The sequence below is a fragment of the Anolis carolinensis genome, chromosome 3, assembly GCF_035594765.1.
Source record: "Anolis carolinensis isolate JA03-04 chromosome 3, rAnoCar3.1.pri, whole genome shotgun sequence".
Taxonomy (NCBI): Eukaryota; Metazoa; Chordata; class Lepidosauria; order Squamata; family Dactyloidae; genus Anolis; species Anolis carolinensis.
Window position 1 is genome coordinate 225,280,479 of NC_085843.1, and position 72,089 is coordinate 225,352,567.

The 72,089-nt window shown below is 40.8% G+C and overlaps 1 protein-coding gene across 1 annotated transcript; it reads right to left on the minus strand.

Moving 5' to 3' along the window:
• Positions 1-2,440: 2,440 nt before the first annotated feature.
• Positions 2,441-39,314, minus strand: smc3 (structural maintenance of chromosomes 3). The gene is made up of 29 exons (XM_062976267.1): positions 39,162-39,314; positions 36,687-36,762; positions 35,630-35,668; positions 34,773-34,840; positions 33,577-33,648; positions 33,401-33,480; positions 32,704-32,782; positions 31,717-31,834; positions 27,862-28,037; positions 27,663-27,743; positions 27,166-27,330; positions 24,930-25,051; positions 23,641-23,854; positions 22,577-22,680; positions 21,629-21,728; positions 21,048-21,208; positions 20,655-20,796; positions 20,219-20,369; positions 19,227-19,379; positions 18,267-18,418; positions 17,686-17,844; positions 16,896-17,003; positions 16,226-16,334; positions 15,470-15,717; positions 15,170-15,382; positions 12,745-12,936; positions 12,427-12,604; positions 11,893-11,999; positions 2,441-2,816 (listed from the first exon to the last, which is right to left on the minus strand). Exons 1-29 carry the CDS (start codon positions 39,174-39,176, stop codon positions 2,745-2,747), a joined length of 3,654 nt encoding a protein of 1,217 aa, XP_062832337.1. The 5' UTR covers positions 39,177-39,314; the 3' UTR covers positions 2,441-2,744.
• Positions 39,315-72,089: the final 32,775 nt, after the last annotated feature.

The window sequence follows — 72,089 nt, forward strand, 5'->3', positions numbered from 1 at the left end:
CGTTGTCTTTGTGGCTGAGCGGCCCGACGGGGTTGCTGGCGATTTTGGTTGTTTGATACCGAGGGACGCCGGAAGGACTGATGGCGGTAAGAAGGAGGCGGAAAGCGTCGAAAGCGTTGAGGAAACCACTTGGTGCGGTGAACCTGGGGTTGATCGCCGCATTTAGTGGCCAGAACTTTAAAGTCGTGGTTGGTTTTTAGCTTGTCGTCGGTGCCAGAGTTAAAGAGGCCCATGGCGTCGAAGGGGAGGTCTTCGATGACCTGCCTCGAGGAGGAAGACAGACCGGAAGATCTCAGCCAGGCGTGGCGACGAATAGCAATGGCGTGGGCAATCATCTTGCCGGCCGTGTCGCCCGTATGCTTAGCCATCTGGATTTGATGATGCGCTAACGAATCGGCCTCTTGTTGGAGGGTGGACATGACGGACCGGTCTTCATCCGACAATTTAGAGAAGAAGGGCTGAGCTTTCTCCCAAAGGATCTGCTGGTATGCCCCCATACAGGCCCCATAGTTCGCCATTCTACAGAGTAGAAGGGCTCCGGAATAGAGCTTTCGACCGACCGCGTCGAACCTCTTGCCCTCTCTGTCTGCAGGGGTAGTGGATTCACGGCTGGAAGACTGAGAAGCTTTAACGACCATGGAGTTCGGGTCGGGATGGTGTTTAAGCCATTCTAAAGTGTCGTCATCTGTACGATACCAAGACTCGATTCTCTTCGAGGTAGGAGGGATCGAGGAAGGAGTCTTCCACGAAGATTGGATGACATCTAGGAGATAAGGCAAAAATGGCAACAGCGTGGCTGGAGGAGCCTGGGCTTGGACCCGTTTGAAGACTGGGTCAGTAACTGCCTTGGAAGTCTGTTTGATTTCTAGACCCAGGGCGTCGGCCATTCTAATCATTTGTTCGGAGAAAGCCCGAATGTTGTCGGTAGGCGAAGGAGGGTCCACCTCATAGGCGTCATGAGGAGGAGAGAGATCAAGGCCTAAGGATACTACCGAGGCCGAGAGAGCGGAATCAGGGCGATCTATATCGATCTCATCGTCCCCAGCCCCTTGAGGGGACTGGGGGGGAGATGACAACACAGTCTCTGGTGGCGGCAAAGCCTCAAGAGCAGAAGCCATCTGTGGCCGAGTATCTTTGGAGGCCGAGGCCTGGGCCGCTCGAGCCAGGCGTGTGGTCTGTCTACCCCGTTCCGGTGTCGAGGTCGGGGGAAAAAGCTGCTGGCGAGACGGACGATGAGAGACAGCAGGTCGAGGAGATGGCACCCTGACCACTGTCTGAGTGGAGTGGTGGGGTGAGTCCTGCAACTCGCCATCAGAAAGTTGCTGAGGAGAAGTTTGGCGAGGTCGCTGAGCAGGAGCGATCGGAGAGGACCTTCTAGAAGAAGTCGCCGAAGAAAGGACGTCCATCTTGGAGGAAGCAGAAGAGGAAGAACGTTGGGTTGCCCTCTTCTTAGCGAGTGGTTGTTTTGATGGAACCCTCAGGGATTTTCCCGGCGTGGGAGGGACCATTGCTGAGTCGGATTGGGTCCGACGAGCTTCCTCGTGAGCCCTTTTAAGGGCGATCTTCATCGCAGAGGTCGACGGAGGAGCCCCAAGATGGGATCGGGCCGAAGATACGGAAGCCACCGAGCTCGATGTCGAGGAAGGGCCGACCCGACCAGAACGTGTCGACACCGTAGCCGTGGTGAGTGTGCACGGTGGTTTAGCGGCCTTAGACGATCTGGAGGCTCTGGACGCCTTAGACGAGACCGAAGGGGCTTTAGCTGTTGAAGCCGACATCGAACCCGGATTAAGCGGCGGCTTCGTGCCCGAAGTCGACGGAGCGGGTTCAGGGGCAAGCGATTTTTCATAGAGCGCCGCTCTAAGCCTCGCGGCTCTATTTTTTCTAGCCTGAGCCGTTAGGGCCAGGCAGAAGCGGCAGGTACCGACGACATGTGCCTCTCCGAGGCAGTAGAGGCACTTGGCGTGGCCGTCGGAATCAGGAATTTTAGCGGCACACTGAGTGCAGCGCTTGAAGCGAGTCGTAGACATGAGAATCCGAAGTGAACCTTGCGGCGGAAAAAAGGAACTGGGGAGGAGACGCCGAGGGCTGCCTTATATGCCCTCCGGGGACGGAGGGGCGTGGCTACCGCCAAAATTTAAACTTCAGCTTGGGAAGAGTTTCCGTTGGGACCTGCGCAGGCGCAGCCTCTCCATTAGTGTGCATTCACAGAGTACACGAAGAAAAAACATAAATTCTCCTAGAAATGCACTGGCAAATACTGATTTACAGTAGATTTTGTCTTTCCCCATCTGCCATATGCAAAACCAAACTGCATTATGTATGAAATGATGGTAGATAGCCTAGCAGCCCACAAGAAGCAACATATCTATCAACTGCACCATTAAAAGAAACTGTTTTATTGAAACTATTTTTTTTAAAAAAAACAGGTGAGGCAGTATAAATGATAAAAGGATTTATATAGGAAGGAAGAACTGACATTAAAAACATAAACAAAAGGACAAGAGAATACAATTTTCATACTAGATATAGTATGAAGATAAAACTAACAGGTGTTTTATAAAAGCACAACACCACACACAAAAATGGTTCCAAGGTCTATGGAAAAATCAGTCTTAACAATGATTTATTAACTATGTTAAAATAGTTCTTGAACAATGGCTACTTATCTTAAATTTATACAATTGCCGTTGTAGGCAGAAATATATTACACATTACACATTTTATCAACAGGTTTTCTTCACTTAGCCATGAGTAGTATCATCTTCCACAAAGTCTTTGGCCATCTCTGCTGTGATCACATCAATATGACTGACCTAAATTGACAAGAGAATATAAGTGTGTAATTGATAAGAGATTCCAGAAGACAATACAGCTCTACAGTATCAATCTAAAGCATATGTTTAGGAACATAAGTTTGCTTTGAATGACCCAAACAATGCCAGCTCAGAGTCCTTCACAGTTCTGAAATTCAGCTTTCTGGGAGCCTCCATTTTGATTTCTAATATGTGTATTTGCAAAGATATACAAGCAGTCCTTGAGTTGCAAACATCCGACTTACAAACGACTCATAGTTAAGAAAGGGGTGAGACAACAGGAAGTGAAGAAAATCTACCTCTAAGGCCTCTTCTACACAACTGAATAAAATCCCACATTATCTGCTTTGAACTGGGATATACAGTGGAGGAAAAAAGTATTTAGCCAGATACCAATTGTACAAGTTCTCCCACTTAAAAAGATGAGAGAAGCCTGTAATTGACATCATAGGTAGACCTCAACTATGAGAGAGAGTATGAGAAAACACATCCAGAAAATCACATTTGTCTGATTTTTCATGAATTTTTCATGAATTTTTCACGGTGGGAACAGGCCTTTCAGTTGTATCTTGCTGCAGCGGGACTTGAGAAGGTGTCAAAGAAGCGGCAGATAGCTATCCTGCTACATTGTGTGGGAGAGGAAGGAGTTTCTTTATATAATACAGTAGAGTCTCACTTATCCAACATAAACGGGCCGGCAGAACGTTGGATAAGCGAATATGTTGGATAATAAGGAGAGATTAAGGAGAAGCCGATTAAACATCAAATTAGGTTATGATTTTACAAATTAAGCACCAAAACATCATGTTATACAACAAATTTGACAGAAAAAGTAGTTCAATACACAGTAATGCTATGTAGTAAATACTGTATTTACGAATTTAGCAGCAAAATATCACGATGTATTGAAAACACTGACTACAAAAATGCGTTGGATAATCCAGAACGTTGGATAAGCGAGTGTTGGATAAGTGAGACTCTACTGTACATTTGTTTTTGCCGAGGAGAACCCGAAAGATATTGCAGAGGTTCTGGAACAGTTTAGGACTTATTTTTTTACCTCGGAAGAACATTGTGTTTGAAAGGTTTTGTTTCTGGAACCATATGCAGAGTTCTGGAGTTACAAATGTGCAATTTATTGCTGAGCTAAAACTGAAAGCAGCCAGCTGTGAATTTGGAATGGCAGTTAATGAGATGATAAGAGATAAAGTTGTTTTTAGTTTACAGCAAGAGAAACTGAAACAAAAGTTGTTACAAGAAGCCGATCTTACACTTGAGAAGGCCGTGGAGATATGCCGGGTTGATGAGACAACGAGAGCTCAGCTGAGAACCATGGCAATAACATTGAAAGAAGGAGTGTTTGAATTACAAGACGGCTGTTCCGTCCCCCAGGACGATGGTTTGCCTTACTTATTGGTCGTTTGTTTGTTTTCCCTCCTTTGCATTTTGTTTCAGCCTCTGGCTGCAAAAGCCCAGGAAAGGTGGCTTGAAGTCTGCAAGAGCTGGCTGCAGTTTTCTTTGCAATGATTGGTCAAAGAGTACAACATCTTAGGACCGCCCTTTTTACCAGGGTCTAGTCTCCATTTTAGAGTTTCATTCTGGCTATAGTCTTCCAACGTGCTGGAGCTGTGCAAGGCTAACTGGGACAAATCATCCTCAAAACCAGGCCAATCTAAGCCTATCCAAATTAGATAAGTATTGAATTATACTGATCTGGAATAGGAAATCTAGTTAGAGGAGCAGGGTTATTCCATCGCTTCTAGAACTAATCTTTGCTGTAAAGATAGGGAAGGAAAGAGTTTCTCCTTCTAATATAGACAGCGTGATTAGGGTATAGTGGTTTTATAATCACCTTTGCCTTCTGGAACCAGGGATAATTCTGCAACTAAAACCTATGGAAATTTGTTTCATTTTCTGCAACTTTAAGATCTGTGCCAGGTTTACAACCTTGTATGAATAAACATCCTTTTTTGAAGTTCTCCAGACTCAGTCGTTCAATATTTTAGGACAGCTTATAGGGATTTGCAGTTCGCCCGGATAAAGGACGGCACGTTTCAGCTTTATAGTTTTTTTTATTGTCTGGCGGACGGCACACGGCCATGGAGAAAACAAAGAGATTATAACTCAAGCTCTGGGAACCAGGGAGTCAAGACACAGAGACAATTGGAAAAATCAGAATAAGTGTGGTTATTGTGGTACAGCTCATGAACCTCGGAGATGTCCAGCATTTGGAAAGACCTGCAACAAGTGTGGCAAGAAAAATCATTATGCCAAGTTATGCAGGTCAAGGGTGACCAATCCTGTGAATATACAAGCCAGACAACACATTCATGAGTTGAATGTAAGTAATTTAATGATAGGAAAGCTGGATGAAGAAATGAAGGACACACAGATAACAAACAAGGCAGGATGGTATGCTGATATTTCCATAAGAGACTGTATAATTTAGATACTGGAGCTGAAGCAAATGTGTTACCATTTAGTATATTTTCTAGAATACCTGGTGCAAAACAAATGTCTAAGAGTAAAGTAGTGCTGGTTGCATATGGGGGAACAAAAATACAACCAATGGGAGCAGTTGAGTTTGATTGTATAACAGCAAAAGGAGTGTATAATCTGTTGTTTTATGTGACAGATTGCTCGACAACCCCATTATTAGGCAGACCAGCTTGTGAGAATTTGTGTTTAATTTATAGGGTAGATCTGATACAGACAGAGGAGTTATTAACACAAGAAAAATTGCTCAGCTTATATCCAGAAGTATTCCAGGGTCTCGGTGAGTTTCAAGGACATCACCACATTCACACTGATCCAACAGTGGTTCCCGTGATCCAAGGATGTAGGAGAGTGCCCTTTGCCATACATGATAGGCTAAAGGATACCCTTGATCAGATGGAAAATATGGGAGTTATAACAAAAGTTGTAGGACCCACAGATTGGGTGAGCAGTCTTGTTATCACTGAAAAAAAGAATGGGTCTCTGCGTATTTGTCTTGATCCGCGAGATCTAAATAAGGCAGTGCGGAGACAACATTATACCATCCCAACAGTTGAGGAAGTTTTAAGTCACCTAGCTGGAAAGAAAATCTTCACAATAATAGATGAGAAAGATGGCTATTGGCAGGTAAAACTAGATAAAGCATCATCCAGATTATGTACATTCAATACGCCGTGGGGAAGGTATTGTTTTAATCGTTTACCATTTGGGCTTAAATCCTCAAGTGAGGTTTTTCAACAGAAAAATCAAGAAACATTTGGGCATATAAAAGGTGTATATATGATTGCTGATGATATGATTATAGCAGCTGAGACAAGTAAACAACATGATGAGATTTTACATCAGGTAATGGAAACAGCACGTGTCAAAAACATCAAGTTTAACAAAGAAAAGATCCAGTTCAGGGTAAACTCTGTTAGATATATGGGCCATATTGTGACTGCAGAGGGAGTCAGGCCAGACACTGAGAAAGTAAAGGCAATTCAAGAAATGAAACCTCCCAATGACAGACAGGGAGTGCTTAGATTTCTAGGGTCAGTACAGTATTTGGCAAAATACATCCCAAAAGAGGCAGAGTTGACAGCGCCATTGAGAAGTCTGTTAAAGAAAAATATGAGTTTTCAATGGATGCCAGAACATCAGAAAGCTTTTGAGGCGATCAAGCAAAAGTTGTGCGATGCACCTGTACTGCAGTATTTTGATGTGACAAAACCAGTTGTTATCCAAGCAGATGCTTCAAAAGATGGCTTAGGAGCATGTCTCCTACAGGATAATAAGCCAGTGTCTTATGCTTCAAGGGCACTCAGTTCTGCAGAGAAAAATTATGCTCAAATAGAGAAAGAATTGCTTGCTGTTGTATATGCAGTACAAAAGTTCCATCAGTATGTGTTTGGTAAAATGGTTCTAGTTCAAACTGATCACAAGCCCTTAGAATCAATTTATAAAAAACCAATAGGCAGTGCCCCGGCTCGTCTGCAAAGAATGTTGTTGCAGCTTCAGAAGTATCAACTTAACTTTGTATATACTCCAGGTAAACTTATGTATCTGGCTGATACCTTGTCAAGAGCTACTGTTGACCCCCCTGGAAGTCAGGAAAATCCAATAGGAGATGAGAAAGTGATATACGAAGTGAATACATTAGCCATGCACCCAGATAAAATGGGTTTAATACAAGAAGCAACAAAATGTGATCCCCAGCTTAGGATGATTCAAACATACCTAAACCAAGGATGGCCAAAGTACATGAGAAAGGTGGCTCCAATAGCAAAATCTTTTTGGCCGGTTAAAGATCACCTAAGGTATAGGGATGGGGTTCTTTTCATGGGAGAAAGAATAATCATTCCGGCAAGCCAAAGACAAAATGTTCTTGCACAGCTGCATGAGTCCCATCAAGGGATTCAAAGAACCAAAGAAAGAGCAAGACAGTTGATGTACTGGCCTCGTATGTCCAAAGATATTGAGTCAGCTGTTGGCAGTTGTTTTGTGTGTGCTTGTTTTGCCCCAAATAATCAAAAGGAACCACTTAAACCCCATGAGATCCCAGAAGGGCCATGGCAGAAGGTGGGCGTGGATATATTTGAACAGGACAATCGCTCTTTTCTGTTGGTAATTGACTATTTCTCAAAATACCCAGAAGTAGTAAGTTTACCTGATAAAACTGCAAGAACAGTAATTGTCAAGATGAAATCTGTGTTTGCAAAACATGGAACTCCATTAATTGTGGTGAGTGATAATATGCCATTTGCGAGTCAAGAATTCAAAGTATTTGCGAAAGAATGGGGATTTGAACAATGCTTTAGTAGTCCGGGGTATCCACAATCTAATGGTATGGTAGAACGAGCCATCCAGTCTATAAAACAACTTACACATAAAGTAGGAAAGGCAAGGGGTGATCTGTATGCAGCATTGTTGGAATACCGGAATACACCTGTGACAGGACTATCATATTCACCTGCACAAATATTGATGGGCAGAATGCTGAGAAGTAAACTTCCCATAACAACTGACTTATTATGTCCTAGGATTCCTATTAACGTGCGTCAAGATCTACAAAGAGCTCAGGAAAGACAGAAACATTTTTATGATCGAACAGCAAGACCCCTCAAACCACTAAGAGAGGGGAGATTTGGTATGGATGCAATCCAATAATTGCAAAGAAAGATGGCTTCCTGCCGTTGTGATAGAAAAATGTAAACAACCTTGGTCATATCTAATAAAGAATCAGCACGGTCGCGTATATCGGCGTAATAGGCGTCAATTAAAACAACGGAACCAAACACCAGAAACTACAATTCAAGGAAATACAACATATAATGGTTCTAGAGGGATGTTTGTGAACAAAAGTGACGCACATGTAATAGCAGATAGAAAGCCAACGTATGTGACATCGCATGGCAGGCCTGTGTTTGAACCTGTAAGGTACACTCCTTAAGAAGGATGGTGCTGAAGACCATCCTCAACGGTGGGCTAAGTACTAGTGACCTCTGGCCCCATAGAAGACATATTTTCTTACCTGTCTAGTGATGTAATGAAGCTGCCAAGTTTTGAGAGACTTTTGTAATTTTGATGTATTATTTTTTTAACACTTTTATAAAATGTATTTTGTTTTGTCTTGTCAGATGTGTAGTTATTATGTATGAAGGGGAGATGTGGTATACTGTGCCTTTAAGCCACACTCTCTGGTTGTTACAGCTGTAATGTAAGAACTACTGATTGCTGGGATATATAGCTTTTGTGCACCCAAAGCCTCAGTAGCCTTCCTAATGTTTGGAATAAACTCTTTCCTACAAGACTCTGCTGGCTGTTGAGCTTCCTTCATACGAATTGGACACAGTATTCCAGGTGTGGTCTGACCAAGGCAGAATAGAGGGGGAGCATGACTTCCCTGATCTAGACGCTATTCCCCTATTGATGCAGGCCAGAATCCCATTGGCTTTTTTAGCTGCCGCATCACATTGTTGGCTCATGTTTAACTTGTTGTCCACGAGGACTCCAAGGTCTTTTTCGCACACACTGCTGTCAAGCCAGGCGTCCCCCATTCTGTATCTTTGATTTCCATTTTTTCTGCCAAAGTGAAGTATCTTGCATTTGTCCCTGTTGAATTTCATTTTGTTAGTTTCGGCCCATCTCTCTAGTCTGTCAAGATCGTTTTGAATTCTGCTCCTGTCTTCTGTTATCAGTATAAAAGACACCTGTCCACAACCTCAAGCAGTCACACTCCAAACTCCACTATGGTAAAGACCAAAGAGCTGTCGAAGGACACCAGAAACAAAATTGTAGACTGGGAAGACTGAATCTGAAGACTGAATAGGCAAGCAGCTTGGTTTGAAGAAATCAACCGTGGGAGCAATAATTAGAAAATGTAAGAGATACAAGACCACTGATAATCTCCCTCTGGGGTTATATGCAAGATCTCACCCCGTGGGGTCAAAATGATCACAAGAACGGTGAGCAAAAATCTCAGAACCACACGGGGGGACTTAAGAGAATGACCTGCAGGGAGTTGGGACCAACACAATAATGGCTACTATCAGTAACACACTACACCGCCAGGGACTCAGATCCTACAGTGCCAGATGTGTCCCCCTGCTTAAGCCAGTACATGTCCGGGGCTGACTGAAGTTTGCTAGAGAGCATTTGGATGATCCAGAAGAGTACTGGGAGAATATCATACGGTCAGATGAAACCAAAATAGAACTGTTTGGCAGAAACACAACTCGCTGTGTTTGGAGGAGAAAGAATGCTGAGATGCATTCAAAGAACACCATGCCTACTGTGAAGCATGGGGGTGGCAACATCATGCTTTGGAGCTCTTTCTCTGCAAAGGGACCAGGGCGACTGATCCGTATAAATAAAAGAATGAATGGGGCCCTGTATCGTGAGATTTTGAGTGCAAACCTCCATCAAGGGCACTGAAAATGAAACGTGGCTGGGTCTTTCAGCATGACAATGATCCCAAGCACATCGCCAGGGCAACGAAGGAGTGGCTTTGTAAGAAGCACTTCAATGTCCTGGAGTGGCCTAGCCAGTATCCAGATCTCAACCCTATAGAAAATCTTTGGAGGGAGTCGAAAGTCCGTGTTGCCCAGGGACAACCCCAAAAGATCACTGCTCTTGAGGATATCTGCATGGAGGAATGGGCTAACATACCAGCAATAGTGTGTGCCAACCTTGTGAGGACTTAAAGAAAACGTTGACCTCTGTCACTGCCAATAAAGGATATATAACAAAGTCTGAGATGAACTTTTGTTATGGCCCAAATACTTATTTTCCACCATAATTTGCAAATAAATTCGTGAAAAATCAGACAATGTGATTTTCTGGATGTCTTTTCTCATGTTGTCTCTCATAGTTGAGGTCTACCTATGATGTCAATTACAGGCCTCTCTCATCTTTTTAAGTGGGAGAACTTGTACAACTGATATCTGAATAAATACCTTTCCCCCCACTGTATGTCAGTGTGGACTCAGACATTCCAGTACAAAACAGATATTGTGTGATTTTCTGCCTCGATATTCTGGGGTATAGGGCTATATAGAAGGGCCCAAAGAAGGGAAATTCACTCCTGAAAGAGTTATCATGTGAAAAAGGTGTTCCCACTAAAGTTTTATCTCCAATCCTTGTTTCCACAACAAGCCAAATTTTTCAAAATCCAATTATCACAGGGACAGAAAGTGAGGTGAAATCTTCTGAACAGTGCCACAGACAACAAAACAAACCCCACAGGGGTGTTAATCCTTCCCTATGCTACCCATATCTTTTATTTATATCTATCTATCTATCTATCTATCTATCTATCTATCTATCTATCTATCTATCTATCTGGAATTACACTTATAACATAGAAGTTGGAATTTGTTCCAACTTACATACAAATTAAACAACCCTACAGAACCTATCTTGTTCATAACTTGGGGACTGCCTGCACTTGGAAGTGGCTAGATGGGGTTCTTAAACTTTTTCAGCCACGGAGCCCTTTGTGAAGCAAAACGTTTTCATGGAGATCCAAGAAATGTTTATATACTATGGGAAAACTTTTAGATCAACATAAACTTAACAGTGTTACAGTGAAAGACTTCAGGGGCCATCCAGTTCAATCCCCTTCTGCCCTCCAGGAAAAGCACAAACAGAGCTCCCCCTGTTAATGATAATAATCATAGTAAGAGGGGCAACCCTGGGGGAGAAGAGCGGTATATAAATAAAATAAAATAAATAAATCCCAGGGGCCATACAGTCCAACCCCTTTCTGCCATGAGCGAAAAGCACAAACAAAGCACCCTCAATGGCCATATGAAATAGGGTTTTGGAAACAAGGAAGGCTAAGGATCAGGGTGGCGATAAAGTTGAGGGAAAAGGGCTTTTGGTGGTGAGGGAAGGAGGGGAGGGGGAGGAGCAAGAAGGAGAAGGAAAAAGCTTGGAGGAGGATGACACAGGAAGAAGAGGGAAGTGCGGAGCTGCTCAGCATGCTTCACGGAGCCCTAAGGGCTTCTTGAAGCACACTTTGAGAACCACTGGGCTAGACAATCCCTAGAATCATAGAGCTGGAAGAGACCACAAGGGCCATCCAGTCCAAAACCGTTATGCAGGAATACACAGTCAAAGTACTTTCAACAGATACCCATCCAGTCTAGGTAACTCTCATAGGTAATTTGAATCACCCTTCTATTGATCAAGGATTTAGTATCTACTATATTTGATCCCATGATATTTATACAACCAGAAAAAACTATCTTGTTGTGGGCTTTTTTCATTAAAAAGGATGCCATACAAACTGCTTATAAACTTTAGAGACAACCTACAAATAGAACTCTATTTACTGTGTTCTAAAATGTTTTAAGATAGGCATTTCCAGGTCACCAAAAACATTCAAATCAAACTGAAATCTAAGCGAACATCTAGCCCTTGATGTCACTTGAAATATTTTAACATTTATGTTGAAATCACGTACCTGGGCCTGAAATACAATGACCTGAAACTAACTTTATTTAATTATTTTTAACATTCATGCATCTATTCATGCATCACAGAATTACAGCTAGTCTGCAACAATATTCGGTTTCACCTATTATAAATGGTATACCTTGTTTCTGAATTTCACACCATAAAATTTATCAGCGGATTCAAGCAGTTCAGGCCTAAAAGTTGTGGTGATGAACTGAGCATGTGATGCCAATTCCATAATCATATCTGGAGAGAAAGAAAAACCTGCTAGTGGGTGACAGGTAACACACAGAAGCTTCCTTAGCATGTTAAATACAAAATCACTACATTAAAATATAATCAATACACCAATTGTTAATAGGCAGGATGTAACATTTGTTGTTGTTGTTGTGATAGGAGCTTGAAAGCAATGAAGCAGCTCCCCTTTCCATATCTGGGAAAAAAGACAACTAAAAGCTGCACACATACTATGCTAAATTGGTATATAAAAGCAGTAATTCATTACTGTTTTTTTAAAGTATGGGATGCTTTTTCTGTATGTGAATGTAGACAGCAATATATAATACCTATGCTGAATTATATGCATTTGTCAGTCTTAATCAAGTTGTACCCTGCCTTGAGCCATAGGGAGGAGAGGTTAGTAACAAACAGCAACAGCAACATAACCCTTTACCTGAAACAGCCTTTCTATGTTGAGCATCCAAGGCCTGATCAATTTCATCAAAAAGGTAAAAGGGAGCTGGGTCACATTTCTGGATGGCAAAAATCAAGGCTAAGGCCACTAGAGACTTCTGTCCACCAGAAAGCTGCTGCATCTCTCTCATTTCACCTTGTTTACCAGTGAATGAAACCTGAAGAAACAAAGAAGGCTAGTTACTGCTATTTAGGAAGTATTGTTGTCATATGCTGGTTACAATGAAGACAGTTAACTGTTCTTAAAAGGCAAAAAGAAAAAAAGAAAAAAAGAAAAAAAAAGATCATGCTCCTTTACCCTAATCCCAACTCCAGTGAACTGGTCTACAGATGGGACACTGCTCTGGGACCCCGATCCCTTCTCACTCTCAGCACTGCCTTCGCCTTCATCTTGAGACTGACTCCCTTCCACATCCCCTTTCTTCATCACAAGGGTTGCTTTTCCTCCAGGCACCAGCTTCTGGAAAACCTCACTGAAGTTCTTTGACACCTTGGAAAAATAGAATTCAGTTCAGTTTTTGTAAAAAGGGGCTAAATACTTTTAATAGAATACTGCCACAATAACTCATTCCAGTACCTATCAAGTTAATGTATGAAGTGTGAACACTAACAATTAGACAATGTAACAAGATTTTTGCTCCTGGGTTACAAACGTCATTACTAATTGGTTCTATCATAAAAACATGGAAAAGGTGTATTAAATTGCAAAACCTTTGTTTTTATGGGACATCCTGAGCACATTTTGCTATAATTTTTCAATAAACATCACATCTAAGTCTCAACCAATTCAACACAGTTAGTGGCAGCCACAAAAATGAAGTTTCTGGGATATAACAACTATTTTCAAAGTAAGTATTGCACAAACAGGAATACAGTACTTCCAAACCAGGAACAGAAAATTTTTCAAATTTTGTTACATAGTGTTATCGATGCAATGTTATTCAAATGTAAGTGAAAGAGTGACACAAAAGAATGTCAGTAAGCAATCCTTCTTCTCTTTCTTGAGCATACACAACCCCTTATTGTAAATTCAAAATTTGGTCTGACCATATTGTAAGAAATATGTAAGATTTCAGCAAACTTACTTTTATTGTAAAAACAAAGTAAAGTTGAATGGAATATATAAACATAGCTACTTTCCACTGCAGTTAAAATCCAAATTTTATTGATTTGTGTCTCTAGATATAAAAACGTAACATAAAAAGCAAATATATAACAAAAAACTATTATAAATCTTCACTTCTTTCTAAATTTAGACTGCAAAGTGGTGTATTTTTGGAGTTTTTATAACATAAAGGCAATATATAAAGCCATCCCTCCATATCCATGGCTTGAACATATAAATTTTAAACCAAAAAGCATGTTGTCCACATGTAAGTGACTCACACAAATGTCAATGAGCAATCATGTGAGCAGTCTCAATCAAGAGATATAAGCAGGATATAAATATAATAATAGTAATTATAATAATTCTTTGCTTTCTTGAATTTACAGAAGCCCTTACTGTAAATTAAAAATCTGGCCTGATCACATTCTGAAAATTATGTAAGCGTTTGGTAAATTTGTCTTTCTTGTAAAATGAAAGTGAACTGGAAATGCAACTACAGTAGAGTCTCGCTTATCCAAGCCTCGCTTATCCAAGCTTCTGGATAATCCAAGCCATTTTTGTTGTCAATGTATTCAATATATCATGATATTTTGGTGCTAAATTCGTAAATACAGTAATTACAACATAACATTACTGCGTATTGAACTACCTTTTCTGTCAAATTTGTTGTATAACATGATGTTTTGGTGCTTAATTTGTAAAATCATAACCTAATTTGATGTTTAATAGGCTTTTCCTTAATCCCTCCTTATTGTCCAAGATATTCACTTATCCAAGTTTCTGCCGGCCCGTTTAGCTTGGATAAGTGAGACTCTACTGTATATACATTTAAAATAAAAACACATTCAAAGCTTACAGCAACGTATGCAATTAAAATCAAAATTATATTGATTTGCAGCTTTAGATATAAAAATGACAACACTATAATCAAATGTATTCCACAAAGCTATCATACATCTCCACTTCTATCGAAACTTAATCCTGCAATGGAATGTATTTCTAAAGCTTACATAACATGAAGGTAATACAGTAGAGTCTCGCTTATCCAAGCCTCGCTTATCCAAGCTTCTGGATTATCCAAGCCATTTTTGTAGTCAATGTTTTAAATATATCATGATATTTTGGTGCTAAATTCATAAATACAGCAATTACAACGTAACATTACTGCGTACTGAACTACTTTTTCTGTCAAATTTGTTGTATAACATGATGTTTTGGTGCTTAATTTGTAAAATCATAATCTAATTTGATGTTTAATAGGCTTTTCCTTAATCCCTCCTTATTATCCAAGATATTCGCTTATTCAAGCTTCTGCCGGCCCGTTTAGCTTGGATAAGTGAGACTCTACTGTATATATAAAGTAGTCCCTCTGTATCCGTGGATTCAACCATCCATATCTGGAAAATATTTTTTAAAACGCAAACGGTGAGTTTGTTGTTTTGCATAAGTGTGCCACTGTATATTACAAGTTTGGAGAATCCTCAGGTTTCAGTATCAATGGGGATCATATAATCAAACCCCAGCAGATATCAAGCACCTACTATATAACTATCGTAAATACCAGGGTGGAAATAAAAAGCCAGACAGCCTTGTTACAATAGCTTGCAAATAATACCTGCTTAAAAGTCAGCTGGATAGCTTCGTATTTTCTAAGTTCAAGGACATTCATCAATTCCATAATAGATTTATAGCCTCGGTCCAACTCTTCTTGACGTTTTATCAGTTTTTCTTTCTGTTCTGAAAAGTTCACAAATTGATCCAGAGCTTTTTTATTGACGTGGCTGTACTTTTTCAGCTCTGTGTTGCACTGCTCCAGTTTCCTAAACAGCTAATAAAAATGTTAAGACAAACTGTTAGGATATTTCACAAACATCTATTATTGTTATTAGAAGTGAAAGATGAAAATATTTGCTACCTGCTTTAAGCTCAATGTCTGGTACTTTTCAAAAGCTTCCTGTGGTAGTGAGCCCAACTCTCTTATTTTTTTCATACATTCTTCCTTCTTCTTCAGAAGCATTCCTTGCCGGTTAGTCATCTTCTCAAGTTCTTTTGTGTCATGGTTAATGGCATCCATGTGCTCTTTTTCCATGTTCTTCCAGCGTTCCATACTTTTCTGGAAGTCTTTTATTCCAACTTCAGTTTTATCAATTGAATTATCAAGATCTATTGTGCAAAAAAGGAGGTACAAAGGAAGGTAAGCGCAAAGAAAAGCATAAAAACAGGAGAACCTTGTAAAATGATACACATAGAAATGCAAATTATTAACAAACATATAGAAAAGTACTAATAAAACTATAAGGAGATAAAAAAAACTCCCTCCTGGTTATGAAAAGGGGAAATGATGATTTTATATCTTACACACCTCTCCACGAGATGGAACACAACATAGTTAAAATACACTATCATAAACTTTATATAAATACATACATTAAAATGTATTTCTATGAAATACATATATTAAAAAGAGGTAAAAAAGAGCCTTGTGCCATGACTCAATCCAAATGCCAGCAGTTATACTTGCACAGTAAATTCTTTAAATACAGTTTTAAACTACATTACATTTTTTTATCCATTCATTGTTCCAAGTACATTGAGCATATTTAATGTATTGAGCATATTTTAGATAAAAACACTATGTATACTCTTCTCTTGGTTAAATAAAAATACCAACCATCTGATCGTGCCAGTGTGTCTTTTACTCGTTTATTGATGGCTTCAAGTTCAGATGTTGTCGCTGTAAGGACAGTGCCACCTTCAGTCTCTCTCAGCTCATTTAGCTCCTACAACATAAATAACATATAGTTCATGCAGAAGCAAATCACCGGATTGTAAACAATACTGTAGAAAACAGAGGTTGCATTACTGCATTCAATACACTTGTTTTCAAAATATATTCTGTTCTACATATCTGTATTGAGTAAAACTTCTACCACGCCTTCGCATTAAAAAATGTATAAAAACTAAGAGGGATTAGCACTTTAATTTCTAATAGTACTCCACTGAGTCAAAATTTGTTGAATGTTGACCACATCAGAAAAATTATGAAGGAACTCCAAAAGTTCAAAATAAATAGTGTGTAGTCTGGCAATTATTTAAATGAGACTCTTAACACTTACCAATGCTTATCCTGAAAGCAGAGCATCAACGAATATTGACACACAAATTCATCTTGAATTGTCAACATTACTATGTGAATATTTTATACCATTGTAATAGAATATTCTAAGTGGTATATATGTTCATGTTTCTGAACACACTACCTTATTCCTGCAAGTAAGGAATTCATCAAATATACTGAAAGCAACACTTGTTAAATAATGGACCTGAAGAGAAAACCTTACTTGTTCAACTTGGTCTAAGCGTTTCCTCAAATTTTCATTGAGATATGTCTCAACTCGTGTAATGATTCCTTCAAGCTTGATCCTCTCATTCAACAGCTGCCTGTTTTCCTATAAAACATTAAAAAGCCATGTTTAGATTCTGTTGACTGTTTCAAATTTAAAAAAATATTTAGATGACATTATTCCTCAGCTTTTTGAAACCACTAATCATCATCATCATCATTGATTTATATAGCACTTTTACTGAACATTGGTGTTTTATAAGTAAAAGAACAGTACCCTCCCCTCAGGCTTACAATCTAATCAACATGTGCATGCTCACTTTTCAGAGAGGTTTTTGGTTTATCTGTTCATTAACAGGTTTACCTTCTATTGTATCCACAAAACCTATTTGAATTCTAGTATTGGAGGCAATGAGCAAATTAATTTGCTTTGTGTATTGTTTAGTGCCATATTTAATATAGGATAACTCCTTCCGTACAATTAGCAGTTAATATGGCACTAACATAATTGAGATTTTTGGATCTATAGTACTGACACCGTATAATTCCGTTACCTTTCATCCACTCTCAACTTTAGAAACACTATTCCATTTCAAATAAAAAAAAACATGCAAGCAAAGCAAGCAAGCAACCAACCAAAATTCGGGTTTAAATGTTCACTTGGCAACACTTCCATTTAAATAGTGACGGAACTAAGCAGTATTCAGAGATAAACTTCTGAACTATGCTGTGTTTTTTATAAATAATTCTCAAACATACTTAACTCTGAAATTTTAAAGTATACTCACTTGTTGTAGTTGCCGGATCTCATCGTTAAGTGCATCCACACGCTTCTGGTCATCTAAACTGAGTTGAGATAACAGATCCGTTCCCAGTTCAGCTTTTAAGGACTCCCGCGTTGATTCCATGGCATGCAAGCTTGCCTCCAAACTTTGCAAACTCCGTTGCTAATGGGAAAATAAGTGAAATGTAAGTATGCATTTTAAAAAGTGACCTTCCAGTTTATCTAGTTCTTTAAGAAGTGCCTAACACCGGATAAAGGAAAAAAAAAACAGCACTTAATGTATCTAATATACTCTTGCATGATAACATAGGTTTTCGTTACCATCCTATGCATGTATATACAAACATGCTCCACCTTGGATATAAATAAGGTAGAATATAAAAATGGCTTATGAAACAGATAAATTGTGTTCTATTTTTCCCTCTGGCTTTTAAAAAATCTAGTTTATAAGATATAACACTATTCTATAACACCGTGTTCTATACTCAAGAATTTTCCAGATGGGCTACATACCCTGAATTGTCTTTTATATTGAAACTAGAGCAAATGCCTGCTATGTTGCAAATGTTCTCTGATATCCCATACCTTAGGCATAAATGTTTTCTCTGACTGTTGTCTCTTTTCTTTCAGCATTTTCATCTCTGACAAAATGCTGTCTCTTGAAGCCTTGAATTTCCTTTGCTGGGTTTCAATCTGCTGCATTTGATTCATGAGCTGATCAATTTCATTATTAATTCGTGCAAAGTGTTAAGGAAAAATTCTCTTCATCATTAAATTCATGGATATTAGGATTTACAATGAGATTATAATCTCTCTCTAAAAACAGTTTATAATAGAAAAGATGTTATGTGCCATATGCTATAAGCAAGAACAGAAGCCAAAGTGTGATTTGACATTATATACAGGCTGAAAAATATTCAAGCAATTGGATCTCATACTGGACCTGAACAAGAATTAGTGAACCAATGCTAGACATTCCCAAAATATCAGTGTAATTTAAATTAAGATATAATCTTAATTATAGTTTAGGTAGTGAATAAATAATAAAGTTGATAGATTCTCAGTAACAGAATATATTTTTTCCTTTTAACTTTCCCCTAACTGTGATTGTAGTTATTAGTCAGGGAACTGGGGAAATGGCTAGCTTTTTGGTTACAAGTAATGTGTGCTATCAAAAATAGAGACTGAATGCTCTCTGAATTATAACTCTCCCAGAAAATTTAAGAAACAAACCTGAAATAACCCTGCATTCTACCTAGATTTGTTGAAATGAAATTAACCAAAAGAAAAAAAGCACCCATATTCAAGGGGAAAGCTAAATCCATTTTGGCTACTCTGGATGCAAGAAGGAGATGGTACTGTGTACTGGCACATTGTCTTTATTCCACAGCTAGTGACTCTGGTATACAAAAGTACATAAATCACCTCATCCAAATTCTATTTACCTATTCTTTCACACAATAATCACAGAGACAATATTTTAGAAATAAGACATTGGCCAAGCCACCACTACCCATACATGTGCACACATTCTGTGAAGGATATTTTCAATGTTTCTGCGTAAGTTTTCATTGAGTTTTGCTTCAAGTTCGCTTAATTCTACTTCTACTTTTCTAACATCTTTCTGGAGTTCAAGTCGAGACTTTCTTGTGTCATAATAACCTCCTGTCAAAGCGCCCCGGTGGCTCACTTGATCACCTAGAAGAATTTTGTTTTGTTAAGAATGAGAACTAACCCACAGAAACTATTCACAGTCGTTTGCCAAAAGATATGAATAATACAGTATTAGCACACTAAATAAGTAAAGAAAATAAAGAGTTTCTATACTCAATCCGTCCGTTTTAAAATAGAATATCAAAACTTCATGCCATGCAAAAACATGTCCACAGCAGGATGTATTCCAATGATAAATATATTACATTTTCATGGAGTAGTTTTCTCAGATTAAATTGAACAAGTGTAGGGAAATTGTACAGCTCATCAGAACACACTAACCATTTTTGAACCTTTGAGTCAGAGCTTTCCAAATTGTGTGTCATGACTGTGTGTGGTCTATAGGCTTTAGGTGCGCCACATGAAAAATCCCCCCCCCCCTCGCGCAACAAAGGCCGTGTGGCCAGAACAACCAGGCTTGGCTGCCCCTGAAGGAAGAAGAGAGGAGGCAGCCATGGGAGCAACAGTAGCAGCGGCCACTCAGGTGGCACCAAGCCCAAGCCCAAACCCAGGAGCCCGTCATCGTTCTCTGTGCTCGGCCTGATCTCCACCTTATCCCCATCCCCTTAGGCAGTGTCGTGACCCCAGCAGCAGCAGGGGGAAGGAGGAGGGGGAGCAGAAAAATGAGGATGAGTCCAAAGAGACACCGCCCCACAGGACATCCAGTTGAACCCTCTTCAGCCAGGAAGGAAGACACAGTCAAAGCCCTCCTAAACAGACACACATCCAGCTCTGTTTAAAGACCACCAGAGATGTTAAAATAGTTGTCAGATCATGAAATAAAACTAGAAATTCCAACAAAGAAAATTATACCCAGAACATACCTTCCAAAGTAATACAATCCATAGTAAAAGCTCTGGCCAACTGTGTGGACACTTCCATGCTACGGCAAATTAGGGTCTTTCCAAAAACATGTTTGAAGGCTTTATCAAATCTTGGATTATATCTGAGTTTACTGATCATAGGTATAGCATCCTGAAAAAAAAAATCGTTATAGGTAACAGAACTGCATCAATACTGTAGTCACCTTCAGTTATAATACACACAAATTAAAAAGAGAACATGACCCAACTTTGTAGTACAAAAATGAAGAATACTATTAATTCTGAATGTAAACAAGTCACGGATATTTAGTATCACAACACAGAAACCATACGGCCTTCAAGTCACTTCCACCCTTTTATTTGAAGCCAGCAGAGCATTTTAAACCATCATAATTCTGTATGCCTAACAATTATATTTTAAACAAGAAAAACTCACGTTGGTTTCAGGGTATGCAGTATCTCTAACATCCAGTTTGTTAAGAGGGAGAAAAGTTACTTCTCCGGGTAGATTCATTTTATTGAATTCCATTAATATCTTGGTGCTAACCTCATCAGAGTCCACAATATGATAAAAAAGCCTAGTATTAAAAAAGAAAAAGAATTAATGCTTTCATCATAATTAAGACAGAACAGTACTTAGCTAAGACCCATCTTGGCATTCTATCAAACCCAACCAAAGAAACGACAAAAAACTATGCAACTGAGCTTTTATACACAAATATGCCTTGGAAAGTAAGCTACATTCCTCAAAGTAGGTACATTCTGGTAATTTATTGTGGTTACATAGCAAAATCAAATAGTTCTACAAGAAAAGGTCATATTCTCATACCTGTTTCCAGCAGTAACTTCAACACAAGTGTAGAAAGCAGGTTCACATTCAAAGTTATTCATTACTATTCCATGATAGCCATTCAGAACATGTGAGTTAATGCCTTTACGACGGAAATGCTCCAAAACTTTGTTGATGCTGTCAATGCCATTTAGGATAGCCTACATAATCAAATAGAATAAATTGGGCTATATATAGTTTGTGAAAAATATTATAATCCCTCACACTACCCTTCAGTTCATTTTTATATGAACAGGAGGGGAAAGTTTTCTGATCTGCTAAACTTCATACTGCAATTAGAATATTGTCAATAATACATACTGAACTGGATAATTTACGATGCCGCTGAAGCATAGCCACAGTGCACTCACATACATTTAAGTATACCGTATATTGCAAGAAAATTTATTCAACATCCTGATTGTATTGTTATTTTCAAACTTTGATAAGTCACAAATCTAATTTTGGTTTAATGTAATATCTATCTCCAGGTAAATAATTTCTCACATGATTTGGTAGGAAGAAGGGACAAAGAGCTCTGGGGGGGATCTTTAACAGTAACAGTATGTTAGAAGTCCCACCTTTCCTGTTGCTGCTCTTAAAAGCTGTTGTTTCTTTTCCAAGTCTTCCCGTTTTGCTGCAAGGGCTTGTTGTTCTGCATTCTCTTCTCGCCACAAGTAACTGAAAAAGAGTTGACGTTATATCTGGAGAACACCAGATTGGATAAGTCTCATCTAAAACTATTCCAAGACATGTTTTGTAAACTATTTGCAATTTTATACACCTATTGCAATTTCCAGCACTTCCTACTGATTTAGAATTTAAATAATTTGTAGCAGAGACATACTATAGCAACATGCTTTAATGACATTTGTTATTTTATTTCAATACAGTAGAGTCCCACTAATCCAAGATAAACAGGCCGGCAGAACATTGGATAAGCAAAAATCTTGGATAATAAGGAGGGATTAAGAAAAAAACCTATAACATTACATCATGATTTTACAAATTAAGCACCAAAACATCATGTTTTACAAGAAATTGACAGAAAAAGCAGTTCAATACACGGTAATGTTATGTAGTAATTACTGTATTTACGAATTTAGCACCAAAACATTGCAACATTTACTACAAAAACAATGACTACTAAAAGGCAGACTGCCTTGGCTAATACAGAACCTTGGATAAGTGAAGCTTGGATAAGTGAGACTCTACTGTATTAATAAAATACATGCCTATGATTGGCACATAAGGCACAGGACACCACATGCTTGCTATCATTTTGATATTTCAAAATTAATATTTCATATCAAAAACATTCCAATGCTGTAAATCATGCAATACCTTATATTTATTTATAGCACAACATTTTTGAAATATCTGGGGCAATAAGGCCATAGACAATAAGAGCAGCTTATGACCCATGGCTATTGTTTTCTGCTTTTACTGTCTATATGGCAATAGTACCCAGGTATAACACCGCAAACAGAACCACAAGAAAAGTAGCAATGCTCAATAAAATTACTAACTTTCTCTCACTCTGCAATTCGTCCTTTTTGTTTTTCACTTCATAGTATTTCCTGTCCAGTTCTTCCACACGAGCTTTCACTTCACTGAGATCCTGATCCAGTTTCTAATGCATATAAAGAGAAATGTTTAAAATTCAGCATCTCACTCTTTTGACATACTTAATGTACCACAAGTTAGTATTTGCAGGTTTTAGATAGCAGAGAATCACTTTAGAGGTTTCGTTCAGTGTAGGCAAATAATTTACGTTTAAAATTACAGAAGATTTGACAGTTGTATTGCAATTTGTATCTTCACAGCCCAAGACTATGCAAGACATCATAAATTTGTTGTGAAGCACTGGAATTATACTACATTACGCCCACTCCTTCTTGAATTCATCTGGCATCTATACATGTTGGACAGGGCCCTATGGACATGATCCCATTCACAGAACTAGCAAAATTGGGAACACATATCCCAAAGACAAAACGGGACAACAGAATTAAATCCCTCACTCCACATTTATAGAGAATTTGACTTCAGTCGTTGTCCATCCGTCATTATTATATTTGAGAGCTTTTTTTTCCAAGAATATAAAGAAATAAGCCTTTAGCCTAGTTCATTATTTATTTATTTACTTACTACATTTATATCCTACTCTTCTCACCCCTAAGGGGACTCAGAATGCCTTACAAATCAAATGAACATACAATATATTATTAGCATAGCGGTGCATTCAAATATTTTTTTCCCCCAAAAGGTTGCCCAAGGATGTTCTTTCAGTCCTCTACTATTATTCTTGGAGCCATCAAACAGTCCTTTTATGCAAGTGTTTTCCTCCTAGGACTCCTCTTATTGAAGCTATACACTTTACAGATCTAGTCTTTTCCAAACTTCCAAAAAGGCTTTGCGTCTAAGCAGGCTCCATTTCTGCATGACTTGTGTTGAACACAACCTAATTATGTAAAATGAACTATTAAACCATACCATATCTAGTTTAAACAGAAGACCAAAAAACGTATTCCACATGTAAAGCGAAGACTGGTTCAAATACTTTTGACCACTATCAAACTCAACTCCTTACACTGTACTGTTCCAGGTTTTTCTCTTTATTAGCTTCAGTGTCTTCCAAATCTTTGTGTATCGCAGCAATTTGTCTTTTCTTGTCATTGATGGCCTGATCAAGGGATTTGAGTTCTTTTTTAATCCATTTATCTCTCTCTTCTTTGGAGGTGAACTGACTTCCTCGACCTTGCTTTGCATAAAGATCTGTTCTTTCCTGGGTAGCCTGTGCCAATCTGTTTCAAAAGAACAATGTAACAAGATTTTTTTAAAAAAAATCAAAGTATGATGTAATCAATCCAATGTTTCATTTTAATGTTCTTTTCAAATCTGAGAATTTTCTTCACTATTCTGGCAAAATCTCTGTCCTCATGAAATTAAAGGGGCTATAAATCTTAAGTTTTAAACTTGAAACACTTTTTTCCTGACACCAGAACAGCCACTTCAAATTTGTGGCTCTTCGGTGACCTGGACTACAGCTCTCATTACCTCTCCAGTCAGTTAAGACTCCCTCATACATAGAAGTGTTGGGAATTGTAGTGTAATACATCAGGACAGCATGAGGTTAAGGACGGTTACATCCAAGGTACAACTGCTAGACTCTGTTGTGCTTTCCTGCATATGGGTTATCTTTTATTATTTCTAATTTCTACCCTACCTTATATAAGTTTTGAATTCACTTATACCGTTAGCATGAAGTACCACTACTTGTCACATTTTCCCCTCCCCAGCCCTATCTTCTTGCTTCTATACTCTGTGCTGCACTTTCTCCTACCCCCAACCCAAACAATTCTTAAAAAAAAAAAATTTAAGTTCCTGTAAGTTGTTTGTTCACCTCTTTGACTCTTATTTTTCCTGATGCTTTTTTGTGTGTGCTCCTTCTTTCAAACAAGAAACCTGAGCCTATCCCCCATGTAAAAAGTTCTCTCTCTCTCTCTCTCTCTCTCAAGGTGTGGCCGTGGTGTGGGTGCTGCTGGGTCAAGTGGCCAGGCTTTCAGGAGTGAAAGCCAGAAGGAGGGGTACTGAATCTCAATCAGATCCTCCCACGGGTTAACTTTTTGATTTGTTTTTTTTTTAAATCAAGATTTTATTTCTAGGAAATCTAATAATCAGTGGATGACCCAAATGTTCTGAAACTTGGTGGGCTTGTAGTGGTAAATGTACTCTCCAAGTGTGGCCATATTTGTCCCAATAGCTCTAAAAATGACAGAAAGGGAAGCCTTGGAAGTTCTCTCTTTGCCGCCAATGGGTTGGATCTTACCGGGGCAAAAACGGAACACACCCCTACAAATCAATGCTGGACATACAGACCTGGCAATTCCTCTTTCTTCCTTTTCTTTTACACTGTTAAACTTGGGTTCTGTTTCTGCCAGTTCTTTCTGTTTTTCTTCAATCTTCTCAAGAAGTTTTTGCCTTTCTTTCAAGAGTCTTTTCTGGAAATGAAAGTAACAATGTCAACCCTATTTCACTTCACTTCACTTTATTTCTTAATTAGTCGCTCTCCACTAGAGTGCTCCGAGCAACTTACAATTTAAAATATCATTCCACAATATAAAAACATTCAACATAAAACATTCAACAGTGACTATTTGGCAAATTAGATCTGATTTACTTAAATGCACGATCAAACAGCCAAGTCTTTAGCGCTTTTACAAAAGGTCGCAACTCCGACATTGCTCTAACATATGGAGGCAATGAGTTCCACAGAATTGGAGCATAGGTTGAAAAGGCTCTACGCCTTGTAGCTTCCAGGTGTACCTCCCTAGGGCCCAGTACGTATAGATTTTCCTGGGAGGATCGAGGTGACCACTGATGAAAAAAAGGAATGAGGCGGTCCGCAAGATATAATGGTCCTTGGCCATTTCGAGCTTTAAGTGTCAGGATCAGTATCTTGTAAGAGATCCGATGTTCTATTGGTAGCCAATGCAGTTGTTTCAGAATCGGTGTAATATGGGATCTTATAGATGATCCCGGTAGCAGCCTGGCCACCGCATTTTGGACCATTCGGATCTTCTGGGTTTTTGTCTTCGAAAGGCTGGCATATAAGGCGTTACAATAATCCAACCTAGTGGTGACTGTTGCATGGATTACCGTTGCCAATGTTTCTGTCGAAAGGTAGGATGCCAATTTCCTTGCCTGGCGAAGATGAAAAAAGGCCTGCTTATTTATGGCAGTGATCTGGGCCTCCATTGTCAGCGATGAGTCCAACACAACCCCAAGGCTTTTAACAGTAGCAGGCGGAACCAGAACTTCCCCATCAAAATCAGGCAGTGACTGGATTAACTCTGGTGGCTGGCCGGGCCAGAATATCTCAGTTTTTGTGGGATTCACTTTTAGTCTACTCGCTCACAGCCAACTCATCACCGTTTCCAAACACAGTTTAAAGTTCTCAGGAATCGTGGTTGTCCCAGGTTCGAGACGCAAGAGTAGCTGGGTATCATCTGCATACTGGTAGCACTCTATGCCAAAGCTCCGTACTAGTACAGCAAGTGGTCGGACATAGATGTTAAATAACAGGGGCGAAAAGATAGCACCCTGGGGAACTCCACAGCAAAGGCAGGAGCTGTCAGAGCTCTGGCTTAACCACTCCACCCTCCGGTCCCGGAAAAATGAATTGAACCATTTAAGAGCTAAACCTCGTACACCAGACATAGCCAATCGATGGATCAGCAAGTCATGGCCCACAGTGTCGAATGCAGCTGTACCAATAGCGCTGATCCGCCCCAGTCTAACTGACGACGAATTTTGTCAGTAATAGCTACCAAGACAGTCTCTGTCCCATGACCTGAACGAAAGCCTGATTGAAAGGGGTTTAAGCCTGCAGTCTCATCTAAGAATTGCTGTAGCTCTCCCGCCACTGTCCGTTCAATCGCCTTGCTCAAAAATGGAAGGTTTGAAACTAGGCGGTAGTTACTAGGTATGGCGGCATCTAGACTTGGTTTTTTCAGAAGAGGGTGAACCACTGCTTCTTTAAGACACTCAGGGAAAATTCCTTGTTCCAAGCTGTTAATGATGTTCCTTAAGGGATCTCGTAGTCCCTCCCAGCACTCCTTAACCAACCAGGAGGGGCGAGGGTTTGATAAGCCAGCTACTCCTAAGCTCTTTGCGAGAAGCAAAAATAGAAGTTACATAAGTAACAAAAGTACTATTTTCCAGAAATGATTTTGATTCATAATTTACAAGTTTCTTAATTCCAAAGCAAAATTCATACAAGAGTGTTCCTCTACAATAAAAGTGATTCTAGATACTGTTCTTGAACAATCACAGCAATACAGGGAAAGGCTCTTAGTACATTACATAGAGACCATACAAACGTAGCAATGTAAAATATGTATTGTGGACTTCAGATTCTCTCAATGTATATCAAATATATTTGAAACAAGTTAAACTTTTTTCACTATGGGGATCTAGATAAACTGATAACATAACTTACATTATATGCCAATTGCTGTTTCCCCCCCAAAAAAAACTTCACACTGGCAATGTTATGCACAAAATACAATGCATATGCTTGAGATATTATCCACTTCCAGTTCCCAGCCCTTACCCTTTGCTCACTGTTTCCAGCCAGTTCGTCTTGCAAGTCCTTTGCTTTAAGTTCTAGTTTGGTCCTTTGTTTTATCTGTTCCTGTCTTTCAGCACTGAGTTGCTCTTTCTCCTCCTTCATGGCGGAAATCTTTGCTTTCAGTTCGCGGACTTGCCGTTCAATTTCCTACAGATCATGAGAGACATCAAGAAATGGCTAGAGAAATAAAAGTAGTCTGTGTATATTTTTATATTAAGGCAATACTTATTCTCATGATCTAGTAACAGATTAACATGTTTGGAAAAGTCACACGGGTGATCAGCACTGTCCAATATCACCTCTATTCATACTATGCCACCATGTGGATGAAAATGGGAAATCCATCTCTTTTTCTGTGAGTTTCAATCCATTTGGGACCACTAACCACAGTAAGTTGCTGCATGCAGCTATGTGTGGACAGCACACTACAACAGAAGCAGTAGTTCATACCAAGTGCATATGAGTTATCAGACTCTTACCTCCATTTTATCTCGAGCATCCTGCTGTGCATCTCTTAATTGTCTTGATTTTTCTCCACTGGTTTCCCGCTTGGCTGAAAGCTACAAAGCATATAATGCAATCAACTGCTTTAGAACAGTTTGCAGCTCTATGAATTAAAAGACACATAATAATTGGTTTGATAATTTAAACAGGCAGTTCCAAAAAAACATGCCTTACCTCATCAAGTTTAGCACGGGTCTCATTTAGTTCCTGGTTATAAATCGTGTATTCCAGGGCTCTTCTCATTTTATCCCACTTTTGATATTGGGCCAGTTCTTCTTTTTCCTCTTCCAGAGTATGTAAGCGCTCTTCAATATATTTCAGCAACTCGTTTATTTTCTCTCGTTTTCCCTCTTTCAAGGTTATTCAAGAAACGGTTATTTAAGAAACATTAACGTGACTTAATTATTACTAAGAACCAGTAAAGAATAATCAAAACTGTTCTCTCCTTGTGGAGAGAAAAAGCAGGGTATAAGTAATAATAATAATATGCAGGTAATCTCACAGTAAATAGAGACAAAATTATACGAAAAAATGTTTTTTTAAGCAATGTGTCATAACCAATAAAAACACTATGTTCTCAATTATAACAATTATTAAAATCTACGTTTAGTATGATTATTTAAAATTAAGTCTCAAAATACAGGAGACGATTTCTTCTGTTTCAAAAAACCCAAAAGAAAACAATGTTCAGCACAATTCTGGTATGGTTTTTCAGGGTAGAATATGCTGTTGACGAACTGCTACTCTGTGTTGTGCTCATTAACATACAAGATGCCTCAAGAATCAGTTTTATCTCTTACTTTTCTACATGTGTGTGAAAGCACGGAGGAAATCATACAGATTTTTGGGTTAACATGTAAGTAAACAATGTACTTCTCACTGCTTATTCCACGGAGGTGGCAAAACTGAAACAATGTCGAGAAAATGAAAATGTTATCAGGATGGTTGGAAGAGATCATGCGGGCCATCCAGTCCAACCCCCTGCCATATGCAGGAAAACACAATCAAGATATCCCTGACAGATGTAAAGACAGGAGGCTACTATAACCAGAAATGGAATCTAATAATATAAACTATAATATATATACAGTATTCCCTATATATGCTATTGTCATAGAACATTCAATGTACAAACAAGGATGAAAGAGATTCAAAATATACTAAATGCTTCAAAAAACACGTCTCTAAACCAAAATATAATCAATGTATTACAAACACACATACATTCATAGAATGCAGAACTCTTATATTAAGGATTTGTGAGTCCAATGACAACCAGAGTTCATGTTCCACATGGAGGAACATATATTTTGGTTTAGGGATGTATTTTTTGAAGCATTTAGTATATTTTGAATCTCTATCATCTTTGTTTGTACATTGAATGTTCTATGACAATAGCATATATAGGAAATACTGTCTTATACAGTAGTCTCACTTATCCAACATAAACGGGCCGGCAGAACGTTGGATAAGCGAATATGTTGGATAATAAGGAGAGATGAAGGAGAAGCCTATTAAACATCAAATTAGGTTATGATTTTACAAATTAAGCACCAAAACATCATGTTATACAACAAATTTGACAGAAAAAGTAGTTCAATATGCAGTAATGCTATGTAGTAATTACTGTATTTATGAATTTAGCACCAAAAAATCACGATATATTGAAAACATGGACTATAAAAATGCGTTGGATAATCCAGAATGTTGGATAAGCGAATGCTGGATAAGTGAGACTCTACTGTAGTTTATATTATTAGATTACATTTCTGGTTATAGTGGCCTCTTGCCTTTGCATTTCAGGGAATCCCTTCTCTGTATTATCCCTGACAGATGGCCACTCAGCCTCTGTTTAAAAAGCTTCCAAGGAAGGTGATCCATCAGACTCCAAGGCAGAGAATTTCACTAATGAGCAGCTCTTACAGTCAGGAAGTTCTTCCTAATGTACAGGTGGAATCTCCTTTCCTGTAATTTGAACCCACTGCTGAGTCCTAATTTCCAGGGCAGCAGAAAACAAGTCTGCTCCCTCTTCCTTATGACTTCTTTTAAAATATGGTTATATCTCTTCTCAACCTTCTCTTCTGCAGGCTAAATATGCCTGACTCTTCAAGCCATTACTCATAGGACATATTTAATCTAAACTACCTTTAAGAAGTGACTACGTTTTCCCTTTTCTGGCAACCATGTGCATTTTCATTCTTGCTGGGAAAAAATAAGCCTATTTTCTCCTCCCAAGCACTGAAACCAAGTGAGCTTCATAGACCAAGACACAATGATTTCTTTGTCCAGTTCTGATAGCTGGAATTCTTTGTGTGTTTAGGAGGAGATGGTGCATTACAAAAAAGCTCTGGGTGCGATGGGTTTGCTTTAAAAGAAATATTTTTGGTACTCTTGCCAACATTCATACATTGAACAGAAAGGTATCCCAGAGCAGAAATGGGTGTGCTTACGCTACCTTACATGGCTCAAGGCTCATTATGTGGAGAAACATATACATTCATATTCTTTTCATGCTCTAACATCCACACGTGAAGTCCTGCTTGGTGACAGGCACTAATTTATGAAATTATTTGAAAAGAAAATCGTTGGCTCAGACCTAGCATACAAAGACTATGCTGAATTTGTTGTCTGAATAAATTATATTGCAGATGTTCAAAATTGCTGGTTTCAAGATAGGTTTTAATTTTAATATAATGGCTTCTTAGTTCAAATTAATTTCATGTTGCTGTATATTCATTTCTATTACTTCAGACCCATAGCTTTAAAAAATTGTATATGGTTTAACTACTCTTGAGATTTATATCCTGTGGCTTTATTTTTTGTCTCATGTTAAATTGTAATTTTATGGTGGAAGTCTAGGGATGAGCAACCTGCCTTTGGACCAATTTTAAAAGCTGTCTCACGGTTGATCCCATACAAGAATAATTTGATTCTGCCTTAGTAATCCAAAGGCTGGAAATAAAAAGGAAGTACAAGATAGATGACAGAAGTAAGAAAATAAGAGTTTACAGACTTTTGGGCCTGGCCCCATCAAGTACTGGTTTTAGCTTTGCCCAACTGGCATGCAGTCCCTGAAACATTATACATGAAGGATCGTGATATTCAAGGCTAAACAAATTTTTGGAATGGTGACTTTAAAAACACCAATAAAATATAAGCCAGGATAGTGAAAACATGTCCACACAAAATTGACTGAAGCTATGAATCTCTAACTGCAGTGTGATTACTTGTTTGGGACGGTTCCCCTAGCATGTAGATATATCAGATCATGAGCAATAGTTTGAGAGAGTAGGAGGATTAATCTCTACAGCACTTTGGAAACAGATCAACATTACTTCTTCATAGGACTATGCGTGTAAATCTGGTTGATTTAACTGTAACTTTTTACATAGCTATACACACACACACACAGAATATGCCCTAGTACAGGTATGGCTAAATTCAGGCCTGTGGGCTGAACGCGGCCTTTTGTGCTCTTTGTCCCGGCCCCCGTCTGCTTCGGCCTCCCATTCAGTATGCGGATGAGGTGGCCTGACATGTTGCCAGACTGAGATGAGGGCTGAGGCAGTGATACGCTTCTGCCAAGCGCTCTCTAGAGAGCGCTTAGCAGCAGTGTGGTTATCTCCCTCTTCTGGGCCAAGGGGAAGGTAGGCCACTGCCTTCCCGGGGCCCAGAGAAGAGGCGGGGAGATAAATACGCCACTGCCAAGCGTGCTTCACTGCCTTCCTGGGGCCCAAAGAAGAGCCGTAGAGTATGGGTGGGACCAGAAGAGGTGTTCCGGCCTCTTCTGGTCCCCCCATATACTCACCTGGCCCAGCCCTGGAAGCCAGGCGCACAACGCAGTCCCAGGGCAAAAAAGTTTGCCCATGCCAACCCTAGTAACACAAGACTGTTGAAATATTAGCTTATTATTCTATATTTACCATATAAAGATATTTCACAAAAAGCTAAAAAGAATGAGATATAATGAATGAGCATAGTACCAAATGAAAAGACTTTGAATCTCAAATTAACAAAAACCACTTTTACCTGTTTCTTTCATGAGGGAAATACTTTCTTCTTTCCGTTCATCATATACTCGAGTGCCAGCTACTTCCCTTAACAATTTTAGTCTCTGAGAGTCAGGAGCTGTGGCCATCTGGTTGATCTAAAAAGAAGGAAAATATAACACAGTTGCTATTCTTTTATTCATATATAGCAATCAAATAAGTAATAACGACAAGACAGGGGTTCTCAACCTGTGGGTCCTCAGGCGTTTTGGCCTACAATTGCCAGAAATCCCAGCCAGTTTACCAGATGCTAGGATTTGTGGGAGTTGTAAGGCCAAAACATTTGAGAACCATTGCTCTAGATGCTGCTGGACTACAACTCTCTTGATTCTTGACCACTGATAATGCTGACCGAATATTGAGAGAATTCAAATCAGACAACTACCATTTTGGAATAGTTCTCTTAACAAATTTGTCAATTAACCCTTCATCTTGGCTACATGCATTGTGCAAGCATACAACACATCACATACACCACATAAGTAAACAGGTATTTCTGTCAATTATTAAATATGAAAAACTTTAAAAAGTTTTAAAACATGCAAAACTTAAGTGATTAATGCTGCCAAAAACCTAGTCAGTTTAAAAGTCTAAAATGATTCTGTCAATTCTACTCAATCATCACTTGGGTGCTTTTTTAAATTGGGTAGATTGAAGTTTTTCACAACAGACAAATGACATATATAGTTTTTTGCCTGCTCAAACAGTGATGTAACACTATCACTGTCACTAATTTCCCCCCACAAATTAATACCATAGAACTGACAAGAAGGGCATAAGAAGTGAGGTATACTAGGAAGGGAGAAGACACAGAGGTCGTGCAAGATGAGGATGTTCCAGTTTTGAACACATATGAAATTCAGGCACTACTCATCAAGTAAACTGTAATGAAGAATATATTTCCATGATATTTATTTGGAAATGTCTAATTAAAATTACCAACATTTTAAATGCAAATTCATCATACCTTTCCTTGTTTAACAATATAGTAGGGATTGCTGCGAGAAAATCCAGCACTTTCAAGAAGGTTCATCACATCATTTTTCCTAGAATTAAATTTGCAAACAGTAAATTCTCCAGCAGTGACATCTAAGAACAAGCATTCTTGACTATTAAATATTGTCTTCCCATTCCAAGACAATTTTAGGGGAACAAAAGTGATGTAAAAGCGATGTGGATATTGTGAATCCAGTGTATCCTTATATATCCATCATCCCTAAGAAAGCTGGCAAAAGATTAGACCAATTTTACTAATTAGTTCTCCCTTAGTAATTGCAACCTCAACAGCTATCCCAATTACTTTCTACAAACTCATATTTAATATAGGTCCAAATATTCTACAATATTTAAATATCATCTAGATATTAAGAACATGATTAATTTTATGTTCTCTAATTTTGAAAATTAAAACAAATGATTTAATGTTTCAAATCATATAAACACAAAACAAAAAATGGCACTGAAATTGCTTCTGCTGGAAACTAAACATTAAATGTTCAAGATTCGACAGAAAACAAGCCAAATGACTGTAATTGGATTGCTAAATTAGACTCATCTTACATCTAACCCAGTTTGGATGTTAAACTAGATTACAAGTACATCTAACCCAGTTTTGATTGATTAAATAAAAGGGGGGGGAATGAAAGCGGGGGGAGTACACTTACGTCACCATTTTCTTGTCTAAGAAATATTGGTCCTTTTTTGCTCCAATAACTCTGCGAAGTGAAACTTCTTCCTTATCAATCTTAAGAAAAGATATGAGCAAAGAATTAACTGCCAAGGCATTAACTTGCACAAGCTGTGTAGAATGTCCTAACAATATTAAGTACATTTTACTTACTGGTAATCTGTTGTCTGAGTTGTCAAAAATAATTTCCACAAAAGCAGAAATAACCCGAGGACCTGTGCCTTCCTAAGAAAGATGATAAATGTTATTTACAAAACTGTGTAAAATAACGCTGTGTTTGCTTTGTAAACAATTTCAACTTCAAAAATTCAAAGCTTTACTGAAACTTTCTGCTATCTTTCTTCAGATACTAAAAATCTTTGACGAAGCTAAACAGTCTAATACTGAATATCTAAGTCAGTGGTAAACAAACTACTACGTTTATTCACTTAATTTTTACCTTTCTCCTGGTATTCTGAGAATTTCCCTTTCAATCTCTGAGTTGTTTGCTACAGACAGACAAGATATTTGATTTATAAAAGCTAAATTAAAATGGCATATTGCTGCTATTTCCTAAAATAGCATAATCTAAAGGGGAAAAAAGATTGGGTGATGACCAGAAGTGGATTTTTAGAAGAGAAAATGGTGAAATCATTTCAGGGTCTAAAAATAATCTGTCCATTAGCTTATCCAAGGGTCTGCCCATCCTGCTGATGACTTCTTCCTCCTCAGCCCAGTACAAAGCAGCAATTAGGATTTTAAAGACTGCTCCACGGGTGCCAGGAAGGTTTTTAGAAGTCAAGCTGTTACACAAGAGAGGAGGAGGGAATTATGAGTGGGAAGGAGAGCTAACACTTTTCATTTCCTATAGCCCCTACCTTGAAAATGCCATGCATATACAGGGACAGTAATTAAGAGATTTTAAAAGGCTTTAAAAAAACTTTCTTGTGTGGGAAGCATGATGAAGAGAATTGGATACAGAGTAAAGGCAGAAAGTGAGGGAAAAGTGCGTGTGTAACAGAAAATAGATTGATAAAGATGTGACTGGATCTCTTTGTGTGGAAGGAGATTTGTAGAGGAGAAAGGGAGCAAAAATGAATGTGAAGTGGCCTTGAACATAAAATGAAATCCAGCTCTAAGGGTGGAAATTTTCCTATGCCTGCCCTCAGTGGACATTTGCTTCAGGAATAAAGTTTTATTATTATAGGTACAAAAAGCAAGTGATATCAAAACCAAAATACAATACACACACACACACACACACACACACACACTATTGGATTGTGTCAATGAACACAACTAAGAGACAGCTTTTTTCGATTATTTGTTTTGTAAGAGCATGCTTACATACATCTCCCATATTTCCTTACATGTAATAATGCCAGCCTTTGCTCAGGACGAAGATGACTGAATTCATCACTGAGAACAAACTGAATTGCTGTAATAAAGAAAATACAGAAAGATTTGTTGATTTTTAACGTTCAATTCAACCACACAATATTTCAATATAGGATTTTTAAAAATAGAAGTTCTATTAAGAATTGTAATTTTCCATATTATTCTTTAAATATTTGACTTGTATTGCAAATTTTAATTAAGTATGTTAGCATTCACTTATACTGGAGCATATCAATAATTCAGAGCTTGCTTTCATGAAAATGTGTTTACTGCAATACTAAACTGATACAGACAGACTGTTCCAATCATATCAGATGCAGAAATGCTGAAGAATTACTCAAACAGGATAGGGATGAGAAAAGGTTAGAACTGTGAATCATGCAGTGAACTCATGCAAAGTGCAGACCTCTCTATTAGTGAGCAATATGAATTTACTTATCAATTACAGTTGTTAATTAAATATTTCTGTTGTGCTATCTTGGCAGTTTTCATGGCATACAATGCAGGAATTATTGCTTTGTGTGCCACCAGACTGATAAGGTATACAATTAAAACTGAAGAAATTTAAAAAGGAAACTATATTTTTTTAAAAACCTACTGATTTTAGCAAATTAAAAAAGATTATCTGATTTGATATTTAGTTACAGCTTCAAAATTTTACTCATTTTTCTCTCTCAGACATTTGAAATATTCATATTGGTTGCTTAAAACGAACTGTAGAAATAAAGATTGTGAAATAACAGCACTGAAAGATCCCGTTTCAATTATACTAACCAAAAAAAATGTGGCTCCAATAGAAATAATATTTTATGCGTAGCTTTGTACTTACCATAGAAAAAGTTGCTTTTTCCAGAACCATTTCTACCCACTGAAAATAAGCAGAAGTTACATGTAGTTATATTAAATTATATTTTTCATGAATGAAAAATTTCTCATTTTGGTATACTGATGCATAAAGTGACATATCAAAGGAATTATGTCGTTCAACTGGCCTAATTACCTCGTGATCTTTTTAAAGAACTCAGCATTATGGACCATCACTTCTGCAGCTTAGCAGAAGAAAAAACAAAAGAGTAAGGCGACTAGCTCAGATGTGACAGGCTGAACAACCTGAATCAACAGCCTGCCATTCCACATCTGAGAACAAAAAGCAAGAAGTCTTTCATGTACCCATTTTGACCTATTTATATTATCTATTCCTTTTGTTAGCTAACTTACCTTTACCATTTCAAGCCATATACTTCACATCCAACCACTCAGTTCTGTAACACGTATCCCTCCCCTCCTGACACCATGCAGGAAATCAATGATAAATTCAGGGTCTCATGATTCCAACAGTCCTCAAATATTTGAAAGTATGAGTTCCACCACTATATTTTAGATACATCGATAACTCTCATCATGTTTAATGGCCTAGTTATGCTGGCTGAAAGTAACAGAAGTTGCAGACCAATATATTTGGAAGTGTACACATTAGCAAATGTATGACCTAAGAAAAATGTCAATGGTTCTTCTAATTTTGCTCCCAATAGATATTCCTTGGTTCTTTCCTGTTTTGCCATATAATCTGTTCAGGATGCAAAGACATTCTGAATTTATGGCTAACTGACACACAAAAGAAGCAGGAAATAATTTTGAATATATCCCAGCTATGGTGTGGAAGAATTTGATTTACAAGCATGTTGAGGATACATTAGTTAGTCGCTGTATTAAAATCTAGGGGCACTAGCCCATGGAACTATGCAACATTAACAATAACAGCAAAAGTTCCAGACAAGAAAAAGCAATCAGTTGCATTCTGAATGGGAATAATATACCAATTGTCAATTTCATCTCTAAAAATTATATTTAAATGCTGCATAAGCCTTTGTATTACAGGAACTTACCAATAACATTATGCTTCGAACTGAAGGGATCTACTATAGTCTGATCTCTGTAGCTACGAAATCCTTGGATGATCACCTGAAATAAACACATTTATATTAAATAAACTTTTATAAATATAATTTATTATCAATCACGGCTTTCAAAAGTACAATGTCTCAAAAAAGTTAAGGAGTAAATTTGCTATATTCATTTCTACAGTACATACAAAAACAATACAATTGCCTGGTACCATGTTGTAATGGTAGCCTGCTTCCTGCATTTTCATTATGCAGCCTTCACTGCATCACACACATAATGATTTTCTTGTACATACTTACTTGAAGTAAGTGCTACTAACTTCTCAATAAACCTATGTGTACACTCATACAGTAGTCTCACTTATCCAAGCTAAATGGGCCGGCAGAAGCTTGGATAAGCGAATATCTTGGACAATAAGGAGGGATTAAGGAAAAGCCTATTAAACATCAAATTAGGTTTTGATTTTACAAATTAAGCACCAAAACATCATGTTATACAACAAATTTAACAGAAGAAGTAGTTCAATACGCAGTAATGTTATGTTGTAATTACTGTATTTATGAATTTAGCACCAAAATATCATGATATATTGAAAACATTGACTACAAAAATGGCTTGGATTATCCAGAGGCTTGGATAAGCGAGGCATGGATAAGTGAGACTCTACTGCACCTGGTGAACTCAACTGGACTTCTAAGCACTCTTCTACAGGATCACTGTTTTATGCTTTCTTAATCATTTTATATCTGTTAGTAGCCTATTTTGAACTAAAAAGAACAAGAAAATAAAACTGCTAGAGCTGGATCATCCAATCCTTTGGGAGAGGCAGTAGATCCAGAACACCCCTTTCCCACTGCATTTAGTTTAACCATTTGGAGGTACAATGCCCCAAAATGAAGAAATCCTCATATGGTTGAGATCCATAGCATGCTCCTTACAGACAATTGTAAGGAACTAGATATGGTACCTATATGTGTTTCACTTTCACAAACAGTGTTGTCTCTGAACATAGAAAATGAATACAAGCTGTTAGCAAACATGTTGTCTGAAGTCAAACCATTTCAGTGGAACAAATGTACAGACTACAATACCTAACAGATATGATCAGATAATTAATCACTGAGCTTATGATCCTGATAGTGTTTAGTGATGTATAATTTCCATGAATATGCACATGTGGAATGCCTTTCTATCAGAAATGCAACATGCACTAATTGTCCTTAGTTTTCAAAACATGTGCAAACCCTTCTCTGTTTAATCCAACCCACCATCTACTTCTTCTGCTCTGTATTTATTTAGTATTTTATGGATGCACAATGCTGTGAAAATTTCATTTTAAAATAACTAATGTTTATATGGACAAACTGATTTCAAATTTAATTAACAACACTCTCTGGCAGTGGAGACCCAGGCCCCTTCCACACAGCTATACAAAATCTACATTGAACTGGATTAGATGGCAGTGTGACACAGATAACACAGTTTAAAGCAGGTATTGTGGATTAATTGCCTTGATAAGAATTATATGGCTGTGTGGAAGGGCACTCATATAATCCAGTTTAAAGCAGATAATCTGAGACCGGATCATGGAATATAGGACAGTGCAGAAAGGGTTGCTGTGTGTCTTCCGGGCTGTATGGCCATGTTCCAAAGTATTCTCTCCTGACGTTTCGCCCACATCTATAGCAGGCTTATGGATGCCTGCTATAGATGTGGGCGAAACGTCAGGAGAGAATACTTCAGGAACATGGCCATGCCACCTGGAAGACACACAACAACCCTTTGATTCCGGCCATGAAAGCCTTCGACAATACAGTACAAGAAAGGGTCTCAGCCTGCACCTATCGGAACAAGATTAAGTCTAATCTGCAATGCCATCACAAAATGCAGTATGAAGCTACTCATGTAATGCAGTTTAACTCCATTGAACCCCATTGTATGGTAGTGTCGAAGAGGCCTGAGTGCCATTCCCTCTCCCTGTAATAATTCGAATTTAGAATATTTGGCTTATTGTGGAAAAGAAAAGATAAACCAACGGAGGCCTCAACTTTCCTTGTTTTACTACTTTTCCCGCCGTTCATTTTACCACAGAGGCTAAACAAGGCCCGAAAACGAGGTTTGAATCCCTCCTGATGCTGCTACTGTCATTCCACAAACAGAACGAGGGCCTAAGCCCCACGCGAAGCCAGAAAGGGCTAGAAAAAAGCAACGCCAACCACATATTTGTGGAGAAATTGGATCCGTTTCGCCGCCTGCCGCTTTCCCGTTGGGTTCTGAGGTAAAAGGAGACCCCTTCGAAAGACAGGCAACGAGAACTCAGGACCTGGCCTTCATCCCCTCAACCCCCTTTTTTACCCCAACAACCCCTCGCTCGGCAGCCACGAATTATCCCCAACTGCCCTTTATATTTTTGAGAACCCCCCCCCACAAACACACACAACCGGAGGCCTTCCTACCTGCTTGATGTACATGGTGGCGGAAAGCTCCCCTCTTTCCGTCACTGCGCCCACCGAGCACAAAATGGCGGCAAAGCCTCCCCCTCCCGTTCGCTGTGGAACGTACCACTCTGCCTAGAAAAAGAGCGGGGAGTTGGCGAAAACGCAGCAAAAGTCTCGGAAACGGATCAGCTCTTTCCAAAAGGCGAAGCAGACGCTGTGCTTATAGTGTATGCCCTGCATTTAAAATCGACGAAAGGCTATACACTTAAAAAAACCTCTATCTCTGCCTCCCCATTCGGTAGGATCTTGGTTCAGCCCGACATGGGCGAAATAGGGCGCCAAAGCCAGTGCAGCCAATAGGAGAGGGAACCGCAGGGAGGCATAGGCGGCGTGATTGCAGGGTGCGCAGCTGCCTCGAGAGGGCGCTGTTTTGCGACTCACAGAATAATAATACAATAATAATAATGTGTTGTCGAAGGCTTTCATTGCCAGAATCACTGGGTTGGTGTGAGTTTTCCGGACTGTATGGCCATGCTCCAGAAGCACTCTCTCCTGACGTTTTGCCACATCTATGGCAGGCATCCTCAGAGGTTCTGAGGTCTGTTGGAAACTAGGAAAGTGGGATTTATTTATCTGTGGAAAGTCCACGTTGGGAAAAAGAACTCTTGTCTGTTGGAGGTAGGTGTGAATGTTGCAATTAATCACTTTGGTTAGCATTGAAAAGCCTTGCAGCTTCAAGGCCTGGCTGATTTCTGCCTGGAGGAATAATTTGTTGGGAGGTGTTAGCTGGCCCTGATTGTTTGTTGTCTGGAATTCCCCTGTTTTCACGAGTGTTGTTCTTTATTTACTGTCCAGATTTTAGAGTTTTTTAAATAATGGTAGCCAGGTTTTGTTCGTTTTCTTGGTTTCCTCCTTTCTGTTGAAATTGTCCACATGCTTGTGGATTCCAATGGCTTAAAAAACTCTAAAATCAGGACAGTAAATAAAGAACAACATTACTAACATAGTATTAGATTGACTGTGTGTGTTGTGTTTTGAGACAGGTGGGCAAAATATAAACAAATGCAATAGACTCTTAGGCGCCTTCTACACTGCCATATGATCCAGATTATCAAAGCAGATAATCCACATTATCTACTTTGAACTGGATTATATAAGTCTATACTGCCAGATAATCCAGTTAAAAGCAGATACTGTAATCTGAATTTTATATGGCAGTGTAGAAGGGGCCTCAGTTAACCGGAATTCTCAAGCAACCGGCAAAAAAAATCAGAGAAATACTTTAATTTTAAGCTGTTTTTTACAACACAGTAAAATAGTAAAACTGTGTTACATTAAGTCTGACTTTATTTATCTTATTTTGATTTTAATTGCTGTAATTCAATATTAATATCAAGTCAATACAGTTTATGGTATAGTATTAGGCCTATTTTAATAGTATCTCTCAAGCAAGCAGAAACTAGATTTATTTGACATCTACCAAATAATGGCGCAGCAAGTTAAACCGCTGAGCTGCTGAACTTGCTGACTGAGGAGCAGGGTGAGCTCCCGCTGTTAGACCCAGCTTCTGCCAACCTAGCAATACGAAAATGTGCAAATGTGAGTAGATCAATAGTTACCGTTCCGGCGGGAAGGTAACGGTGCTCCATGCAGTCATGCCAGTCACATGATCTTGGAGGCATCTATGGACAACGCCGGCACTTCAGCTTAGAATCATAGAATCATAGAATCATAGAATAGTAGAGTTGGAAGAGACCACATGGGCCATCTAGTCCAACCCCCTGCTAAGAAGCAGGAAATCGCATTCAAAGCACCCCCGACAGATGGCCATCCAGCCTCTGCTTAAAAGCCTCCAAGGAAGGAGCCTCCACCACGGCCCCGGGGAGAGAGTTCCACTGTCGAACAGCTCTCACAGTGAGGAAGTTCTTCCTGATGTTCAGGTGGAATCTCCTTTCCTGTAGTTTGAAGCCATTGTTCCGTGTCCTAGTCTGCAGGGCAGCAGAAAACAAGCTTGCTCCCTCTTCCCTATGACTTCCCTTCACATATTTGTACATGGCTATCATGTCTCCTCTCAGCCTTCTCTTCTGCAGGCTAAACATGCCCAGCTCTTTAAGCCGCTCCTCATAGGGCTTGTTCTCCAGACCCTTAATCATTTTAGTCGCCCTCCTCCGGACGCTTTCCAGCTTGTCAACATCTCCCTTCAACTGTGGTGCCCAAAATTGGACACAGTATTCCAGGTGTGGTCTGACCAAGGCAGAATAGAGGGGGAGCATAACTTCCCTGGATCTAGACGCTATTCCCCTATTGATGCAGGCCAGAATCCCATTGGCTTTTTTAGCAGCCGCATCACATTGTTGGCTCATGTTTAACTTGTTGTCCACGAGGACTCCAAGGTCTTTTTCGCACACACTGCTGTCAAGCCAGGCGTCCCCCATTCTGTATCTTTGATTTCCATTTTTTCTGCCGAAGTGAAGTATCTTGCATTTGTCCCTGTTGAACTTCATTTTGTTAGTTTTGGCCCATCTCTCTAGTCTGTCAAGATCGTTTTGAATTCTGCTCCTCTCTTCTGGAGTGTTAGCTATCCCTCCGAGTTTGGTGTCATCTGCAAACTTGATGATCGTGCCTTCTAACCCTTCGTCTAAGTCGTTAATAAAGATGTTGAACAGAACCGGGCCCAGGACGGAGCCCTGCGGCACTCCACTTGTCACTTCTTTCCATGATGAAGACGACGCATTGGTGAGCACCCTTTGGGTTCGTTCGCTTAGCCAATTACAGATCCACCTAACCGTAGTTTTGTCTAGCCCACATTTTACTAGTTTGTTTGCCAGAAGGTCGTGGGGGACTTTGTCGAAGGCCTTACTGAAATCCAGGTACGCTACATCCACAGCATTCCCTGTATCGACCCAACTCGTAACTCTATCGAAAAAAGAGATCAGATTAGTCTGGCATGACTTGTTTTTGGTAAATCCGTGTTGACTATTAGCAATGACCGCATTTGTTTCTAAGTGTTCGCAGACCACTTCCTTAATGATCTTTTCCAGAATTTTGCCTGGTATTGATGTGAGGCTGACCGGACGGTAATTGTTTGGGTCGTTCTTTTTTCCCTTCTTGAAGATAGGGACCACATTCGCCCTCCTCCAATCTGCTGGGACTTCTCCCGTTCTCCAAGAACTCTCGAAGATAATTGCCAGTGGTTCTGAAATAACTTCCGCTAGTTCCTTCAGTACTCTTGGGTGTAGCTGATCTGGCCCTGGGGACTTGAATTCGTTTAGAGAGGCCAAGTGTTCCTGGACAACTTGTTTCCCTATTTGGGGTTGGATTTCCCCCAATCCTTCGTCCATTCCGTGTTGCTGAGGTTGAAGATGGCTTTCTTTTTGTGAGAAGACCGAGGCAAAGAAGGCATTAAGTAGTTCTGCCTTTTCCCTGTCCCCTGTCGCCATCACCCCATCTTCTCCTTGCAATGGCCCTATCGCCTCCTTTTTCTTCCTTTTTCTACCAACGTAAGCAAAAAAGCCTTTTTTGTTGTTTTTTATGTCCCTGGCAAGCCTGAGCTCATTTTGCGCTTTAGCCTTGCGAACCTTTTCCCTACAGGTGTTGGCTATACGTTTGAATTCTTCTTTGGTGATTTCTCCCCTTTTCCACTTCTTGTGCATGTCACTTTTGAGCTTTAGCTCAGTTAGAAGTTCTTTGGACATCCATTCTGGCTTCTTTGCACTTGTCTTATTTTTCTTCTTTGTTGGCACTGTTTGCATTTGCGCCTTGAGTATTTCACTTTTGAAAAACTCCCATCCATCCTTAACTCCCTTGTTTTTTAATATCGGCGTCCATGGAATGCCGCTCAGTAATTCCTTCATTTTTTGGAAGTCAGCTCTCTTAAAGTCCAGAATGCGTGTTTGACTTGTCTTAGTTTCAGCATTCCTTTGTATTGCAAACTGCAGGAGCACATGGTCACTTGCCCCTAAGGATCCAACCACTTCAACTGTATTGATCAGGTCTTCCACATTTGTTAAGATTAGATCAAGAGTTGCTGATCCCCTTGTTGCCTCTTCTACCTTCTGGACCATAAAATTATCTGCAAGGCAAGTGAGGAATTTGTTGGACTTTGTACTCTTGGCTGAGTTTGTTTTCCAGCAGATATCGGGATAATTGAAATCGCCCATGACTACTATATCTCTTCTTTGTGCCTGTTTGGTCAGCTGTTGACAGAAGGCTTCATCAAGTCCTTCATCCTGACTCGGAGGTCTGTAGTAGACACCCACGACAAGATCTTTTTGAGTCCCGGTTCCCTTGATTCTTATCCAGATGCTTTCAAGCTGGTTTCCCGGATTACAGTCTTGCATTTCTTCTGCAACGTAACTGTTTTTGACATATAAAGCTACTCCCCCTCCTCTCCCCTTTGTTCTATTTCTGTGAAAGAGGTTATAGCCCTCAATGGTTAAATTCCAGTGATGGGAGTCATCCCACCAGGTTTCAGAGATGCCTATGACATCGTATGTGTGGTGCTGTGCTAGGAGTTGGAGTTCGTCTTGCTTATTTCCCATGCTCTGAGCATTAGTGTAAAGACATGTAAGCCCCTGTGACCTCCCCTCGAACTGTTTATTTGGGATTATTGTGCTCTCTGTACTTGGTCCTTGCTGTGTTTGTGCAGCCCTCCGTTTAGCCTTTCGGCGGTTCCCTGTGGTCGTGGGTAATATAGTGTTCGCCAGGCTGTTGTTCCCCTCCCCCAGTGGATCTAGTTTAAAGTGCGCCTGATGAGGTTTGTGAGTCTGTGTGCAAAAAGATGTTTTCCTACTTGTGTGAGATGCACCCCATCGCTTGCCAGTAGTCCATCCTCTTGGAAGAGTAGACCATGGTCAAGGAAGCCAAAATGCTCCTCTTGACACCATTTTCTGAGCCAGTTATTGACCTGTACTATTTTTCCGGCCCTTGTAGAGCCGTGTCCTACAACAGGGAGGAGGGATGAAAAGATCACATGTACATTATACAGTTTTAGCTTTGTTCCCAGAGCTCGAAAATCATTTGTGATCTTTTGAAAAGTATGCCTAGCGGTGTCATTGGTACCTACATTGATCAACATAAGGTGGGGAGGGTGATGGGGCTTTAGGAGCCTGCTGAGCCTCTGAGTGATATGGTGTATTTTTGCCCCCGGGAGGCAGCATGTTTCTCGAGCCATCCCATCCGGTCTGGAAATGGTGGCTTCCGTTCCTCTAAGGAGGGAGTCACCTACTACCAAGACCTGTTTCCTTTGAGGATTGACAGGGTCCCTTTTGTGCAAGACAGTGTGTATGTCCCCTGAAGAGTGTTCCTGTTGAAGTGAATCATGTAGGTGTAAAGTGTTGTCCTCCTCCTCAACATCCCCAGTGCATTCATCAATGACAATCCATTGAGATACATCCGAGAGCCCATTACTCTCCCAAGGATGTTCCTGTTGCTCCTGGTCTATGATTGGGGATGGAGCATTTGCATGATTACATAAGTGTGACTGTGGTGATGCACTGTCCCCGTCAGGGCTATCCCCTGCGCATTGATCCAGGGTGGTCCACTGAGTGGTATCTAAGAAACTGTGGTCCTCCACAAGATGTGTTTCCTGATTGTATGTTAATGATGTAAGAATTTCAAATCTGTTGTGTAAATGCAGCTGAGCAGAGGAGTTCTGCGGAGGCTGCCTGGTCCTGCGTCTCCTTCTATGGGTGACCTCCTTCCAAGCCTGAGGGTTGTCTACCTTTGAGTTGATCTCCCCATAAGGTTCCTGATCATGGTCTTGGTGGTGTTGGTGTGATGCAGGCTGCTGATCTACAGCAGCGTGTTGTGCAGTGTCCAAGAAGAGCTCGAGTGCCTGAATGTCCTTAAGGGTCTTAATACGGTGCTCGAGCTGTTGGATCCTCTGCTCCATCAGAGTCATCTGTTTGCATTTGGAGCAGATGTAGTTGTCTAGTTTTTGTGTGAAAAAGCGGAACATGCCACAGCTGGTGCATGTGATGGGAATGTTTTGCTTTTGTTGCATCTCTTGGTGAGCGTGGTGGCCAAGTGGGATCTTTGTACGCTTAAGTAATATGCACGCACTTTATGTGCAAACTGCAACAAACCACCTCTTTGTGTATTTGTTTATGTTGCTTTGTTTCCTGTATGTACTGCAAAGGATAGTTAGTAAAGGTGCCAAATCTTAGCCAAATCCTACCTGAAGCCAGGTAGCAAAAATGTCCTCCTGCTGCCTCTGCTTCTGCGAGAACCAACTGCCCTTCTGGGATCAGGCTCTGGCAGAAACTCACACTGGCAAATAAAGCTTTCCCAGAAACTCAATTAACAGGGGACAATGCCTGCTGTCAATCAACTTAAGTACCTGGCTCTCTTTCAACACAACAGTCACACAACAGTTAGACTTTGACCACAGGAGCCAAGCCCACACTCAGTTTAAAATCTTAGCCAAATCTTAGCCAAATCCTACCTGAAGCCAGGGAGCAAAAATGTCCTCCTGCTGCCTCTGCTTCTGCGAGAACCAACTGCCCTTCTGGGATCAGGCTCTGGCAGAAACTCACACTGGCAAATAAAGCTTTCCCAGAAACTCAATTAACAGGGGACAATGCCTGCTGTCAATCAACTTAAGTACCTGGCTCTCTTTCAACACAACAGTCACACAACAGTTAGACTTTGACCACAGGAGCCAAGCCCACACTCAGTTTAAAATCTTAGCCAAATCTTAGCCAAATCCTACCTGAAGCCAGGGAGCAAAAATGTCCTCCTGCTGCCTCTGCTTCTGCGAGAACCAACTGCCCTTCTGGGATCAGGCTCTGGCAGAAACTCACACTGGCAAATAAAGCTTTCCCAGAAACTCAATTAACAAGGGACAATGCCTGCTGTCAATCAACTTAAGTACCTGGCTCTCTTTCAACACAACAGTCACACAACAGTTAGACTTTGACCACAGGAGCCAAGCCCACACTCAGTTTAAAATCTTAGCCAAATCTTAGCCAAATCCTACCTGAAGCCAGGGAGCAAAAATGTCCTCCTGCTGCCTCTGCTTCTGCGAGAACCAACTGCCCTTCTGGGATCAGGCTCTGGCAGAAACTCACACTGGCAAATAAAGCTTTCCCAGAAACTCAATTAACAGGGGACAATGCCTGCTGTCAATCAACTTAAGTACCTGGCTCTCTTTCAACACAACAGTCACACAGCAGTTAGACTTTGACCACAGGAGCCAAGCCCACACTCAGTTTAAAATCTTAGCCAAATCTTAGCCAGAAATGCAGATGAGCACTAACCCCCAGAGTCAGACAGGACTAGACTTAATCCAGTTTATTTGGCAGTGTAGAAGGGGGCTGAGATTCCATATGTTTTTGACATTACCTCTAGTCATGATGTATAATTATGAGAAATACAGTCCAGCATCGGGAGGGCCACGTAAAATGACATGGTAGGCCAGATTCTGCCCGCAGACCTTGTGTTTGACACCTGTGGTCTACTGTATTATATAACACTGTGCCTGATGTAAAACAGTATTCCATTTGTCTTTTGTAATTGGTAGATGGAAAACTCAAGCTGACTGTTTTACCGTAGGATTCTAATTTTGCCCCAAAAAGATCCAGAAAAAACACTCCCTTGCTGACTGAGTGCTATAGAAGTCAAAAATGTAATTTGTTGAGATAAAAAGATTTTCATTGTATTTCTGTAATTATAGCCATTTTAAAGCACAACATGTAACAACAGCAGGAACAAAATTTACAAGAGGAAATGGTTCTTTCACTTTGACAGCATCTCATCTTAGAAATATAATTATGATCCAAATCAATTTGTATGAATAATAGAATTTTTGCAACTACCCCTTTTTTCCTGTTAATACAAATGTGTTAAGAATGTAATTGCCTGGTTCCTATTGACTGTGAATAGTAGATAATCCTCCAAATCTCTTGGGAAGACAGGCGGACAAATGTCAGCATGCTGAAAGAAGCAAGGACTGCCAGCATTGAAGCACTGCTCAGTTCTGTTGGACTGGCCACGTTGTCCGAATGCCCGATCACCATCAACTAAAGCAGTTACTATACTCCCAACTCAATAACAGAAAATAGAATGTTGGTGGACAGGAAAAGAGATTTAAAGATGGGCTTAAAGCTAACCTTAAGAACTGTGGCATAGACACTGAGAACTGTGAAGCCCTGGCCCTTGAGCGCTCTAACTGGAGGCGAGTTGTGATCAGCAGCAGAGGCGGTCCACCCACCAGGCAAGGGAGGCATTTGCCTGTGGCGCCATCGTCGGGGGGGGGGGGTGCCATTGAGGTCCTGGGAGGATGGCACCACCCCCCACTTCCTCTTCCTCCTTTCCAGGCTTTCCTGCGGGGGGCGGGGCTGTGCGGGGGCGGGGCCACGCAGCCTGGCCTGCCCCTGTGCCATGCGGCCCCGCCCCCATGGCCCCGCCCCTACTCGAGGCCAGGGCTGCAAATGAGGCCTGTTTGAAGGGAAGGCCGCAAGCACCGCCGGCCCTTTCCCCTTGCCTTCTGCCTCGAGGGAAGAGGGCAGCCCTGGGCTCAATGGCTGCCGGGCCAAGAGAACCGGGGCCCTGGACTCATCGGATCCATTTACTGCTGAAACGTGAGTAGGGGGGAAGGGTTAAACAGTAACCAAGGGCCTCCAGGAAAACTGGAGCTCCCTGGGGCTCCCGCTCCACCTCTGCCTCACTTTCCCTCCTCCCCCTGCCATCCAGCCCCCCTCCCACTGCCTGGTGCCCCTCAGGTGCATCTACATGCAGGCTCTGAGGCAGTTTGGCACCACTTTCCCTGCCCCCTACCTGAGGGGTGCATCTATATGCATCCTGCTCCGCCCCCTCCCTTCCCTTCCCAGCTGAGCCCTCTGCAAGGCTATTCAATGCTCATCAAGGTGGCCAATGGCAACATTAGGAATTGTGGGGGTTATTGGAAATAATAATCAACCAGTATTTTAAAAAACTCTAAATAAATAAAGTAAATAAAGAACAACACTCAGAAGACAGGAATTCCAGACACAAAACAATCAGGGACAGCTAACACCTCCCAACAAAGGATTCCCCCAGGCAGGAAGCAGCCAGGCTTTGGAGCTGCAAGACTATTTAATGCTAATCAAGCTGGCCAATTGCAACGTTCACACTTGCCTCAAGCAGAAAAGAGTTCTTTCTCCATCCCTGGACATCATTCCACAGATATATAAACTCCACTTGCCTAGTTTCCAACAGACCTCACAACCTCTGAGGATGCCTGCTATAGATATGGGTGAAACATCAGGAGAGAATGCTCCAGCCCTCCGTTTCTATTTCATGTCATGGGATTTTTAGGTGAATATTTGTTATATGCATGAAGGAAAGCCGGCAAAGGAGCTGGAAAAAGCCTTCTGCAGGACTGCCAGCTCCTCTTCCCCTCCCTCCCCCCATCTCTCTCTCTCTCTCTCTCTCTCTCTCTCTCTCTCTCTCTCTCTCTCTCTCTCTCTCTCTCGTTGACAGTGGGGCCTCCTTCTCTGGAGGCTTGAAAGCAGGCATGGGCCAACTTCAGCCCTCCAGGTGTTTTGGACTTCAACTCTCACAATTTGTAACAGCCGGTAGGGAAGGAGGGAAGGTCCAAGTTTGCCCATGCCTGCTTTAAAACAAAAGCCAGATGGCCACCTGTTGACTGTGTGGTTCCTAGGGTTCAGCTTTCTCCCATACTAGGATCTTATGACTCCTTAGGAAACCTATCGGGTTTCCTAGCAGTTTGAATACATGCAAATGTGAGTAGATCAATAGATACTGCTCTGGCAGGAAGGTAATGGTGATCCATGCAGTCATGCCGGCCACATGACCTTGGAGGTGTCTATAGACAACGCTGGCTCTTCATCTTAGAAATGGAGATAAGCACCAACCCACAGAGTTGGACACAACTAGATTTAATATCAGGGGAAAACCTTTACCTTTTACTTATATTTATTTATTCTGTATGTCACCTTTTCCCCTCTAAAAATGCTCCAAAGCAGAGAATATCCATTAAAATAGCAACAATTTAGAAAATGTGTTAAAAACTAGAAGTTGTGCTAATTAGCATTATTGTTAGGATACTATATTTTATTTTTGATATTACTATTAATGTATACTGTATACCAATAAGCATTAAAATAGAATTAAACCTACAAAGGAATCATTAAAACAAATTTAAAATACATGAAACATTACCCAACACAGATTAATGGTACAAGACACACAAGTGCAAACAAGAGATTTATTTTTATTTCATTAATACACATATCTAGATCTACCAACTCTATTATTCTGTTCTGGATACAACACATTGAGTGATTCTTCTTCAACAAGAAGCCTATTATCTTTGCTATTTATCTCCATGGCTCTCTTCTCCCACTCTCTCTGCACTGGGTTATCTGACTCCACACTGCAATATAATCCAGTTCAAAGCAGATAATGTGGATTATCTGCCTTGATATGGCTGTGTGCCATATAACCCCGAATATCAAGGCAGAATAACCCACAATATCTGCTTTCAACTGAGTTATCTGTGTCCACACTGCCATATAATCCAGTTCAAAGCAGATAATGAGCATTATCTGCCTTGATATTCTGGGTTATATGGCTGTTTGAAAGGACCATCAGGGCTGTTCCACACAGCCATATAACCCAGAATATCAAGGCAGAAAATCTCACAATATCTGCTTTGAACTGGGTTATCTAGGGTTCTCTCTCTGGCCCCTTCCACACATAACTGAATAAAATCCCACATTTTCTACTTTGAGCTGGATTATCTGGAGCTGGATAATGCAGTTCAAAGCAGATATTCTGGGATACAGGGCTCTGTAAGGGTTCTTTCTCTGGCCCCTTCTACACCTAGCTAAATAAAATCTCACATTTTCTGCTTTGAGCTGGATTATCTGGAACTGGATAATCCAGTTCAAAGCAGTTATTCTGGGATGCAGGGCTCTGTAAGGGTCCTCCCTCTGGCCCCCTCCACACATAGCTGAATAAAATCCCACATTTTCTGCTTTGAGCTGGATTATCTGGCAGTGTGGACTCAGATAATCCAGTTCAAAGCAGATATTCTGGGTTATATGGCTGTGTGCAAGGGCCCTCTCTCTTTGCCTCCTTGTCATGTTGCTCAACTGACCCATGATTTGCATTTCTGCCTGCTGTACCATGCAGAAGGAATGCCCAGTTTGCCAAAGTTTATATGCCACTTAGGGCCCTTCCAGACGGGACCTATATCCCAGGATCCAATCACAAATTTTCTGTTTATCCCAGATTATGTGGCAGCGCGGACTCATATAATCCAGTTTAACATCAAAAGCTTGGCCTGGGATCCTATTTTCACACCCTGCTCCTTTGGATCTTAATAATAATAATAATAATAATAATAATAATAATAATAATAATAATAATTTGTGTGTTGTCATGACCAGAATCAACGCTTTTATTTTTCAGTGATTGGTGTATGTGTGTGTGTGTGTGTGTGTGTGTGTGTGTGGGGAGGGGGGCAAAATTTCTGTTCACCTATACTTGAAAATTACCTTGGACCTCCTCTGATCAGCAGTGCTGTGGAATTTAAAGAGGCACAAAGGGAGGGTGAAAGGGAGAAACGTGCCAAAAGGAAGGAGCATCAAGCCTTTCTTAGGCGATCCCTCGTTGTCCGAGTATGATGGTCCTCCAGGTGTAGTGTCTTGGCGGTGGGCACGTGGGTGACTGTAGAGTCCTATTCTTGACCCGCATGTTCTTCCACAGTGAGGGCATCAGATTCCAGATGGAAGGTACCAACCTTGACCAGAACCGCCTTCCACCTGGAAGCCGATGTGGAAGAACATGCGGGTCAAGAATAGGATTCCACAGTCACCTACGTACCCACATCCAGGACACTACATTTGGAAGGCCATCATACTCTGAAAATGAGGGATCGCCTAAGTAAGTAGATATTGATCCAATTATTTCTCGTTACCGTCAGCGTTCCTACATCACAAAGCACCTCCAACACTCTTTTAATAGCAATAGTTATTAAAACGAGCCCCGGTGGCGAAGTATGTTAAAGCACTGAGCTGCTGAATTTGCAGACCGAAAGGTCCCAGGTTCAAACCCCGGGAGCGGCGTGAGCAGCCACTGTTAGCTCCAGCTTCTGCCAACCTAGCAGTTTGAAAACATGCCAATGTGAGTAGTTCAATAGGTACCGCTCCGGCGGGAAGGTAACGGCGCTCCATGCAGTCATGCCGGCCACGTGACCTTGGAGGTGTCTACGGACAACGCCGGCTCTTCGGCTTAGAAATGGCGATGAGCACCAACCCCCAGAGTCAGACATGACTGGACTTACTATCAGGGGAAACCTTTACCTTTACCTTTAGTTATTAAAACACCTGAAAGAAGAGTTAAACTGAAAACACTGCTGATAAATACTTTTACTTATACAGTAGAGTCTCGCTTATCCAGCCTTCACTTATCCGACGTTCTGTATGCAACGCAGTGGGCATTTTAGTAGTCAATGTTTTGTGGTCAACGTTTTCAATCCATTGTGATGTTTTGGCGCTAAATTTATAAATCCAGTAATTATTATATAACGTTACCATGTATTGAACTGCTTTTTCTGACAATTTGTTGTAAAACATGACATTTTGGTGTTTAATTTGTAAAATCATAATGTAATTTGATGATTAATAGGCTTTTCTTTAATCCCTCCTTATTATCCAACATTTTTACTTATCCAACGTTCTGCTGGCCTGTTTATGTTGGATAAGTGAGACTCTACTGTATATTCATTCCATTCAGTCCCAAAAGCTCCATGTGGGTAATAGCACTTGAAGCACATGTACAATAGTCCAGCTAAAACCAGCAAGCTCATCAAAACTAATTAAATTAAACACTGTTAAGATGTATGTGTATGACAATTTGTTCGAAGATCTGCAGTTGACAAGCATCTAAGAGTTCTGTAGGCTTCTATGATTTTAATAACTGCACAACATCTGCTCAGGATGTTCTAGTTTAGTGGTTCTCAACCTGGGGTCCACAAATGTTTTTGGCCTACAACTCCCAAAAATCCCAGCCAGTTTACCAGCTGCTAGGATTTCTGGGAGTTGAAGGGAAAAACACCCGGGGACCCACAGATTGAGAACCACTGATCTACAGGATCAGGAATGGACTATCTCTGGTCCTTCAAATGTTCTTAACTTGAAACATTGTTATGTCGCTTTGAGTTCCCTTCAGGGGAGATAAAGCGGAGTATAAATAAATATAATAATAATAATTAGTTATTGGCTGTGCTGGTCAATTATGTTGACAGTCAACATCAGAGTGGCCAATAGTTTGCGATTTCCGGTGCTGGTGGATATAGAAATACTGCAAGTAATTCAGCAGGTGGCACTCTGCGCCCTTTTTATGAGATGGATTATAGGATTTTGCTAGAGCTCATGCCTTTGGGCTACATCTTGAGAAAACATATCTTTGCATAATGATAGAGGGAGAGAATGCAAAATAATGGAATATAATCTAAATCTGGAATAAAGTTGTTCAAATTTGAAATCTGGCAATTTAAGATATTATTATTATTATTATTATTATTATTATTATTATTATTATTATTATTATTATTATTATTATAGTGTTTTTTGAAACCAGGTTTGTCAAACACCTGTATTGTCTTTTACAAACGCCTTAAAAATATAATTTGAAAGCAGTCAAGTTTTCTAAACTGAATATTTTTTACACTTTTCAAAGTTAAAATAATTCCAGAACAACTTCATACTAGTAGAAATATAGTAAAATTGAAAAAAGGGGGAAAGTGTGAGTATTATATGATGGAATATGGTACTTTTTCTTTCACCCAAAAGAATGACTCCCCCCCCCCCCCCCCCCCATATTTTTGCCCCAGATGCTTAATGCAAGCTGAGGTGAATTTTTCATCCAAAATGAAATTTAATTCTCTCTGGCCGACTTATGGTTGAGCAACATGAGGGCATGGTTGTGAATGAAGAGGAATACAAAAAGCTAGGAGTGTTGCAGCACTTTACTTTTCCCTGTGCCTACTTGATATTATAAGAGTTGTCCCCCTACACTCTTCTTTTTCCTGCTGAGTTATAGTTGAGTGCAACTTTGAACTTAGCCTGCAGCAATTGACAAAAGTAGAAAGTGGGAGAAGGAAATAGAAACCAGGACATTTTAAAAGCAAACGAGAAGCGGAAAGGTATAGGATTAATGGGAACGGCATTACAACTTGCTCATTAAAGAAGTTTTCCTAAAATGAAATCCTTTTTCTTGCAATTTGTATCCATAGGTTCGTGTCATAGTCTCTGCAGCAACTGAACCCCAATTTGCTCCATCTTCTACATAACATCTACACTGCAAGATATAGGTGCATAAATATATAGCACCTTACAACAATTATTGTATGTGCTATTGTATGTGCTATTGCTCTATACGAAGGTGGGTCTAAAACTTTTGCCTCCTGTGTCATAAAAACATTATGAATGAACATACAACAGCAGAAGTTGTTACAGATCATAGCCTTAACTATCCTCTACTCAAAACTAAGGTTTGACATAGTCACCATCAATTTGTACACATCTGCAGCATCGTTTAACCCAGGCATCAAAACCATTTTGGAAAAATTCAGGGTTTTGCTTCGTGACCCAAGATTTTAAAACTGTTTTATTGTCATTCATGTCATTGAATCTGAAACCACGTAGGTTGTCTTTTTGGACCTCTGAAACATTTTTATGACACAGGAGGCAAAACTTTTTGGTCCACTCCCATAGATAGTAAAGGTAAATAATAATAACAACAACAATTTATTTCTTATACCCTGCCTGTCAGGTTTCCCCCTGACATTAAGTCTAGTCGTGTCCAACTCTGGGGGTTGGTGCTTATCTCCATTTTTAAGTCGAAGAGCCAGTGTTATACATAGACACCTCCAAGGTCATGTGGCTGGCATGACTGCATGGAGCACTATTACTTATAGTACTATGGTACCAAAATTCTGTGATTTTGAGGCAAAGACTTTCTGCTTCAAACATGCGTTTGCTTACAGAATGGCTCCAAGATCATGTGGCTGACATGACTGCATGGAGCGCCGTTACCTTCCCACCTATTGATCTATTCATATTTGCATCAACAAGTTAAGCAGCTCAGTGGTTTAATCTGTTGCACCACCAGAGGCTCCACTCTCATATAGGCAGCAATATATATTAATTCTACAACACAGTGGTGCTTATTTGTCCAGTAATTTTATTTAGCATCAGGACTGCAGCAGCAAACTTGACTTTATCCTAGTAGTTATGCTAATGTTATGCTTTTAGTGAATGAGTAAAAATGATGCTTTGAATCATTTTTATTTTGTTTTTCTAGGTTATCAACTATCTAAAAAGTTAAAGGATATGAGATGATGACAGAGACTGGAGGTTAATTTATACTGTAGAATTAATGCAGTTTGACACACATTTAAATGCCATGATTAAATGCTGTGGAATCATAGGAGTTGTAGTTTTACAAGGACTTTAGTCTTCTTGCTGAAGAGTTACCTCACCAAACTACCAATCCCAGGATTCCGTAGCATTGGGCCATGGCAGTTAAAGTGGTGTCAAATTGCATTAATTCTATAGTGTAGATGCATCATGAGATAAGCTTCCCACAAGGATGATAAAACATCAAAAACACCCGGGCATCCCCTGGGCAACATCCCTACAGACGGCCAATTCTCTCACACCAAAAGCGACTTGCAGTCGCTCGTGACATGGGAAAAAAAAAACGTAAGTGGAAGCGAAATGCTAGTGATGAGCCTCACAATACTTGGTCATCAAAGATCCTCACTCACCCGGCCATAAGACTGTTGATTCCAGATCATGCCTAAAATTATATAGCGGCATCACTGTTTGTGGAGTGAGTCAGCATAAGCCAATTTCACATGTAAACTAAACAGTAAGGATTAGGTTGTGTCATCAAAGCCACATTTTTTTTAAAAAAAAGACTAAACCACTGCAAGTGAAGAGGCAGAAAGGAAGTAGGCATTTGGGGATGTAGATCTTAAGATTATGTAGGCTTGCATACGTAATGCTTGGTTCTTTTTTCCACTCATTCAGCACATTTCCATGAAACGTGGGAGGATGCTACATACAACAGTCTCCTCTGAAAAACAGCACCTGGTAATTGTCTCCAGGCATACTAAGTGTTCTCTAGTTTCCCAGTCTGGGACTGAATATCCCTTATCTTAGAGAGAATATTGATAAAGCTGCAAAGGATGTGCTTATTTTAAGCTTTGTTAACAGAGGCCCTTTCACACTACACAAGTATAGTACTATATTTTCACTTTAACTACATCTTATGGAATTCTGGGATGCAAATTCTAAATTCTCTATACCAGGGTTCTCAAACCTTTTCAGCCGCAGGGCCTTTTTTGAAGCAAAAGTTTCTCATGGAGCCCCAAGAAATGTTTATACAATATATTACTAGCTTGGGGACCTGGCAGTGCCCATGTGATTAGAAGAAGGCATTGTTTGTTTTGGAAAGTTTGGTAATATCTCTGAATGCAGGGTGAACTACAACTGCAGTGTAGGTGGGTCATTCCCACCCAAACCCCTCCAGTATGTTATGTTGGTCACCAAGGTTTCTGTGTGCCAAGTTTCATACAAATCTGCCGTCGGCTGGGTTCAGTGTTCTCTGGATAAAGGTGAATTACAACTCCCAAATCCAAGGTCAATCTCCCTCAACCCCCGCCTGTATGCACAGTGTGCCATGTTGGGTCTGTGTATCAAGTTTGATCCAAATCCGACATCGGCTGGGTTCAGTGCTTTCTGGATAAGGGTGAAGTACAATTCTCAAAATCAAGGTCAATCCTCAAAAACCCCAGCAGTATGTTCAATTGGTCATGGGGCTTCTCTGTGCCAAGTTGGGTCCTAAGCCATTGTTGATGGGGGTCACAGCTTCTCTGGATGCAGGTGAACTATAACTCTCATAAATCAAGGTCAATGCCCCAAAAAATTCTCCAGTATGTTTCCAGCCAATGTCAGTGGGGGTCACAGTGTTGTGTCTTGATGCAGGGTGAACTACAATTTCCATTCTGTTGAGTCAGTCTCCCAAACCCTTCCAGTATGTTCAGTTGCTGATCAATTCCTCTGTTTGCTGTGTGCCATAATAAAGAATAGGAAAGGGAAAGGGTTATGGGAGAGGCAGTGGGTGGGGTTATGCAAATTCCATACCAATATTGAGAGTAAGGAACCCTAGGATATCTGTGGTGGAGGAAAAACAAAAAATCTCAGATAAAATGGTCCCTGTATGAAAGCCTTCACTTAGGTGCTGGGCAGTATGGTGTTTGTGGAGGACATTGGCAGGGCTTTTGGACATGTTCATGGTGCTCGCTATAACTTGCAATGTCATTGGAGGGAAGGCCATTGGTGTCTCCTGAGTATTGTGAGAAAGGAGGACTAGTAGCTGTCTGAACATACCCTATATACTCATGTATATGGCTAGAAATGCAAGGCAAAAAATGAAGCCAATAAACCTGTGTCAATGTATCCATGGATTAGTGTAAGTATGCTGCCTTAACTCTTATATAAAAAAGGGAGTCATTCCCTTTTATGAGTAGAGTGAAGAAAGGCAAAAGTTTAGTCCGGCCTATGAGAACGTAAAATAAGTGCCAACCCCCTGTACTCTCGCCACTGTAATGTCACTTCTGGTCTTTTTTAATTCTTGAGAAGGTAATGATGGCAGACAGCATGGGACCCCCGAGTTGGCATTGATGCTTTCCCCTTTCTGTGGAAGAACCCTTGACTTATCCATGGGTCACATCAAAATCCATAATTTTGTTCTCAAAATGTGCCCCCAGCTTATACATGAGGTTGACTTATACATATTTGGCTAAGTGATATATTATGCATTCGACTGAAGCTAACATTTGGCTCCCTGCTCTCACCTATCCTGATCTTTCATCAGACAACGCAGCAGCAGATGGGAGGTAGGAACTGCCAAGATGATGGTAGATAATGATAGATAATGAAAGACTAGATAAAGCTTGATGGGGAAAATGGAGAAGAGGTGGAGATGAAGCAAATGAGATCATTTAGGGAGCATGATAGAACGAAAAACACGCCACCTCCTTCTGCGTAACTTCAGTAGACATCTCAAGAAACACATGGTGGTTGTTTATGCTGGAATGTCTGGGAAAAGAATTATCTTCAGACGTTATGCAGAGCTGGAGGTGGGGGTGGGATTGCTGAAAAGCCAATAAATACTCCCTGGGAAGCGGAGACAAGCTTCCAGGTACTGTGGGCGTCTTTCCTCCTTTGCTGATGTGAGCTGCAAATCTACCAGTGGGATTGCTGGAAACCCAGGATAATTTTTATGAATAGTTCCTGCTTCTACCCTATATTTGTCTCCCTAGAGACATACAGTAGCCATGGCCTGCAGTTATCCCTCCCACGTCTCAGGAGTGAATCTTCAGCAGTAATGCTGGCCCCGACAAATGTTTCACAGGCTTCTGTGGTGAGGAAATCTGGAGGAGGAGGAGGAAGAGGCATATAGAGAGGAAGGGGAGAATATGTGTGAGTACAAGCTCTGGACCTCAGACATGACATTTTGGCTGCTAGGATTTGTTTATGTTATTTTTCTTTTTCTTCCACAACCAACTCATCATCCTCGATTCATACAACAGAATGTCTGGCTTCTAAAAACTCCTGTAAACATAGGAAGCTCCTGTCTCTTTGTTCAACAGCAAAACTACACACTGGCTTGGAGTGATGCTTTGGAAACATTACTTTTTTTAGACCATACCTATTCACTGGATGTAATATTCGGGGAGCTGGAAGCCAAAAAAGTAAACTTTCCATGTGTTCCAGTTCATATGTTTATGTATGGTTTTAGCTATTTTCTTATATTTCAGTAGTTTTGAGTCCCATATTGGGAGAAATTACAAAGATCTACAGACTTATATGCAGATTTTGGAAAAGATACTGTAGTTGATGACAGTTTCCAATATCCCCTATCACCACTAGTAACTTTTACAAGATCTAATATATCTGTCCCTGTGAATAGAAGGCTTGCTGTATCTACATGAAGGTTAAGATTTTGGAGAAAACAAAACAGGAGGGGGCGGTTTGGGTTCCATTTATTGGTCTGTCCTCCTTCTCAGGAGACGTTACTTCTTGGGAGGAGAGCAATGACCAATCTCGATAAAATAGTCAAGAGTAGAGACATAACACTAGCAACAAAGCAATGGTATTCCCTGTAGTAACCTATGGATGCAAGAGCTGGACCATAAGGAAGGCTGAGTGAAGGAAGATAGACGCTTTTGAACTGTGGTGTTGGGGGGAAATTCTAAGAGTGCCTTGGACCGTGAGAAGATCCAACCAGTCCATACTCCAGGAAATAATACCCAGCTGCTAACTGGAGGGAAGGATATTAGAGGCAAAGATTAAGTACTTTGCCACATAAGGAGAAGACAGGAAAGCTTGGAGAAGATAATGATGCTGGGCGAAATGGAAGGAAAAAGGAAGACAGGCCAACCAAGGGCAAGATGGATGAATGATAGCCCTAAAGTGACTAGCTTGACCTAAAAGGTGCTGGGGGTTGCCACGGCTGACAAGGAGCTCTGACGTGGGCTGGTCCATGAGGTCACAAAGAGTTGGAAGCAACCTCCTTCTCAAATCCATAATTGGGATACTGGGATCCCTTTGGTTATCATTTTTTAATTGGTTCTTAAATCTAATAAAGAGATTGTATAACAAATCTGTTTCCCTGTCTCAGTACCAAGGCAATGGGTCACCATATGAATGCTTTACTCAGTGGCATAATTTAGAAAATTTGGGAAAGATTGGAACTCTTGATGCTAAGGTTTTTAAAAGGGCAGTACTCAAATGCACAAGGGGTATGAACAGGGATACAGGTGAGAAGAACTGGCAGTGGGAAGTCAGTAATACATCTTTGATATGACAGCATCAGTGTCTTAATGACCACTCCATTTCCTCAGGACTTTCACATTGTCCAGGACCAACACATATCTTGTGCATGTAAAAATCAAACCAGAGAGCCAACACAGTATCATAATTTCAGTATTGAGCTAGTGCTCTGGGAGATCGGGATTTAAATCTCTGTTCAGACATGGAAACTCTCTGGGTGACCTCTAAGCTAGTGATTCTCAACCTTCCTAATGCCACGACCCCTTAATACAGTTCCTCATATTGTGGTAACCCTCAAACATAAAAATATTTTTGTTGCTACTTCATTGGTTGTTGTTTAATATTATTACTGTTGTATAAACCTTTGTTTAAACTTCTGTTTTATCATCTTCTTGTGTTTTAAACTGTGTATATTGTTAATGTATTTGCGCTGTTACTTTTGTAACATTGTGAGCCACCCTGAGTCCCCAAGGGGAGATGGTGGCGGGGTATAAATAAAGTTTTATTATTATTATTATTATTATTATTATTATTATTATTATTATTACTGTCATTTTGCTACAGTTATGAATCGTAATGTAAATATCTGATATGCAGGATGTATTTTCATTCACTGGACCAAATTTAGCACAATTACCAGATACGCACAAATTTGAATACTGGTGGGGTTGGGGGGGGGTTGATTTTGTCATTTGGGAGTTGTAGTTGCTGGGATTTACAGTTCACCTACAATCAAGGAGCATTCAGGTCTGTCAACGGAAAAGCAGCGATCATCCAGGATCTTATCCTGGATGAGCGGGCAGACCTGGCGTGCATAACGGAGACCTGGTTGGACGAGGCTGGGGGGGCCAATCTCACCCAGCTTTGTCCACCAGGCTATACTGTGCAGCACCAACCAAGATCTGGAGGAAGGGGAGGAGGAGTTGCAGTGGTCTACAAGGAGTCCATCCCCCTGACCAGGTGCCCCATCCCGCAGTCAACCTTGTTTGAATGTGCTCATCTGAGGGTAGGGGGCCGGGGCAGTCTAGGGATTCTGTTAGTGTACCGACCACCCCGCTGCACTACAGTCTCCCTGCCTGAGCTAGCTGGGGTGGTCTCGGGCCTGGCGTTGGAGTCCCAACGGCTCATTGTGCTGGGGGACTTCAATGTCCATGCCGAGACCACTCTTTCCGGGGCGGCTCAGGACTTCATGGCCGCCATGGCAACCATGGGGCTGTCCCAATTAGTATCTGGCCCTACCCACAGAGCGGGGCACACACTTGACTTGGTTTTCTGCCAGGGATGGGAGGAAGGTGGCGGTGTGGAGGAGCTCACCATTGCTCCGTTGCCATGGACCGACCATCACCTGGTCAGGTTTAGACTTACTGCGCCCCCCAACCTCCGCAGGGGTGGAGGACCTACAAAAATGGTCCGCCCCAGGAGGCTTATGGATCCGGATGGATTCCTGACGGCTCTTGGGGAGTTTCCCGCCAACTTGGCTGGTGATTCTGTCGATGCTCTGGTCGCCCTCTGGAACAAGGAGGCGACTAGGGCAATAGACACAATTGCCCCGGAACGTCCCCTCTCGAGTACCCGAGCTAAACCATCTCCTTGGTTCACTGAGGAGGTGGCAGCGATGAAGCGAAAGAAGAGGGAACTAGAGGGCGTGTGGCGCTCTGAGCCGAGCGAGTCAAACCAAACACGGCTATGTTCCTATCTTAGGACATATGCCGCGGCAATAGACGCTGCAAAGAATTCTTTCTTTGCAGCTAATATTGCGTCCGCAAAGAACCGTCCGGCAGAGCTGTTCCGAGTTGTCAGAGGTTTGTTATATCCCGTCTCCCAAGACGGGATCCCTGACAACTCGGCAGCCCGCTGTGAAGCATTTGCTCGGTTCTTTGTGGACAAAGTTGCTTTGATCCGCTCTGGCTTTGACACCATATTAACGGCAGCTTCCGAGGATGTAACACGAGCACCTGCTTGTCCCATTTTGATGGATTCTTTTCAATTGGTTGAGCTCGAGGATGTGGACAAGGTGCTTGGAGAGGTGAGGGCTACCACATGCATCCTAGACCCCTGCCCATCCTGGCTAGTGAGAGAAGCCAGAGGGGGATTGGCCGAGTGGGTGAAGGTGGTGGTGAATGCCTCCCTTCGGGAAGGCATTTTTCCAGCGAGCTTCAAATTGGCTGTGATCAAACCGCTGTTGAAGAAGCCATCACTGGACCCCACTCAATTGGAGAACTTTCGGCCTATTTCCAATCTCCCCTTTTTGGGCAAGGTCGTGGAATGTGTGGTGGCCGCACAACTCCAGACATTCTTGGTTGACACTGATTTTCTAGATCCGGCGCAGTCTGGTTTCAGGCCGGGGCATGGTACCGAGACAGCCTTGGTCGCCTTAGTCGATGATCTATGCCGGGAACTGGACAGGGGGAGTGTGTCCCTGCTGGTTCTGCTGGACCTCTCAGCGGCCTTCGATACCGTCGATCACGGTATCCTTCTGGGGCGCCTTGCCAGGATGGGTCTCGGAGGTACTGTTTTGCAGTGGCTCCGGTCCTTCCTGGAGGGTCGTTCCCAGATGGTGTCATTGGGGGACACCTGCTCGACCCCACAGCCATTGTCTTGTGGGGTCCCGCAGGGGTCAGTACTGTCTCCCATGTTGTTCAACATATACATGAAGCCGCTGGGAGAGATCATCCGGAGTTTCGGGGTGAGGTGTCATCTGTACGCAGATGATGTCCAGCTCTGTCACTCCTTCCCACCTGTCACTAAGGAGGCTGTTCAGGTCCTGAACCCTGTGTCGGACTGGATGAGGGCCAACAAATTGAAATTGAATCCAGACAAGACAGAGGTCCTCCTGGTCAGTCGTAAGGCTGAACAGGGAATAGGGTTACAGCCTGTGCTGGATGGGGTCGCACTCCCCCTGAAGACACAGGTTCGCAGTCTGGGGGTCCTCCTGGACTCATCGCTGAGCCTGGAGCCCCAGGTCTCGGCGGTCGCCAGGGGAGCCTTCGCACAACTAAGACTTGTGCGCCAGCTGCGCCCGTTCCTTGGGAGGTCTGACTTGGCCACGGTGGTCCATGCTCTGGTTACAGCTCGTTTGGATTACTGCAACGCTCTCTACGTGGGGTTGCCTTTGAAGACGGCCCGGAAGCTCCAACTAGTACAACGGGCGGCAGCCAGATTAATAACTGGGGCGGCATACAGGGAGCGTACCACCCCCCTGCTAAGCCAGCTCCACTGGCTGCCAATATGCTACCGAGCCCAATTCAAAGTGCTGGTCTTGACCTATAAAGCCCTAAACGGTTCTGGCCCAATTTACTTATCCGAACGTATCTCCTCATATGAGCCAGCTAGATCCCTAAGATCATCTGGAGAGGCCCTGCTCTCGGTCCCACCTGCCTCGCAGGTGCAGCTGGTGGGAACGAGGGACAGGGCCTTCTCGGTGGTGGCTCCCCGGCTGTGGAACACCCTCCCCACAAATATCCGGCAAGCCCCAACTCTTCTGGGTTTCAGAAAGGCTGTGAAAACATGGCTGTGTGCACAAGCTTTTAATGAGTAATATGATAACGTCGACATGGTCCGATTGAAGGCTGAAGCATGAGGTTTTTAGACAAATGGAGCTAATTTACATATGTTTTAATTTTTATAATGTATTTTAATGATGTATTTTTATAGTTTTAATTGATTGTGTGTACTGTTTTTGTTTTATTGTTGTGTTCTTGGCATTGAATGTTGCCAACTGTGTAAGCCGCCCTGAGTCCCCCCGGGTGAGAAGGGCGGGGTATAAATTCTGGAAATAAATAAATAAATAAATTCTGAACTCCACCAACGATGGAATTGAACCAAACTTGGCACACAGAATTCCCATGACCAATAGGAAATACTGGAAGAGTTTGGAGGGCACTGACCTTGAGTTTTGGAGTTGTAGTTCACCTACATCCAGAGAGCACAGTGGATTCAATGATGGATCTGGACCAAACTTGGCAAAAATACTCAATATGCCCAAATGTGAACACTGGTGGAGTTTGGGGAAAATAGACCTTGACATTTGGGAGTTGTAGTTGCTGGGATTTATTGTTCACCTACAATCAAAGAGCCCCCTGAACCTTACCATCGATAGAATTGGGCCAAACTTCCCACACAGAACCCCCATGACCAACAGAAAATACTGGTCTTCGGTGACCCCCCCCCCCCAGGGGTCCCGACCCCCAGGTTGAGAAATGCTGCTCTAAGCCTGAGAGAAAGGCAATGACAAACTTCCTCTAAAGAATCTTGCCCAGAAAGCCCCTATCCTAGGATCGCCATAAATCAGAGTCAACTTGATGGTGTATAACAAACAAAACGAAAAGTCTGTCTAGCTGAGACAAGTTAGGGTGTTTATATTTATTTCCTTGGCTGCCTGTTGGTCCCAAATGTGCTTATGCTTGTTTGTATAATTCTAAGCAGAGTACTTCAAGATGTATTATGTGTTATTAGGCCAGCATAATCTTTTCACTTAATCCTCATGGGCACTTTAACCACTTGGGCACACAGCGTGCACGTTCCACAGGCAGACAGAAAAGAAAGCTCTCAGACAAGTCAATTCACTTTAGTTTTACATAGCTGGGCTCTAGTTGTCAGTGGGAGCGAGAAACCCAAATGCATTACATGAATGTTTATACACGGATTCCATTTTGGCATTTATTAATGCAGCTCAGTAGTTTATCTGGCTGCAAACAAATGTTATTTCCCCAAATTACAGGAAACATGACTGGATACTGTTATTAAAAATGAACAGGTAATTGCTATTGATTATTTTGGCCTCCTGGTTCACACACTTACCTTTGACTCAGCATTTAGAACTCTTTCAGACAACATAGTGATTCCACTTTAACGGGCAATTGCTGCATCCCATAGAATCCTGGAAGTTGTAGTCTGTTGAGACACTTGAGCAATCTGGCCAGTGAAAAGGGGAACTCAAACCACTACACAACACTGGCTTATATATAGCTTATGTTCTGACGATACAGTCAAGTCTATACCCTAACTTCCTTCATTACAGACTTTTTCCTTTCACATTTTAATATTGGATTAGAAAAATGTAGTTTGTGCAAACATAAGACTGAATCCCAACTAGATTACACCATTTTAATCAGTGGAATTTACATACGGATTGTTGTATGTTTTCCGGGCTGTATGGTCATGTTCCAGAAGGATTGATTTGCAAAATTACCATGGGGCATATTCTAGTAGGGACTAACAATGGATTAGTCACACAACCTTGCAAATGTTAATGGACTGCAATACTGGCAACCCTAGCTAGGATGGTGATGAATGCTGGGAGCTGCAGTGCAGAAATATCTGAAATTTACCGTATTTATTATATTTATTTGTACTCCGCTTTATCTCTCGCAAAGGGGACTCAGCGCGGCTTAACATAAAAGCATTAGCACACAACTTAAAATATACAAATATGCAAATATTAAAACAGTATTAAATATAAACAGATTTTAAAAAATTACAGTAAAAAATCATTCAAATGAAAGGACTTCATATTCCCGGCCATGTTTACATCACATTGTAATGGGAAGGAGCCCCTGCTGCCTGCTGAGCTTGCTGACCGAAAGGTCGGTGGTTCGAGTCTGGGGAGTGGGGTGAGCTCCTGCTGTTAGCTAGTCTTAGGATGAGTCGCTTTGCAAGTCTCCAGGAAACAAGGGCAAACATGGGCCCTCCAGGTGTTTTGGACTTCAATTCCCACAATTCCTAACAGCCTCAGATCCTTTCCCAGTTCAAAGCAGATATTGTGGGATTTTCTGCCTTGATGTTCTGGGTTATATGGCTATGTGGAAGAGCCCTGGAATAGGGATGCAGATCATCTGGTAACTTTGTGTAAAAAGAAAATGCATTTACTTTGCTTGCTATGTCTGTTTAGTTGATTCATTTATTTCCCCCTTTCTTGTGCCTTGTTCTTCCATTACTACCATGCCTGCTCTTCATGTCTTGATTTTTCAGCCTGAGGGAGATTTTTCTCTAAAAACGAATTCTTTTTTTCTAGAGAAGAGATCCACAGGAAGAGGAGAAAGATGTGGGAAGGAAGACCAAGAAGAATAGAAGGAAAGCTGTTTGAAGCAGGACATTTGGTGCTGGCATCCCTGCTGTCTCTCCTGCTGACCCTTTTCTAGAACTCAGTGAGCCAGATGTTTGCTTCTTAAATGTTATAGTCATATTTTCCTGTACATTTCCTCATAACTGCTCTTTCTTTCTTTTTCTTCCACAGTTCTCCTGCCTCTCCACCCTTTTCATCCCTTTCCTCTAAGGCAGTAGTTCTCAACCTGGGGTCCCCAGATGTTTTGGGTCTACAACTCCCAGAAATCCCAGCCAGGTTACCAACTGTGTTAGGATTTCTGGGAGTTGAAGGCCAAAACATCGGGGGACCTCAGGTTGAGAACCAGTGCTCTAAGGGCCCTTCCACACAGTCATATAGCCCAGAATATCAATGCAGAAAACCCCACAATATCTGCTTTGAACTGGGTTATCTGAGTCCACACTGCCATATATTCCAGTTCAAAGCAGATAATGCAGGATCTTATTCAGCTGTGTGGAAGGGGCCTAGGTCTTCTCAAGCAAATGCACTCAAAAGAAGAAGCATAACAAATATTCTCATCGTCTCCCTTGAGCAATAAGGAGTTTTGAGGACTGAAACAGAAATCAGAACAATACATCTTCTGCCTTTCCATTTCCCTAGGAATGGCCCCCTGATCAATTCACCAAAGCAGATCCCTCTGCAATACACTCTGCTAAAGGCCAGAAAACCAGCTGCTCTTCACAGCTGGATTTGGCAAGCTGAACTGTGTCAACTCTAGTGCTCAGTAGCAAAAGCCTTTTTTACAGCCCACCTGGGGACTGGCATTGTTTACTTAACTGCTAAGCGGCTAGGGACATGCTCTGCATAGACTATTAAGCCACCATAGGAACTGTTGCCTGGTGCCTTTGGATTCGAAGTATAATGGTGGAGTTTTACAGGAAAATTCAGCCAACCAGTACATGACTTTAAAACCAATGCAGGTGTACAGTGTGGTTATATTTGGAGTCAGTGCAAATTGCATGGGTAATGGGCACAATAAATCCTCCTTGTAAGACATTAAGCAGGACACACACTTAATGAAAGTATGAAGTGGGAATTGTTAGTATTAGTAAGGTTAGCTAAATGATGTGATGTTAGAGTAACATGGGAAGAAGGATAATCTGAAAGTATTCACCAAATGTTTCTGGGTGTTATGTGAGTGCTGCATACTTTGACCTGTTTATTACTATAGTCACAATTCTGGATAATGTGGCTATAGTAATTGTTATGGTTGCATTGTCACAGGATATCTATGCCCTACACCGCTTGTTCTGTCACGCGCTGGGCCTGTAACTATTGTCTTTGTATAGGACGTATACTTTATTCCCACTGGAAAGCCAGGGCGCCTAAAAAGAGGTTCTTGAGGATTTCCCTGAAAAGGATGGCCTTTTGAGTCTTTAATGAAATAACAAAGTCTTTATTGACGAACAAATAATAAATCTTCAAGGAGTCAAATAACACTTCAAGGTTTCCTTAATAAACTGTTGGCTTTTCAATCTTGTCCTCAGGGGACGGGCAATTGGCTTTGGATAACTGTACTTTCTCTGTAAGAAGAAAATCCCCTTATAATCTCTCCCAGGCTGTCTATCAAATGGGCCTAGTTGATGTGGGACCTACTACCGATTCCAAATGCGCCTGGGTATCGAGTAGACCTACCAACCAAGGCTTGCAGATGTTTCAGCTGGGGTTCCGTGGATCTGTGATGCTGTTCTCTCTCCCTGGTTTCTTTGGAAACTTTAGGGCTGTTTCCCTCAGGAGCTGTGAAGCTGAGAGGCTGTGAGCTCTCAGCCAGAGCTTTTGGGACTTTCCCCCTGGAATTTCTGTTTCTGTTTTCTCTGATGTTCTGTATCCCTGGATGTTCTTGAGATATTAAGCTTTTCTACGGGACGAGCTGGTCTACGTCCTATAGCTTAGCTTCCTTAAGTGAGACTGACTTAAAAATGGCTCCTTCCCTCCCAGAGCCCTGAACAAGGGGCAGAACCAAACTTAATGATGATTGACAGGCGGCCTGTCCCATGACTGCAAACATTAGCAGCAAGAAAATAAAGTCGGAGCTTCTGGTACAGCCGTACCAGCACGCCGCTGGAGAAATTGTACTGTTTAGCTGGTATTGCACCATCTGACATCCGTTGGGAAGTAGCAGCCAGTAATGAAAGGACCAAGGCATTGACATCCCTGGCCCATCCTCTGTTTGGATATCAGCCAGCATGCCAATGCCTTAAATCAAGAAACAGCTTTCTAAGATCCACTGAGATACTCGCAGGAACATCTCAGCAAGCAAGAGTACAAAAGTGGCAGGCTAAAACACGGAACCTCAATCAGTTGCTGATACTGGATCAGAAACTCCTCCCTGGGCACACAAGACTGGACTAAGGCGCTGAACAGACTGCGCTCTGGCACCACGAGATGCAAAGCCAGTTTTAAGAATTGGGGCTACAAAGTGGAATCCACGACATGCGAGTGTGGAGAAGAGCAGACCACAGTCTACTTACTACAATGCAACCTGAGTCCTGCCACATGTACAATGGAGGACCTTCTCACAGTGACACCAGAGGCACTTCAAATGGCCAGCTTCTGGTCAAAGGAAATCTAGTATAATGCCAAGTTTTTCACTTTGTTTGTGTTTTTAAATACAGTATAACTGTATCCTCAATTCGCTTTTGACACGATAAAAAAATAATAAACCTTGTAAATGGTTAAATTTTCACCAATATTCATCAATACCCATTGGGAGGCAAACAATATAAATCTCCTACTTGCAATTTTCCCCATGAGAAGGATAGCAGTAAATGAGCAACAGATATTTTAACATATGTGCTTTATTTCTCCAACATTAAACACAGCATGTATATCATTATGAACAGTGTTATATTTGGAGACAAAACAAATTAGTTTTAGAATCATTTGCATTAATTTAAAAAGTCCTCACTCAAATTTTATAGATATGCATTTATTGGATATTGTAAATGCTGGCAAGATCTTGCATCAGATATGTAGTCATGATGTTGTGCTTATAATCTCTCTCCCAGAATTTACCTTAAAGTCCAATCACCCAGGGACAGATGGCTGGTGAGCTGGGTGCTGTAGAATGACATTTCTATCCCTTTCCAATAGCAATAATCTTTGTTGAACCCTTCAGTGCTCTTCTCAGTAGCACTATAAAATTCTGTTCTTTTTTATGGGATCTCAGATTTTTAAATAGGTTTGGGGGCAACCCTCAAGGGGCCGGGCTGTGGCGCAGCTGGTTAGTAGCCAGCTGCAATAAATCACTACTGACCGAGAAGTCATGAGTTCAAAGCCCGGGTCAGATTGAGTGCCTGACCATTAAATAGCTCCAGTCCGTTGTTTACCTAAGCAACCCGAAAGACAGTTGCATTTGTCAAGTAGGAAAATGTAGGGACCACTTATGTGTGGAGGCTAATTTGACTAATTTACGTCACCATAAAAATGTCCAGCAGCCTGCGTGTGCTGGCAGATGAGGAAGTATTCCATCAAGGACTCGGCATCACAGTGGATGATGAAGCAACAGCTCCTCCTGTGGCCAGAATCGAGCATACCTTCACAAAGCCAGAAGCTGGAATGTGTTAAATAGCCTCTGTGTGTCTGTCTCTCTGTGTGAGAGAATTCAATGGCATTGAATGTTTGCCTGGTATATATACATTGTGATCCGTCCTGAGTCCCCTTCGAGGTGAGAAGGGCGGAATATAAATACTGTAAATAAATAAAAATAAATATTTATAATTGTGGCAGTGGCACTACTATAATAAATGTGAATAACAAATAGTTATAAGTCTAGCTTATGATATCATTACTGCTGTATGGTTATGTAAACTAAAAATAAATATGTAAATGGAAGCTTTATCGCCGTCTTTAAATCAAAATAAACTCTGCTGTGTAATAAAGCTGTCACATAGGCTTGAATAAAACAATAACAGTATCTTTATTCAGGTTCAAGAGTTCAAACATATATATAGAGCAACAATATGAAACAATCCTTTCAAATATGCCTCATCTCTTCTTTGGAGAGCACGACAGACATTACATTCCTGACCAAAAATTCCTGGCAGCTTCCTTCCTCCGCTCTCCAGAAGAGGAAAATATGAATTATAATGTCAGTTAGAAAAACCGTTGGTCTGCCTCTGCCAAGCCAGAGGCAGCAACCAATCAGAATGCCAAGCAGCGGTCGTCATAGCAACCCTTTCCAGTGAACTCATCACAATATGGAGTCTTTATTTCATATTCCCTCATAATTGCAGTAGAGTCTCACTTATCCAACATAAACGGGCCGGCAGAACATTGGATAAGCGAATATGTTGGATAATAAGGAGGGATTAAGGAAAAGCCTGTTAAACATCAAATTAGGTTATAGTTTTACAAATTAAGCACCAAAACATCATGTTATAAAACAAATTTGACAGGAAAAAGTAGTTCAATATGCGGTAATGCTATGTAGTAATTACTGTGTTTATGAATTTAGCACCAAAATATCATGATGTATTGAAAACATTGACTACAAAAATGCGTTGGATAATCCAGAACGTTGGATAAGCGAATGTTGGATAAGTGAGACTCTACTGCCTAACAGGATGACACTCTATGTTTAATGCTCAAGAAGGAGGATATAGCCAATAAAATTGGATTGTAATGTCAAAGATTAAATGTCAAACAAAATCGAAATATGTAAGATTTGTTATTCATGTTTAAAGTTTCTGACTTTTCATTTGAAAACATTCATTTGCCATATTTTGGGCTGCCCCAGCAGTTGGAGCACAGAACAAGTTCCAGGTTTGTGTACTCTCTTTCACTAAAAAAAACCAAAAAAAAAAACCCAGCTAATTCAATTCCCAAATTTGCATATATGACCATATAGCTGGAATGACCAAAGCTATCCGGTCTCATGATGAGATGCATGACTAACTGTCTACCATCTTCCTCTCCCTCCCACAGCTTAAACTTACCCAATTAAGCATATTTAAGTTAATATTTGTAGTGTTCCAAAGAACTCTTCTGTTCTTTGGAATTTAAAAGAACATGGAGATCATTTGGTACTTCCTTTTTTGGGGGTAAAAATTGGTATCCTATGTAGGGAGAAACATGGGATATAAATTAAATTTAAAAAATGAAGATTACAAGTCAGAAAACAGGAAAAGACCAGACCACAAAGTTCTATGTTAATTTCTAAACCAGCTACAAGCCAAGAACAGCTGTTTCATGAAGCAGAGAAAGACAAATGCTTAAAGAGATATGTAGGCATGCATGGAAACCAAAAAGAGGACTCTGAATCTCATGAAGTTCATGATCATTTGTACAATTTCAATCTCAAAGTCCCAGTTCTAGCTTTATAACCTTTGATTCATGGATATAAAATTGCAAATTATGGAGATATGAGATTCACCAAGCATCATATGGTACATGAGAAGTTTTTATTTGACACACAGCAGCATGGAATCAACACCATTGGGACAATAACCAATGATGGCTGGCCCAAACTACACTTTTCCCTGTTTATTAAATAGTTTTCCAGTTGGTTGGCCTTCCTTATCCCTGGATTCTGCCTTTACACCTTAAGAATATTGATCTCCATGACTGGGGGTGGGTGGGATGGCGTGGAGTCTTGGAACCAAACCCAGAAGAATATCCAGTAGATACCTAAGGCCCACTCTACCTTGTGTATGCATCTTAATCATTCGGTATTTACTTGATTGGTCAGCTACTTCATTACTCTGATATGCTTGCCTTTGCTCATGCTTGCAGCATATCTTTAAACAAACTGAGGCATTTGGATATTTTGCCTAGAGTTCTCCATCAAAGATGAAGTGCAATGCCATGCAATGAAAGGAAGAAACCATGTGAATTGGAGAGGCAACATAACAGAAAGCAGCTCACCAAAACCCTATGGTAGCTTACGTAGACCAAGATGCGTTTTATGTTGCAGGCTATGCTACAGTTAAACAGCTCCCAGTAGGTTCCATGTTTATGGAATGGTGAATCAAATCTGAGTTTCCAAGGTGCTGAGCACAATCTCGCAAACAGGCCCTAGTTCTTGAACAGTTCCTTCAAAGCTAGGACTAAAACCAGGAGCAGGTCAGTATTTCACTGACATGTAACTTCCCAGCCACTACTAGCAAATGGTGCTGGATATCAAGAAAGGAAAATGAACTCGTATAGTGTGGATCAGTGGTTCTCAACCTGGGATCACCAGATGTTTTTGGCCTTCAACTCCCAGAAATCCTAACAGCTGGTAAACTGGCAGGGATTTCTGGGAGTTGTGGGCCAAAAACATCTGGGGACCCCAAGTTGAGAACCACTGGTGTAGAAGTTGCTCTGTTTTTTTGTTTTTGTTTTTGTTTGTTTTTGTGTATGCAGGGACCTATAGAGAGTGTCATCATTATAAGCCAATAACTGCACTGGTTGGGGGCACCAAAGTATGCTATGTCCTCTTGCCAATATAAAATACATGCTCAGGGATGTCAGGTGTGGACAAGATAAACAAATTATGCCATCTTTATACATCCCAACTGCTATCTTATTGACCCCATGAATTTCATAATGTTTTCTTAGGTAAAAGTAGTCAGAAGTGGTTTAGTTAATTTCTTAGTCTGAAATTAAGAAATAGCCTCCTAAGCTCTACAGAGATATTCGCAGGAACACCTCAGCAAGCGAGAGTCCAAAAGTGGTAAGTTGAAACCCGGAACCTCAATTAGTGGCTGACGCTAGATGAGAGACTCCCTCCTAGGCACATAGAAGACTGGGCGAAATGGCATTTCCCAAACTGCATCCTATGAATAGCCGAGTAGCAATATTCTTTGGAATAGCAACATGGCCCCATCCATTTTAAAAAAAATGCAGTCATAGAACAAAATGAGATGCTGCTGTTCGGACTCCAAATTATTGGTGGTGGCATCTCATTTTGATTAATTTGAATGACTCAACCAACTTCCTGAGCTGTATTCATGTTCTTTATTTAGAGAATTTACTCATCTCTCAGCACAAACCAGCAGTGCAATA

Coding starts and splice junctions, on each gene's coding strand:
- smc3 (XM_062976267.1), bottom strand. Junction 32,783..33,400: donor TTAGACAAGAAAATGGTGAC/GTAAGTGTACTC, acceptor ATTTAATTCTAG/GAAAAATGATGTGATGAACC. Junction 15,383..15,469: donor AGACATTGAGCTTAAAGCAG/GTAGCAAATATT, acceptor CATTTTTATTAG/CTGTTTAGGAAACTGGAGCA.